At 35.3% G+C, this 72,089-nt stretch overlaps 1 long non-coding RNA gene across 3 annotated transcripts; it reads right to left on the minus strand.

Annotated features, from left to right (window-relative positions):
- Nucleotides 1–1,038: 1,038 nt before the first annotated feature.
- On the minus strand, nucleotides 1,039–26,701 carry LOC138157867 (uncharacterized). Of its 3 annotated transcripts, none has more exons than XR_011167488.1 (5): nucleotides 26,625–26,701; nucleotides 17,080–17,255; nucleotides 15,632–15,724; nucleotides 4,254–4,340; nucleotides 1,039–2,490 (listed from the first exon to the last, which is right to left on the minus strand). It is a non-coding gene; the product is annotated as an uncharacterized lncRNA (long non-coding RNA). The 3 variants fall into 3 exon arrangements; XR_011167487.1 differs by having other exon boundaries at nucleotides 26,523–26,680; XR_011167486.1 differs by lacking the exon at nucleotides 26,625–26,701 and adding an exon at nucleotides 26,291–26,516.
- Nucleotides 26,702–72,089: the final 45,388 nt, after the last annotated feature.

Below are 72,089 nucleotides of genomic sequence, written 5' to 3' on the forward strand. Positions count from 1 at the left end.
TACTTTGCTAGTTCTTAATATAATGGAGTCTGAGGTAATATGGTCCTGATCAGTGATTTCATTGGGGTAGGTAAAGAAATCATTCCTATGTTGAAAATGTTATGTTAAAATTATAGTATGTTTTCAAGGGTAACAAGGTTAAATGGCTTTCTGTAAGTCCTAAAGCTAATATATGTATATTATATATATAATACACATTACATATATTATATGTATACCTGTAAATATACGATATATAACATATACATTATAGATATAATATATGTATAGATATAATATATGAGAGAATTTGAAGTCAGCTATTTTTCTGACTGTAAGGTAAACTCTCTATTCACTATGCCAAATATTTTTTTTTGTTTTAAACACATGCACAAACACGTCTATATGCAAAATCGCATACATGCATAAACACACATACATATAGGCATTATTTTCAAAGGACTTGAATAGTGGGTAAAGAGTTCAGCTTACAGTCAGAAAACCATGAGTTTAAATATCACTCCAAAGTATGTGTATTTGCATGTATGTACATATATGTACGTGTATACATGTTTGCATGTATACATAAATATATGTGCACATATGAATAGGAGAGAGAAAGAGATTGGAACGTAGTGAAGGGGTATAAGAAGAGAACTTTCAAGTGAATTAAATGCTCACCTTTTGACATTTACTGTCTGGGTGACCCTGGGCAAGTCAATTAACTTTTTGGTGCTCTGGGTAACCTCTCTGAGACTAGAAGTTAAAGAAGTGAATTGTGTTGCTGGAGTGAATTTCTTCATCTGTGAATTCCCTACACTATTGAAATCACAGGTTATATGTATATATGTATGCACATATGTGCATATATATGCATGTCGAGAAAGGAAATAAATTATTATATGTATATAAATGCAGGTATATATATTATATATACGCAGATATATTTAAACTTTTTTTTGCTTTAATATTTTTAACAGACATCATTTCTGATAAGGAGCAGGATACTTACAGAAAAAAAAGCTGAAAAGGCTTGTATGAACTGATGAAAAATGAAGTGACCAGAACCATGAGAATATTGTTGTAGCAGCAAGCACCCTTGCATAGCCACGGTGGCTGCTAGCACAGGTTCTTAGATCTGCTTTTCTAAAGGAAAGCAACTCAAAATGGGTTAACAATCTTACTTTAATCAAACATATATCATTTACCTAGTCCAGGGGAAAAAACAGCACCCTGAATTTTAGAGAATACAAAAAGTTACAAGCAGACAAAAAATACAGACAGAGAAAAAGATCAGCAGACAGGGCTTCCAGCTGTCTGACCATTACTTCCATACCTAGTTAGTTACCAGAGGGGGAAGCACCAACATCTGGGTTTTCAAAGATGGGGGTCTCAACGGCTGCCCAGCGTCTCATCCGGCCAAATCACACAACTCTTCCCTAAGTAGCCCCAAACCAAAACCTCACATCAGGGTATATATAACCTTCTCCTGGCTCAGAGAATGTAACAACCCTCTTGACCCACTACCCAATTACCAAGTAACAAGGTGTGAGCATTCCTGAAAAACAAGCCTCCCCCCACAGGCTAAATGTGACCAGATTCAGCCTATTAGGGGGCAGAGTATGTTTTCAAATCAGGGAAGGTTGTCAGAGTCACTTAAGCTTATCAAAGGGCCAAGGGACAGGGGAGATCTTCAGATTCCCATTCCCATAACATTTGTACACAGTAAAAGCAGCATTATACAATGATCAACTGTGAATGACAGCTATTCTCAGCAATAAAATTATCCAACACAGTTCTGAAAGACCTATGATGAAAAATACTATCTACTTCCAGAGAAAGAGATGAAGGAATACAAATGCAGATTGAAACGTACCATATATTTTGCTTTTTACTTTCTTTTTGTCATTTTCTTTTACAATAATAGAAATGGGAAAATATGTTTAACATGACTGTGCATGTATAAACTTTATCAAATTGTTTGCCTTCTAAGTTGGGGGGAGGTAGGATAGAATTTAGAACTCATAATTAAAAAAAATAAGGTTAAAATTGATTTTTACATGTAATTGGAAATAGATCCTTAAAAAAAACATCATTTCCAAATTGCTAGTCTTTCACCTTCCTTTGATCTTAGTTTTCCAGAAAGAAACAAGGGACGAAAGTGAGTTTATATAAACTAATTCCTTTCAAAGCATTTCAAATGCCTAAGAATCAATAGGGACTATTCCACATACACAGTGTTATCTCTGCAGAGACTTTTGGTAAACTAAGAAATTGATATCTTCCAGGCTACAATGTTTTAAAATTAACACTTGAGTGATTTAAAAATAATAACAGGGGAAATACAGGAGCAGTATGTTCACAGAGTTGCCAGTCTGCCTTCTTCCCTCTCTTCCTCCATTGTAGAAATGTGCATCTTCAGTTCTTACACCCAGCATGATGCCCTGGCAGGTGTGCCATCCCAGAATGCTGATGAGCTCAAATGGCCACAGGCAGCTAGCTCGCTATCATCTGGGATATTAAAGAAAAAAAAAAAGAAAGGAAAGGAAAAGAAAGAAAGAAAGAAAAAAAGAAAAACTTTCAAGGATAAGAAAGGTTAAAACTTAGCACCAAAAGGCAATGGACCTGTCTGTCAACATTAGTTGCTTTATGTTAGAATGGTATTTTTTGACCTTTATTTTGTATTTTCATAATGACTAACTTCATAAGCATTCAGGCATTTACTGAACCAAGCAAAGCTCTATCTGTATATGACAACCTTCTAAATAGGTCTCATTTACAACAATAATTTACAAGCTTTATAGTTTGCAAATGAATCTACCTGTCACCCAAAGTCTAATACATGTTATTTCTGTTCTTTTATTAAAGAATCAAACCTGGCTATGCATGGATAAGCTTGACAGAGCCTAAATGCTGACTTGATATGATATCTGTATTTTGATCTCAACAAAAGATATAAAATGATCAAATGTGATAATGTATGTAAAACACCTTTCACACTTTACAGCATTAAATTATTTGTTATTTTGCCTTGAAATTGCTTTCAGTTTATGTTTCATGCATACTTACTCACAGATAGAGTTGGTGTCTGAAGAGGAACTTCAAAACTCCTAGAGGCCAGGATTTATTTCATTTATATTTTGTATAGCCAGTGCCTAACACAGGACCTAGAATATAGCTGACTTTATTTGTTGCTATTTTTGCTTGAACTGAATTAAATATCATATCTGGCTTCTTGAGTCATTTTGATTGGTGAAGGATCATGACCATATGACAACAAATTATTAAAGTTTAACAATGAGTTAAAGATAAACTTGACAAGAGTATAATGGGGGAAACATGCCTAGAACTGGTTGAAATTAAAAAGAAACTGATAATTTTGGTGCACTATGTTATTATTTGCTGTAATTTGGCGTACTATATTATTATTACATGCAAATATATATACATCTAGGTGAGTATATATATATATATGCAGATATTATACTACAGTATTATGTGTCAATAGTACAATGTCATAGTCATAAAAGTTAATGTGATTTTTTGGAGTGCATTGACAAATATTATGTACCAAACATAGGAGGTGAAAGTCTCATTGTCCCCTACCCTGGTCAGATCACATTTGAAATACTCCATTCAGTTGTGGGTGCTATAGGTAAGAAAGAACATTGACAAGTAGGAGAACGTCCAAAGAAGGATAACACAGATGGTGTTGGACACCACAAGCCGTCTTCCTTTTTGTCTTGCCTCTGGATTCTGGGGACTCTGGAGGAGAGAGTGAGGCTGATGTCTTTGCAAAACTCTGCTTCACTAAGATGCAATCAATTCACAAGACATCACCCTTGTGATGCCATTGGTCCTCTTCAAGAACAAAGAAACAACCAAAACGCCAAGATCATAGATTGTGAGGAGTCTTGACAAATGTCTTGTCTAAAGACTCAGAGTAAAGTAGGCACATTTGCATTCAGTTAGGCATTAGAGGCAGCTGAAAGAAATGGTGATGTTTTCCTCATAGGAGACAGAGGGTGCATGAGAGTTGCCTCGAGGATTTCAATGACTATTTTTGGAAAGAGTGTAATTCTGCTTATTTTGGGGAGGCATAATTTGGAGCAATGGATGGGTGTTCATTCAACAGAGGGAAAGTTAGACACGATATCAAGGAAAATGCTCTAAGAATTAGATATCACAAAGTGAGCAAGAAAACCTTGGAAAATAATGGGATCCTCCTTTTTGGATTTCTTGAGACAAATCCTATGGGATCATATCTTAGGTACCTTGTAGAGCATCTCTTGTATTTTGTTATGGGTTCATCTTCTGTTATTCCTTCCAGTATTGAAAAGTTGTGATTCTGGCCTCATTCCCTAAGTAATGAGAGAAAAAGGGAATCAGTAGGAACAAAGTCTTGAATGCCCCAGGTCTTGAGTTTGAATTTAATATAGTAGACAATAAGAATCATCTCTCACAGAGTGATTTATAGTAACAAAATAATGGCTAGCATTTATAACAGTTTATGGATTGCTAACCAATTCATATATATCATCTCTGGAACTAGCATTAACATGTAATTTAAAGGTTTATTTCTACATGTATTATCTCACTTAATCTTTGGAGCCAGTCTGTGAAGTAGATGTCATTTTTATACTCATTTTACTTATACAAAAAAACTGAAATGGAGAGAGAGGAAGAAACTTGTCCAGTCTCACACATTTGATGAGCTTCTGAGGCCAGGTATGAACTTGGGTCTCCCTGACTTTCAGTTCATTGCTTTAACTCATTTGATCATCTAGCTGTCTACCAAATGCTAGCTATTATCTCATGTCCTTGAGAGCAAGGATCATTTTGATTCCATCTTTTTCAATTACAAAACCTGTAACATATAGGGTATCATATATCATATTTCTTTAAGGTCAACCCCACAGGCATTATTATCCCAATTTTATAGAACTGAGCTCAGAGCAGCTAAATGGCTTGCCACCATAAAATAGGTAGTATTTGTCAAATGGGATATTTCAGAACCAGCATCCCTTTCCTGGCTTGTAATCATGTTTTTTTTTAATTCGACATTGTTTCATTGGACAAATAGAATGAGGAGAAAGACTTTAAAAAAACAACAGTACAGCCATCACAATTATCCAGGCATGATGCTAGAGAATTGATTAGACTTTCCAAAGCAGAGGGAGGTGGCCAACTCTGGTTCTTCCACAATTTCCCTTAGTAAATAATAAAAAGTCCAGGTAACCCCAAGAATTCACTAGATGAATAAAAATTGCTCATTGGGTTAATCCAATGAAGAAAGGATTTCTTATTTATGTCACATTATGGGAAATGTAAGGCCAGGAGAATAGGGTTCTGTCAATAATCTATTCTCAGTATTGTGGGGAACATATGAGTAACTCCACCTTGTTCCTGAAGGAATATTCTTAGATTTGTTGTTATTGCAGAGAGGGGTAACGACTTTAACTGTTCTCACTTTCTAGGGTAGCTCATTCTCTACTAATTCAATTTTTAGTAATAGAAACTTAGGACGTTTCTATTAGGAATTTTAGGAATAGAAGCTACTTGAGAGTAGCATAGAATGCATCATGATTTTAGAGGTGAAAAAGTCATTCTAGTCTAGCCAATCATTTTCCATCTGATACCCAGGAGAAATCAACGACTTCCTTAGTATATAGCTATAAAGGTAACAGCATAAGCTGGAGTAGAACTCAGGTCTCTTGATCTTCAGATGCTGGAAATAAATGAAATAAAGGTCTTTTTTATATTCTGAGATAATAATGTTTAGTATTTGAAACATATAGGAGGTTGCAAACCTTTCTTTTTTATCATGAGACTAAATGATTTCATTAATTTTCCACCTTGATTTCTCATGAAACACTCCCTCTTTAACATGTTTGTTTCTTTATGATTAATGAGAACAACCAACCTAAGTATATTTAAACTTTTGTCATTTTTCCCCCTGTTCATTGTTAATGTTAAATAAAGTCATTTCAAAACTGAAGCATAATAAACAGAGGGGTTAGGAACTAGATTTCTGAGTCACATGATATAGGGGATTCCCAGGTGTGGGAATCTCTACTAGTAATGCTTCTGCCCTGCAAATTTTGATCACGAAGAGTTGCTTGGGGCACTGAGAGTTTAAGAGATGTCTTGAGTCTTATCATCTAGATACACTGTACAGTCTTCCCCATAAATACAGCATGGAGAATCATGAATACTTTCCTTGATTATTATCCACATTTTGTAGGTTCTGTTCATGAGTTATTCCTTCTCCTTGTCAAAGGCAATTCAATTCACTTCAAAACTCAATAAATATTAGGTCTCTATTCTTTGCTAGACACTGTCTAAGGCTTGGGGAGAAAAGGACAAAAAAGGTTTTGATCCCTTCCCTCAAGTGGCTAACACTCTAGAGGGGAAAGTGATATCAAATGTACATAGATATAGAGGACTGAGAAAGTTGGCTCAGTCGGGGGGATTCCCACAAAGTTTGGTGACATCCTACATGCTTCTTGGCAGGTATAAGGATAGGGCCCTATTCTCCAATTTGGAACAGGTATAAAAATTCAAGAATGCTTTCCTATTTACTTACATGAGGATTGTAATAGCTGACATTTATGTGCTGTTTTCAGGGTTATAAGATGCTTTATAATTTTTTTTCCTTATTTTTATCCCTCACCAGAACTCTGAGATATAGACGCTTTTAGTATCCTCTTTTATAGATGAGGAAACCAAAGCAGAAAATGGTTAAGTGACTTTCAAGGGTCAGCTAACTATTAAGTGATAGAGGTTAAATCTGAACTAAGGTCTTCCTGACTCCAGGTCCAGTACTCTAGCTACGGTACAAACAAACTGCCTCTGGTGAAGTAAGATATTTTTTGTTAGCTACTCAGCTGGAACTAGGTGATGCATATAAAAGGCTCTAACTAAAAAAAAAAACATAACCAAACAAATAAAGAAAAAAAGACCTTAGTTCACGAGAGACCACACCATTGAGGTGTCTGCAATTCACTCCCATCTCAACTTGCTCTCTGTCCTAATTCAGCAAGTTGTCTTCACTCTGAGACTTGCTCTACCAATTGATAATTCCCTGGCCAGGTCACTATTTTGTGAGAAGCCTGATCTTAGAAGAGAAAGTGGAAGAAGGAAAAGAATTAGAAGAAGAATAAGTGGAAGAAGGAGGAGGAGGAAGAGGAAGAAAGGAGAGAAAGAAAGAAAGAATAACAACTACAAAAGGAGGAGGAAAAGAAGGAGAAGGGAACACAAGTCAATGGAGGAGGAGGGAAGAGGGAGAGAAATAGGGGCCAGAAGTATTTGGTGGAGGAAATATCTATGTAGCACCTGAAGGATTTCAATGCTAGTTCCTTTTGATTGTACCTCCTTCTTCCCTTGTCTGCTGAACAATCATGATAAATGATAGGGAAGAACCACTAGGTTATCTTGCATTCATGTATGTTGGGGAAAGGTAGAGAACAAATATATTGTTAGATGGCTGGCTTCCTGGTATTTTTTCTTTACAGAGCATTGGCTGGGGCAGAGCAGGGCCAAGAAGGTTCCAATTTGACAGTAGGAAGGGATACCTGGCATGAGCTATTTCTGTTTATTCACCATACCTGTCTCTATACTGCTAAAGGTAAAGTTTCTATGGCACACATATGATGTTTACTACTTGTGACTTTTGGTCATGGAGAATGTCTAGCATTCTTATTGTATGTAGAAACCCTCATAGCTTGTGGTGTTCATTTATGTTGGACAGATAAAAATTTAGGTAGAACCTTTATGAACAAAGTGCATCTGTGTAGAACATGGCACACATATAAGTTTACATTTTAATCTGTTTCTTAAAAGTGTTTAATTACCATGAAGAAAATGGTGCGAAAAATGATACAGATAATAGGTTCCCTAAGTATCTAAGGGAATTATTCTGTGACAAGAAATTTAAATAATAATTAAAGGGATTAAAAAAGGGACAAACTGTTCAACTTGGGAAATAAGTGAAAGATGTGATCCCCATTGTCTTTGAGCAAAGAGTCAGAGGCCAGAGTTTATTTCAAGTACTGAATGCACCATTTACTTGTTAATTTATTTTATTTATATTCGAAAAGATAGGAGAAAGAAAAAAGAAATGCAAAACTTTTATCAAAAATTGAGTTCCAGGGGAAACATTTAAAACTTGACCTTTCTTCTAAGGAAGGATCATAAAAAGAGCCTGCTACAAAGTTCAATAAAAACAAGAAATTCTCTGAATTTGTGGGATGGAGGTGTGAAAATTCACACTGGACAAACTGGTTCCATACTGCGGTCCCTTGAGATGAACTTGAATCAATTGGATATCTTCATGGAAATGCAACCTCTAAATAGATCTTTTCAGGACTTTTGAAAATAATCAGCAATTTCCCTTCTTAAAAATGTCATCTAATGTCATAACTAGCATCACTAATATCATAAAAGGGTAATTATTCTGGCCATCCGCTAGCCCATTGATAGTTATTGTTTCAACTAAAAGAAAGACTACATTTATATCCAAATACTGCATGCCTTTCAGGTGAAATCTGATCGATGCAAAAGTCCTGATCTCACTTCATTTCTTTCCTTGACTGCATCTGACCATTAATCTGCTTGATGATGTTTGAATTTTTCTCAAGAAACATCAATTTCTTTCTGACATCTATTTATGTTGTTACAATTTTTATTATTATTTTAAATTTGATATATGTTTCCGCTAAAGATGCTTTAACATCATTTCTCATGTGACTGCCTTTTAAAACTAACCTGGCTCCATGATCACTCTTCTTTTTGACTTTTTTAACTGGAATTTGTCATGCTGGTGTTGGTGTTCTGGAAGACAGAACTGGGTAGGAGGAGAATTCCTTTCAATGATTTCCTGCTGTATTAACTGCTAACAAAGGGAAGGCTTGGAAGGAAAGGGATTTATTTATGCTTGCATATTGAGGGTTGTCACAGAGGTTGGAAGGGGACCAGGTAGGTGAGGGGCTTAATGGAAAAAGGAACTGGTGATTATTTGGTGGAGAGTAGGTATAATTGAAATCAAGTAACTTTGTATGAATAATGAGGTATTATTGTATTATTTTACAGGATAGATGGGAAGAATTACTTAGTACAGTATGTGGTGATGGTCTTGAGTGTTTTCTTCTGTTTTTTTTGCAGTGTTTGAATTTTCTGTGGTGTGTCTTTGTGTGTGTGTGTGTGTGCGCACATGTATATGTCTTTCAAAAAACATTTATTAAGTGTTTACTATAAGCTGGGCACTCTTAAAAAATCTGGAGTTTGGAAGTAGTGTTCATGGATGGCTCTGTTATTCCAGAGTCTAGGCTTGGGTTACTCTAGTAACCTCATGCATCATGTATGAGGATAGTAATAAAATGAAACTGTGAATCCAGAACTAGTTTACCATTGGCTTTCTGAATTGTATCAGATAACATTGAATTAAGCTTTTTATTCCTAGAGAAGGAATCTCTAGGGGAACAGGACAGTGTAGCATTTTTCAAAAGTCAGAAAAGAACTCTTTGAGTGTCTCTTAATTTTCATTTGTTGATAATTAAAGGGTAAGTTGGAACTAATACCAGACCTACTATGACTTAGAACAATCTCTGTCCAGCAAAATTTCCATTTAGATAATTCCCTTCTTTTGTGTTCTGCTATCTTGACTATATAGCTATAGCTGCAGTATCTCTCTAAGTAGGAGATTTTTTATACCTTAATAACATATACATGGAAAATGATGATAAATACAGACCTATGTTTAATGTCTTTAAGGCCTTTTCTTTTTCACCAAAATATCATCGTAGAACGGTGGGGACTCTGAAGCATGGTATTACAGCTTTCTGCAAGATCAGGGAGGTCCTATCAAAATTGCAGTACTCAGTGACAAAGTACGCCTGCAGTTCAAACACTGGGATGGTTAACTTTGTATACAGAAGCTACATCTAAGTGCCAGAGTGGTGGCCAGGCAAGGGATTTTTTCAGCCATGGCAACTTTAAATAACATTCTACAAAATTATAGAGAAATTCTACAAAGCAATGAAGGGATTATCTACACTGATGAAAAGCTATTGAATATCTTCCCAGACTATCATGATTAAAACCTAGTTTTAAAAAGCAAAAACCTAACAAAAATACCTACAAAAACTAAGTAATGTGCCAAGGACCTGTGAAAAAAATGCTTTCTTAGGAACTTCCTACTCTGGGAACTCCCTTGATATCTCATCATTTCTAGGATTTAGTGCTTAAATCCTAGAGATTTAAATGGTTTGTTTAAAGACAAGCAGTTAATAATATAATAAGTAAGTCCCAGCACATAGTAGGTGCTTAATAACTGCTTGCCCCCTTTCCCATCTAATTGATTGTGACAAAAAGTTTGGTCTGTGATAGTGGTTTAATTACATTATTGGTTAATGGTTAGTTTCTCTGGGATATTTGGAGCTTTCTCTCCTCTCTCTCTCTGTTTCTCTCTCTCTCTCTCTCTGTTTCTCTCTCTCTCTCTGTCTGTCTCTGTCTCTCTGTCTCTCTCTCTTTTTCTCTCCTCTCTCCTCTCTGTCTCTGTCTCTCTCTCTGTCTCTGTCCCTGTGTCTCTCTCTTTCTCTGTCTCTCTGTCTCTGTCTGTCTCTCTGTCTCTCTCTCTGTCTCTGTCTCTCCCTGTCTGTCTCTCTGTCTCTTTCTCTATTTCTCTCTCCAGCTATATATTTACAGGTACAAACACAATTTTTTCCACTGCCCTTACATTGCCACCAATGAAGGTGACATGAAAACAAAGGTCACTAAAACTGTGGATAAAGCGATTGACTTGGAGACAGGAAGATCTACACTCACCATCATCCTAAATCATCATAATCTTGCAGCTTTATGGCATACAACATCTCAATATATGGAAAAGGCATAGAGAAGATTAAAATTAAGTGGAAATACAAAGAAGTGCAAACATCCCTCTTTTCTAGTTTGCTACTGCAGTTTTATCAAGGACACTTTAAATGAACCAACAGAGACTGAGTTATATCCTTTATATTGCTACAAAAAATAATTTATAGCTCAATGTTCACAGATAATTAAATACAAAAGAATAATAGAATGTTAATAACTTGTCCTAATACTTTTTATTTCAACCACATTTAAAAGAGGGAAAAAAGATAATGACTAACAACAGCAACATCAAAACTATGTGGAAGTATAAAGAAGCATATCCTTCTATAATTGGCATCATCCTAAAAATGCTTTTGATTAGACTAAAAAAATTAGCCTTTCTTTGAATATTTTTAAAATCATTAAAATTGATCATTTTATTCACCTACATAATAATACATAAAACATTAAATATAAACAACTGAAAGCAGGATTGTGATTTGTCTCAAGGAAATGTCTATGTGAAACACATGGGGAAAAAAGATAAAAAAAAGATCTTAATGTAATTTTACCTACTAAATTATGCTACTACATGATGTTGATAATAATGCAACAAATAAGATTATCTTACTGTTATTGATAAGAGGTTGTTCTTGTTTTAATGAAACTCAATTGATTGAATTAATCAATTAACAAGTCCAATAATGCATCTCTTCATGTGGTATATTAGAGGGTTGAAATTAAGTCAGGAAAACTTGGTTCCAATCCCTTTGCTACTATTTACTAGCTGTTTGATCAAGTATAGATTATTTAACTATTCTGAGTCTAAATTTTCTACTTCATAAAATGAGAAAGATACCTATAAGGAAATATAGATTAGAACAATCAGCTATTAATAGTAGTATAATGAATTTATAGGACATATCATCTTTTACCAAATTAAAAAAATAGTTGGGCTTTCCCCTCCCAGAAATGAATAACTATAATAATTGTATTTAATCAAAGTATTCATAATTATTCTGAGGCTTCTATGATTACACCTTGTTGAATTTTCTGTGGGACAGGCTATTCTTTAATTCCCAAATACATGATCTAGTCTCTTGATCCTTGCTGATCTTATATCTAATTCAATGATGGTTCCTTAATTTTTACAGTGTACATATTTTATTTTTCAAGAGAAATGTTCCAGTGGGATTCACCTTGTTTTTCTTCCTATAAGTAAGTTTGATAACTGAACACTGTCATGGAATATCACTAGTCTATAATCTTGTCATAGAAAAGAAATAGATGCTTATTGACACAGTTACAGCATGAGATGGGTTCAGTGGTTGCTCTGTCATTCTCTGAGGTAAAAGTATCTAAGTATCTTTTTTCCTCTATGTTTCCCATTTTCTTGTAGAAATGTATTGTCTATAATCAGTGTCAGATTGAAAGTTGATTATAGTCAACTATGCTAGTACAAGCCACAGCAGTGCAAACATCCCTACTTTAGCCTGTCAATATCCCTTCACAATAATCTAAGAGATTTTTCTTCCTTAATAATAGGTGTTTCTGGTCTCCATGTGGTTTCTTTTTGGTTGTTGATTGATTGATTGATCGATTGATTGGTTGATTTTTATTTTGTCTTTCAAACTCTTTCTGCTAAAACTGCCAACAATGGTTTCAATTACAATAATGGTCATGGGGTTGTACATTATGAGCCATAACAAAGTAAACTGAGACCAACCCATTAATTTCATATAGGTTCCCTTAATACCTACTAGGTGGTAACAACTTTAAACTCCTAAATAAGTCAGGGTAGAAAAAGTGTCCTCAGAGTGAAAGATTCATTAATAACATCCCTGGTCTTACATTGTTCTGCTTCAAATGTCTTTGCCAGAAGTTTAGGAGTAGTGCTGATTGTACACTTTTGAGAACTTGAAAAAATTCTGCTTTAGTCAATTTGGCTCTTTGTGAAACATGCATCTTTCATTCCCACCCTTAAGTCAAACAGAATCCACAACACTACAGGATAGCAGAGAACTCAGAGGCCATCCTTCTTAAAATGAGAGATAAAGTGTTCCATTGACTTCTTTTTTAAATGTCTTTAGGAAATGATACACCCCTGCCTCCTCCCACCACCACAAATTCAACCAATTTAAAAAACATATTCAAGGTCCAATATGCTTTGAGGTTTGTGGCTTTGTACACTTTTTACTTAATCATTGCTTGGCACTGTATACTTATAGGACTGTATATTTAGTATTAAAAGAGGGCTTAGAAGCTACCCAGTTCATCTTTATCATTTAACAGATGAGAAAACTGAGAAAGGTTAAGGTGATTTACCCAAAGTCAAATAACTAGTAAGTATCTAAAAATGGTATTTCAATCTAGATCTTTCAGATTTCAAGTCCATTGTCTGATACACTCAGCCACATAGCCTTACCATGCTGATTTCACTTAAATAATTTATTGTAATATTCAAATATTCATGCACTAAAATAAATTATTATAACCCATCTTTCCTTAACAGGAGAGGAACATTTCTTAGTACATCTCAAAGCTAGTCTCAGGTCAATAAAAGCTGTCACCTTTAGAGAGGCTGACTTCTTGCCTCTGACACATAACAGTCATGTGACCTTGGGCAGATTACTTAAACTCTCAGTGTCTCCAGGAAATGCTTTAAGGCAATTCATCAAAGAGCAAGTCCTGATTTGTATGGAGTGGAAAAAAAAATATATATATATACATATATATATATATCTCCTATAATAAATAAATCACATCTGTTGTCCAAATTTCTTAATTATGTGTGGTAACGTCTCTATGTGCATAGTGTGTGGCTCTTAGAATCTGGAATATTTGGTTTCCAATGTTACCTGTGATACTCTAAGTGCCCATAGTCAGCAAAAAAAAAAAGATTATTTGAAGATTTTTTAAAAATGGGAATTTATCTAGCCAAGGTGAGGTAGAGGATAAGGAGGCATTGAAAAGAGAATTAATTCATGGGGTTTCAATGTGGCATCAAATTTTGTTCAGGTAGCTTACTCCTGAAAGGAATCAGCCATCCAGATAAGCTCTAAATACTCAGTACTATATTCAATTTGGGATAGCTCCATGCTCACCTTAAAATTAGCTGTACACTGGCAAAGGCACGTATCTATATACACCTGGGTTTCTGTTCTTTTTTGAAGGGTCTTAAAAGTCAGTGATCCTACAATAGCTTTCATCCAACTATGAAACATCACATTTACCTTCTGGTCCCTTGACAATGAGTGATTACCTAAATATTCTTGATTCATTTCTAAGGAATGGCTAAGGGATCTCTCATTGTCCTGGCTGTCCATCTCTGAATTTTGCCAGGTTATTAATCTTCTTAAAATATGATGTCCTGAAATTCACATGGTATTAGCTAAGTGGTCTAACCAGGGAAAAGAACAGTCATTTTATTCTGTATTTGCTATAGAAACTTTGCCTGATAATGCAGCCCAACATCATATTAGATTTTTTGGTTTGTTCTTACTTGTCATCACACATGAGGCATATTGCAATTGTCATGCACTAAACACTCAAAACATATATTTTTAATTTTGATTTGCTCAGCCATGCTTCCTATGCCTTGTAATTGTGAAGATGATTATTTGAGCCTAAGTATATAGGATTTTACTTTTTCCTTATTGAATTTCCATTATTTGATTCAGATCATAATTCCAGCTAGCTCTTATATTCAACAATTTCTAAATCCACTTAATTGTACTATAAGCAAATCCAGATTATCTCTATTCTTTCCATCAGAATAACATTTATTAACTTCTTTATTGATAGATAGGTATACTCTAACTATAGTATGTCCCAAGAGTAGTTCCTTATCTAGTACTTCCTTCCTTCTTCCCTTCCTCCCTCCCTCCCTTCCTTTCTTCCTCCCTCCTTTCCTTCCTTTTTTCCTTCCTTTCTCTCTCCCTTCCTCTCTCCCTTCCTTCCTTCCTTCCTTTTTTCCTTTCTTCTTTCCTTCCTTCCTTCCTCCTTCCCTTCCTTCCTCCCTCCCTCCATCCCTCCCTGTCTCCCTCCTTCCCTTACGCCTCTCTCCCTTCTTTTATTGTTTTTAGGTAAAGTGACTTTCCCAGGATCACAGATTTCATAAGTATCTAATGCTGGATTGGAACTTACGTCCTTCTGAGGTCTTCCTACTATCTACTCTGCCATGTAGCTACCCCCTAATAATACTTTCAAAAATGGAACACAGCTTAATGTAGCATTATATTTTTTTATAAAGTATGCTGGGATTTTTTAGGATGTTTTTCCTTCTAGATATTTATTATACATCCTTTTTATAAACAATTCCAAGAATAAGTCATGAAAGTTGGCCTATTATTAGTAGGGTTCATTTTCTTCTTTAAAAAAAAAAGAAGCATCTCGGGGGGTAGACCCAAGATGGCAACATAGAAGCAGGAAAACTCTGTGACCTCCCCCCATAACCATCTCAAATACCTATGAAATATGACTCTAAACAAACTTTAGAGCTACAGAACCCACAAAGTTATAGAGGGAAACAAATCTCTCACTGAATGAAGCCCAGCAAGTGGACAGGAAGGGATCCATTGCAGTGCACTGGGCGCAGAGCCCAGCCCTGAGTGAGCCTGGGGTTTAGCTTCAGGGTGAATACCATAATCTCAGAATGATCAAAATCATAAGAAAAGAAAAACAATGAAAATATATAGGTTAATGTATATTGAATTCAGAAAGGACAAATTAAATAACTTAAATTTTAGGTGATGAAGATACAAAGACAAGAGGAAGTAGTCATCTTCCTCATGGTGCTTACCTTCTATTGGGTATTACCATCAAGATTTATTACTCATGCAGTCATAACTGATATGGCATCACTTGTTTCTGTGACCAGAAAAGGATTTCATACCTTTGATAGAGAGTTGATATGAGAATCAAATAAGAGATAAAGTGGGAAATGATTTAAAAGTCCTAAAATGTCATAATAGTTATTTTTTGAGAACCTAGAAGTATTCTAGACACAATGCTAGGTTTTCAAGATACAAAGCACATCATAAAAGAGCCCCTGTTCACAATAAACTTATATTCTAACAGAAGAGAGAATTTATATATTTAAAAGTAGTTCCAAATATATTGCTTATTTGTGGGAGGGGACAAAAGGGATAGAAAGGGGCATGTCTACAGTAGGAAAAACTTCATGGGAAAGTTTATGTTTGAACTGATTTTTGAGGAAAATTTATTGAATGGTATCTAAGTATCTCAAAACTACTGCATTGATGCTTTGCCTTCTGACAAAGATTCCTATAAAGAGCAGATTTGTCTCCTCTAAATAAGGTTCTTTTCTTTTTTCTTGTGTGCAAGTTTTTGACATGTCGGTCAAGAACACTGTTATATAATATGTTGATAAAATGTTAGCTGTGTCTATCCTAAACCTTTATATCTAAATGAAGTGTACTATTCAACATTTTCCTCATCTGTATTAAACTTACTTCAATTCTGATACCATTGCTACTAACATTTATGGACTTCCACTTTGGGAATGATTTCCAAAGATTCTTAAGCAGCCACTAATAAAGCCAAGGCTTATTTGAACATTTGAAGAAAATATTACAAAACTTTGTCACCAAAATGATTCCGTATAATTGGTTCTCAATGTTTTTTTTAATCTTACAATTCTGTTTTGACTATTAAAATGCATATTTGTTGATAACAAGGATAATATGATGATGAATCTATGATTTCATTGATAAGTGCATTGCCTTAAATGATAATAGACCTCAGTCCACTCAAGTTCTCTCATCGTGTACAATTAACTCTTGCCCATGTCATACTCTTGTGGGAAGGGATGGATCTTAACATTTAGCCACAGCTTCCAGAACATTTAACATTGTGTGAATACAAATGAGATAATCAGATCATCCATTGCTTTTCCCATGTTCTTACTTATATAATTGTCCTATCTTCTTCCATATTTTTCCTAGGATATCCCTTATACTATTTCTCTTAGGCGATTCTTCCTTGACCAAAGTCAATACTCAAAAATGATTTGCCTCTCTGATGCCCTTTGGGTAATTTGGAACCTAATTATTTAAAGACTGAGTTATTCTATACAACCTCATAGCTCTTCTGATTGTATGTCAATTTCTACACAATAATTGTTTTCAATTCACTTTGTTTTATCCTGAATGGTTAGGCCAAACTCTTCTGAAATATATTCAAAAGTCTGAGCATTTGATTTAGAAAATGTGGTGTGACTGATCTTACTATTGGATGGAGTGAATATGGACTTCCTTCCTTCAGCTGTGAGACATCTCTCTCTTTTTGCAACTTTTGGGGGTTATGTTGCTGCTCTGAAGGCAATATCAAAGGAAGAAATCACAAGTTGGTTGGATCAATCTTCCCATCCATGGAACAAATCCTCAGCTTTCAAGGTGAATGACCTGAAAGACAGAATTCATTTCGATGAATTTCTTCTGCAATATTTTTTTAAAAACCAATCCATTATTTTAGACTTATGCCTTTTCTTTATATTTTAATGAGATATTTTCTTCACTTTTTCCAGAGTCTAGCTAACTTACTTTCACCAATTTTAATTAAGTTTTATTTTAATTTGTTGTTGCACTGAATTGCAAAAATGAAAAAGTTCAATCTACCTCTGGATTGTTTTAATTTATTTTTCATCTTACTCCACTGTTAAACTGAAAATTTACATGACTTTCAATGATAGAGTATCTACTTTACAGAAGGATTTAAAAGAACAATAGATTTTAATGCCCTTGTTAAAGGCCTAAAGATAGTTATTTATTGAGCACATGAAATGTGCCCTTAATTTCCAAATATCCTTATAAAATGTATTGAAAAAGACAGTCATCCTTACAGTTAAAATTCAGGGGCTGTGTGTGTGGGGAAAGCCACACTAACCAGAGCCAAAGTTTACTTCTTGGACACAAATCTACACTTCACTGCTAATCAGAGTATATGAGCCAAAATTGATAACACTGGTAGTGGTGTTGATGAGATCTGTTGTGGGGCACTTAATATCTGTTTGTTACCAGTTGGCCTCCACCCCTTCCATAATTTTGGAATATGTCTAAGCATTCCCATCTATACTCCTCAATCAAACATTACTTAAGCAGATATTCATGATCAGTTATCCTCACATTGGTGGGACCAGGGCCATCAAATCATACAATTATAGATCTATCATAGATTATAAATTATAGCCACTTAATTCAACTTCTTAATTTTTCAAATGCGGAAATTGAGGCCCAAGGAAGTTAAGTAATTTGACTAAAGTCATAAAGATGACAAGTGTCAAAGGTCAATTCTGAACCATAGTTTTCTGAATCCAGAGCCAATACTCTGACATTTGGCCATAGTGTTTTCTTTTAAAAAATCAAATATTTTATTAGAAAATCCACAATAAAAATCAATATAATCTCTCTTTTTATTTTGTGAGTTTAAATTAATCAATTTAATTTTTTAAAATGCTCCTTTTCTTTTCACATCATCTCTATTTCTAATTATAATCATTCCCTTATAAGACAGAATAAAAACAGAAAAAAAATACAACTACATTTTAACTTCCTTTATTTCTGGAATAGTTAAATGGAGATAAAAGACAGAAGACTGTTTGTGTAAAAAATGATTCAATGAAATACACAGGCTATTATCACAGACATAATAAACATTTAGATGCCTGGAAGAATTGGGAAAAATTTTGGTTTGATAATATATTTTTTAAAATATGTATAAGTGAAGATGTAGCTTTCAGGTGGGATTTGAGGAATATTCAACAGAAAATAAAATGTGATATAGATATAAAACTGAAATCACCTTTGAAAAGATATAATTTGACCTCTCATTTGTAAGGGAATGATCTGTTTATTTGAACTGACAGAGCTTTGGTTTATTAAAAACTCGAGAAATGATTATGAAGAAATACCATTCAATGGCACAAAATTATACGTTAGAGCATCTGAAGTGAATTTATGCTTCCTCAACTCATTTGCATATACCTTTTTTCCAACTTAATAAGCTGGTAAGTGTTTATTAAGGTCCTACTACGTGCCAAGTACTAAGTGCTAGGAATATGAAGAAAAGCAAAAATCACATTTTAATAAAAAAATAAAGCAAACTTGAAGTCATGTAAATATCTGTTAGGGCTATATGATCAATAATACTGTTCATGTTAAGGAAAAAGGTTGGTGAGTTTCTACCTTTTAAGTACAAAATGAGTCAAGGATAACCAGAAGGTTCTTATTTGAACCATTCAAAGCCATCAGAAAATTGTTAGGATAGGCGACTAGACTGGAGATTGAAGAATGGTAGGATAGAAGAAGCAACGAGGGGGGAGGGGGGGAAGGGGAGGCACTAAACATATTTTCTAGTGGCTGTTTTTGAGATCAACAGCTAAAACAGGCAACTGATGATTAGGTTTTGATGGTTAGTTACTGATTGGCTGAATGAACCCTGAAATTCTACTCTGTTTAAAAAGGAAATGGCAGACTAGGGAAAGACAGCTATTGCTGCTACTTTACTATTAATTAGAGATGACTAGGCTGTTTTTTCAGCTCAGAGACATAATCTGAGCTGTTTACTGTGCCTTATGTTTTTACTGGATAACAGTATCATGGGAACCGAAGAGCTGACTGGACTGGTCTGTATAGCCTAGAGATAGCCTTTCTAATGGAATTTGCAGTTCTCTGGTTTAAAGGAAAATGCTATTCAAATGAAGAAGTAATACCCCCTCACACCATTATTGGTTATTAATTTAATTTGATATTATTGTAATAATTCATTCATCCACTTTTGCTTATGGATTTATATTTTAAAAGAGAGTGTAAGTTGAAATAATTTATGGATTCTACTTTTGGTTCAGAAGAGATTTTGCCTAGCTTGAGAGCAGTGAGATTGAGTAGATAAGTAATTGACTGTGAAGTAGATCTGAGTGACATTAATGTTTCTGGATGGACCAGTGACATCAGTGTCTGAGCACAAGGGTTTTCTTCCCTCATGTACATCCCTGCCATATTCCTCTGTGTGTGGGTATGACCACAATCTTCCAAACATATTGATTGCTTTGGTTGACAATGCAGTACAGGTTTATATGTGGATTTTGGTTTACTTTATTAATAAAATACTTGATTCATGTTTAAGTACTGTGATTTTGTCATCATCATCATCTTCATCACTATCATTATGTTTGTTTGCCTTTTTGCTGAATTAAGAGTTGTTCAAGATCTAAAACTTCATCATGATAATGCCACCTATATAGACAGAACTGCAACAGAGACAACTCGAGAATTAAAATAAGAATATGAATATCTATCTCTACCATAGTTACCTCTAAGACTCTTAGATAATTTGAGTTTAACTGTGTAATGTTGATCTTTGTCTGAGAACCTAGACATGTCATAGTGAAAGCATGTCATAATGAGTGCGCCAACCTCAGGAAAGAGTGGTGTCTGCATTCTCTAGTTGAGGAGTTGACTTTGGAGAAGTGTTCAAAGCCATATGTATGAACAATACCTGAAAAACTAATAATCCTCATCAAAAGACACAATTATGCCCAGTTCTCCACACCCATACTCTCCTACATATGCAAAATAGCCAAGGGAGTACCTTTTCACATCTCTATTTTAGGGTAGAGTTTGATAATTAGATAGGTAGATAATAAATAGATAATTCAAATTTTGAAACATATATTTTTGTTGCTTTTAATTAATTTTAATGCATAAAATATGATAACATTTTCATTGTTTCTCTAAGTTTTTATTAGGATTCATTATTAATTCATTCCTCTTCTCTCTTCATTTGGACTCCATTCTTCTAGGGCACTTTACTTTGTTTCTTTGTTTAGTTTTGTTTTATCTGCATTACTCCAATAATCTTTCTGGATAACTTCTGATAACTCTAACATATACAAAGCAAGTGCAAATATGGTTTATTCTCCATGATCTCAAAGTTCCCATCCGGCTATGACAGGCAGTGGAATAAGTGACTAGATTGTCCAATGTGAGGTTAGTGGAGATGGATTTGAATCACAGCTCTCTGCTCTGTATTACCTCTGGAATCTTCAGCAAATCACTTAACTCTTCCAGTTCTTAGTTCCTAATCTTTAAAAGATAAGGGATGGAATAAATATCCTCTAAGTTAACTTCCAGCTCCAAGTGAATAACACTATTATCTTAGCCAACATCTTGATGGAGGAACATTGCTGACAGCTTCCACTCCTTAAACAAAGCAATAATGACCTCTAGGAGGAAGGTCCTAAATATACTACAATGACTAGATTGAGTCAAGCCTGTGATCCTTTAATCCAGAAATTGTTCTGGTGTAGTTGTATAGCATTTATTTATTTATTTTTGCTGAGATTATCTTGGTCACTTTCTCTCTATTAGAAAAAAATCAGGCACTGAGATTAGTGTTATAAGTTCTAAAAAGATAAAGAAAGTAACTTAAAAAAATATATATATATATCTTCTCTCTTTTTTATTTTTAGTTTAAATCATTCATTTCTGCATGATTTTGACATGCAAATTTTCTCCCCAATTTTCCTACCCACCACCCCAAAACAGTGATCCCACTGAATATCCCTTCCCCAAATCTACTTTCTCCCATATCTTCCTCCATGCCCCCTCTGACTTTCCAGTGGGGCATGGTGGATTTCTATGCCCCAGTGCCTGTATATCTCATTTCCTGGTTAAATGTAAAATAATAATAATAATAACATATTTAAACATTTTATTTTAAAACTTTGAATTTCATATTCTTTCCCTTCTTCACTCATCACCCACCCTCACTGGGAAGATAAGAAATTCAATATAGGTTGTACATGTGTGGCTGTGCAAAACATTTCCATAGTGGGTATATTGTGAGACTGACTATATTTACCTCCATCCCCTCCCACCCCTCACTTGTTCTATTCTCTACTTTGATCCTGTCCCTTTTAAAAGTGTGTCCTTCCAACTTCCCTCCATCCCCCCAGCCCAGCCTCCCTTCCATTATTCCCCCTCTTATCTTCTTCTCCCCTACTCTCTTGTAGAGTGAGATAACCTGTATAGTGTGTATGTCATTACCTCCCTAAGCCAAATTCAATGACAATAAGGTTGACTCATTCCCTTTTGCCTTCCTGTACTTCCCCTCCATTGCATCAGTTTTCCCTTGCCTCTTCTATATAAGATAATATTATGTTCCTCTATCACCTCTTAATTTCACCTTTTAAGCATCATCCCTCCCTATTAAATTGGTCCTGTGCCCTCTGTCTATGTATACCTGTACACATATATGCACACATTCACATATGTATTCATATGCCCATATACCCTCCTATATAGACATATATGTGTGTGTATATATATATGTGTGTGTGTGTGTGTGTGTGTGTGTATGTATCTATAAATGTGTGTGTGTATATATATTTTGATTCCCTTCAACTATTCTCATACTGAGAAAAGTTTCATATGTTACAATTATAATTTTTCCATGTAGGAATGTAAATAGTTCAACTTTGATAAGTTCCTTATGATTTCCCTGTTTACCTTCTCATGCTCCTCTTGCTTCTTTTATCTGAATGTCAGATTTTCTATTCAACTCTGGTTTTTTCATCAAGAATCCTTGAAAGTCCCCTATTCCATTGAATGACCTTATTTTCCCCTGAAACATGATACTCAAATTTGCTGGGTAGGTGATTCTTGGTTTTAATCCCAGTTCCTTTGACCTCCAGAATATCATATTCAAAGCCCTTCAGTCTCTCAGGGTAGAAGCTACCAGTTCCTGTGTTATCATGATTGTGTTGCCACAATTTTCAAATTGTATCTTCCTGGCTGCTTGTAATATTTTCTCCTTGATCTTGGAACTCTGGAACCTGGCTATAATATTCCTAGGAGTTTTCTTTTTGGTGATGGGTGGATTCTTCTTTTTTCAGGAGGTGATCGGTGGATATTTCAAACTATATTTTTCCCTCTGGCTCTAAAACATCAAGGCAATTTTCCTTGAGAATTATTTTTTTTGCACTTTTGTTTTTTGGAGGGCAATTGGGGTTAAGTGACTTGCCCAAGATCACATGGCTGGTTTTTGTGTTAAGTGTGTGAGGCTGGATTTGAACTCATGTGCTCCTGACTCCAGGGTCAGTACTTTTTTCATCGCACCACAGAGCTGCCACTGAGAATTTCTTGAAGGATGATTTCTAGGTTCTTTTTTTGATCATGGCTTTCAGGTAATTCAATAATTTTTAAATGATCTCTCCTGGATCTATTTTCCATGGTTTTTCCAATGAGATATTTCACATTGTCTTCTATTTCTTCATTTGTTTGGATCTGTTTAAAAACATCTTGATTTCTCATAATGTCATTAGCTTCCATTTGCTCCAATCTAATTCTGAAGCAATGATTCTCTTCAAGGAGCTTTTGAGATTTCTTTTTCCCATCTGGTAAATTTGGCTTTTTATGGCATTCTTCTCCTCATTGCGTTTTTTAGCCTCTTTTGCCATCTGTTTTTTTTTGCCATCTATTTTTTAAGGTGTTATTTTCTTCAGTCAGGTTATTGACTCTCATTTCATAATTTTCTTGTGTCATTCTCATTTCCCTTCCCAATTTTTCCTCTAATTCTCTGATTTGGTTTTCAGAATCCTTTTTAAGCTCCTCTATGGCCTGTAACCAGTTCATATTTTTTCTTGGAAGCTTTTGGTGCAGGAGGTCTGACTTTGCTGTCTTCCTTCTGTTCCATGCTTTGATCCTTTTTGTCTCCAAAATAGGAATCTTATGTAGGATTACTCTGTTTGCTTTGCTTCCTTTGCTTACTCATGTTGCCACTCAATTACTTGATTTTTGAGCCTTTTGCCACAGTAGAATTCTGCTTCCACAGAGGAAAGGTTTGTCCCAAATTGCTGGGCTTTTATCAGCTGCTGGAGCTATTAGGTGGATGCCCTCTCTGAAGCCTCCAAATGCTCTCTGGCAAACTGTTCGTGCACCCCAGGACCTGCACCATAGACAGCAATCCTGATTCAAGCAGATTAAAGAAAGAGTGATTACCCCTCAGAATGGTAGATTGGTCCCCTTACAATCTGCAGGCCTGGGACTCTGAAGCAGACATGCGGTGGACAGCTGCAGACCTGTGGATCCTCAACTGCTTCTTGCCTCGGGGGCAAAGGCTGGGCTGCACTTCCAAATTCCCTGTTCCAGCAAAGTCTACACAGACCTCTCACTTTGTCTTTGGCATTTATGGGTTGATAATTCTGGAAACCTCCACAGCTCCTGGTGATCTGAAGTCCTTCTAGCTTGTATCTGGGCAGGCCGACCTGAGGCTAAAACCTTGGGCCCACCTATGGCTGGGATCAGCTCCCACAGTGCTGAGCTGGCCCCTTCCTGTCAGCCTTCTGGGCTGTCTTCAGTGGGAGGTTAGCTTCTTTATGTCATTTTTGCATTCTGTAGCTCCAAAGTTTGTCTAGAGTAATTTTTTTCCATGAATTGGAGGAAGTGGAAGCTGGAGGCACGTGGAAGTCCTGTTTCTACTCTGCCATCTTGGCTCCATCTCCAAAAGTAACTTTTTAAAAAATCCTAAATAATAGTAATGTATATTTTTATGAAAATAGTAATGCCCTGCTCTGAAATAAGATATATTTATTTTTACTGTTATGTATCAATTTTCTTTCCCTCCAAAGAAAAATAAATCACTGCATTAGCTAAAAATCTCATGTTATTTCCCCAACAAAGCATATTTAAATGTGTTATCAATTCTGCTGGTGAAAATTATTACTTTCACTACCAATGTGCTTTTTATTTATTCAAGCACACAAAATATCAAAACAAAACAATACACAATGTAAAAAGAACTTTGAAAATATGTTAATGCATAGATTAAATGTTTTGCATGTAATTAAAAAAGTCTGGACAAGGGATTTTAATATTTTTTCGAGTGTATTATTTGGATTAAAAATGTAAAATAATACAATTAAATAAAGCAAAATAAAAGTAATTTTGACTTGAAACCAAGTATACACCCTCATTTCAAAAGAGACTTGAGGTCCTTTTTTTAAGCAATTGGGGTTAAGTAACTTGTTCAAGGTTACATGGCCAGGTGTTTCTGGGTGGATGCTAAGTGTCTGAGCCCAGTATTTCATCCCCAGGTCATCCCGACACTGGAGCCAGTTCTTACTCGCTGTGCTACCTGGCCGCCCCGAAGTCCTTTGTTTAAACAACTAATGTCTAGGATTATTAGGTATAATCCTAGGCCCTAGATTTATTTCAAAGAATATACAATTCAGGTGGGCACAGGTCACTCACTGGCTGCATGCTGAGTTGGATTAGTGTCCTGCCTTTGAATCCTGCCTTGCACACATACAACATGAACATGAAGCATTCACTTAACATTTCAAGACCTTCTGGACAAATATTTAAGGCTTTAGTTAGATTCTTTTGTTTTTTTTTTTCTTCCAGTTTCATATTGTTGCTTTTCTTTGTTTTCAAAGAGGACCGTGACATCAGGCAGGTACTGCCATGACTTGAAAGTGAATTTAAGTGACGCAGGACTGTGCAAAGTCACCAGCCTTACCCTCTCCTCTGGAGCCATTTGGATCCAGTGTCAATATAGAAACCTTCCAGCTCAATAGATACAGAGCTGAGAGTTCTCATAGGTCATTTTATCCAACTTCTCTTTTTGATGCATGAGAAATCAACATGCCAAAGAAGATAAACAATTTGCTAGAGGTCATAAAGAGGGAAGTTGGGAATTTTCATCATTTGACCCCAAATCCAGCTTTCATTGCCACTCTACTATTCTCATTCCAGGAGACCCAGAGCGAAGAATAATGGGGTAAGAAGAAATAATATTGGGATAATCAAGCACATAAGGGCACATTTTAACGTTTGGATGGGTCCTTGTTTGCAAATATGCTCATATATATGCACCTATCTTAAAATTTATATATCATTGGTGTCATATAAAATGTTTATTAGGTCATTATTGCATACAGTACATTGTTAGTAATTGTAATGCCATGCACAAGCAGCTTTCCAGAAAAATGCTGCTTTAAACAGCTTCTAAGGTTCTGATTACACAATATAGTGAATAATCTATTTATTCAGTAACAAATCAAAGCAAAACATTCACAGAAAGTCAAGGTCCAGCATTCACAATATTCCAACTTATCACAGAAAAATCACAATATGGTATTTATAAAAGCTTATCATCAAGATGGCCATATAGTTTCCAGCATAGTGGCCACAAAGTTTTGAACAAAGAACAATCATCTCAAAGTACAATAGTCAAAGTCTTCCTCTCATGGGGCACACTAAGTTAACTCAACCAGTCACTTATTCAGCAATCAATTACTAAGTATCATTAATCACTATGTATAATCATTAGAAAATACATAGACCCTCCACCCCTAGGTCACTCCTAAACTACAATTTCATCACTACTCAGTACCCATGGAGAGGTCTTTTCATCGTGACTCGAGGCAGGCAACTCCTACCTGAATCCACGAAACAGTCACTTGGATTCAAAGGCAGACAGCTCCCAGTTCCTTGCCCAGCTTTCTGGGTAGGTCCTGCTCCACACTAAAGTTCACAGGGTCCAGTCCATCTCAAATCCTTCACAATTACTACTCCCAGGAATTCAAGGCTCAACCAAGCCAAAAAAGTCTTAGCATCCCAGTCATGCTTCCTCACTCTTCTGAAACTCATTCAAAAAAAAATCAGAATCACCTTATCTAGCCTAGGGGGTGGGGATGAGGGTGATCCTGGGCTCCTGGGCTCCACTTCAGAAGAAGCTCTGCCACCACAAGTTCTCAGGAAATTTTTACTCACTTCTCAATTCTCATTTATCTTCTGTAGCTGCTCTGCCTCCAGATGCTGGTCCCAAGAAATTCAGACCTTCCTCTCTGGGGCTTTTCCTTACATACAGACAGTATTAGCTACTTCCTCTTTCAGCCAAACCCTTCCTGTTAAATCAGGAACAGGGGTTCATACCTTCAGTTTCTTTCACAGAGGTTTGATTAGTTACTAAGTGCTAAGTACCTGCTTACTTACCCATAAAAAATGGGGTCTTCAAATTCAAATTTCATTATCATTACAGTAATAAATTTTGTGAATACATGCAGACATGTATTTATCTTGTAAAAAGAAGTAGGAAGTAGAAAGTCTGATTATTTTTATCATATCATCAAGATGATAATAAAATAGTCTTTTTTTTCCTTATCCTCTTTGGAGGAGATTCCTAAGTATCACCAGCTCTTTTCATAGAATCACAGCCATAAAGCTGAAAGGGAATTGAATGGGCCCCATCATTTTACAGATGCAAAATTTCAGGTCCATAAAGGTGAAGTGATCTGCCAAAGACAATGCACTTTCTAAGTGAAGAGACTCTAAGAGTCCTTTTTGGGACCCTGCACCTCTCAGAAGCCAACAAACCATGTCATCTTTAGAGAGCTAGAGGGTGAGTTGCTTAGCTGGTACAATAGGGATCATACTACATGATCTCAGTCCCTTCTTGCTATGAGAGGCAGTGGAGTACAATGCTTAGATTGTTCTATTTGAAGTCAATGAAACTGTGAATCCCAGCTCTACTCCTTCTTACCTCTGGGTCTTCGGCGACTTCTTCAGTTTTAATAGATAAGTTTGGTTTTGTTTGTTTGTTTGTTTTTTCATCTTGCTGAGGTTCAAGGATTCAAAGACCTCCTTCTGTCTTCTCATCATGGTCCTCCTCGCTCCTGATCTCTACCTCAGTGGAAACTTGTGTTTTCCCAAAAACCACATAGATTCTGATTGACCATTTTTTCCTTTGTTTTGTTTTTTGTTTTTGCTTTGTCTTACCATAGCCCAGGCCCCCAGCCTGGAAACTTCAGAAAACTTTCCTGAAGTTTCCATCACCTCTTTATATTCTTTCTTCTTACCTGAGTTCAGGTATTGTCTTTCTGGTTTGCATTTTTGCCCCCAATCCTGTTATTTGCACTTAATAAGTACTTTATGGATTCTCTCTCTCTCTCTCTCTCTCTCTCTCTCTCTCTCTCTCTCTCTCTCTCTCTCTCTCTCTCTGTCTCTCTCTCATCTACCTCTCTGTCATGTATCAATTGTCTATCATCATCTATCATCAATCTGTTTATCTAATTTATTGAGGATCTCTCTAATTTATCTATAGATCTGTTTATTGTATGTCGTGTGTGCCCGAAGGAGAACTTACTTATTTCTTCCTAGAGAAAGCAGATATAACAGCAAGAGAAACATCATTCTTTAGGATGAAGTAATCTTTGACAACATGCTTGGCAAGCAAGTGATACTCCTTTATTGCATGAAAGTAAAGTAAATTGAGTTTCTTTCAGGTTTATCCTCCTTCTATACTTTTGCCAGACAGGAACTGTTGGGAGCCCCCCACCATAATCACTCTCCCTGTCCAATAGTAGCAATGTTTCTGATCTTCTCGAACCAGCTAAGTAATAGTTTAACAAGCTATTAAACTAGTCTGTGTGAATGGACACTAATAGGTGACCTCTCTCAAATTAAGGTCTTCTGGGAACAATACTTTTTTTCACTATTCGATAGCTTCCTTTAGCTCATTTGGGACTGTTGGAGAGATGCTTTTGGAAGAGATGGAGTCATGTTGAATTAACCAAATCATATTACTTGTATGTGTTTTGTCCAGTGTGCCCATGCACAGTGTGAGTTTGATGTCACATATATACCCTTATATTTTCTGTGCCCCAGATTCTGTAAAAGGACAATATGGGTGGAATAGTGAGTGGGAGGGATTATTTTCCTAGTAATGTATCCTTTGAATTACTTGTTTACCTAATTTCTTTAGGATCCTCAAGCATGACACTATATCTCATATTTGTACGTTTCATTTGCTATCCCCCATGCCTTGAAAAATCTCTCTCCACACCTTCATATCATAGAATCCCTTGTTTTCATGAACAAATCCCTCATTTTCTTCAATACTTGACACAAGTACTACCTTTTATAGTCCTAATTCCCCTCCAACTTCTATGAACTTCCTTTCAGAACTACTAGCTTTTAATAACCTTTTTCATTGTTTTATCAATTCTGTTAATATATATTCCATATGTTTATGTCTACATATGTATATATGTGCATCATATCTTTATATGTAGGAATGAATTTAACTACATATATACACATGTATGTACACATGCTTTATACTTATGCATATTCACATACATACTTATATACATATATAGACTGTTTTTTATGAGTATTTATATAGGCATATAAACACATACATATATATGTGTATGTATGTGTGTGTTTCTAGCTCCCTGAGAGTAATATTTTGTTTATTTTTTTCTTCTGTAACCTATCACAGAGCCTGGAAAAAAAGGAGGTGATTAATATTTGACACTATTGGCCACTGTCTCCTGGCTACCTTTTCTTTCCTAGGTACTTGAGATGAGACACTACTCTCTCCTCATTCTCTTTATACTTATCTTAATATATCTTCTCAGTTTCCTTTGTTGCCTCATCATCCAGTGATTGTTCTCAAGGAGACTGCATTCTAAAAGCAAGAATAAATCCAAAGAAGCATGAAATACATACAAGATATATGCAAAAAAACCAAAAATTAGAAATATATATACATACATACATACATATATATATATATATATATATATATAACTCATAACATTAATAAGACATAGCTACAAAGCACATACAAAGTCATTTGCTATCATGTGGGACAATAGCAGGAGAAGGAGGGTGAGTGGTCCTTGAGTTGACTCTGAATAAAGACAAGGTTTCTAAGAGTTGGAGGCTCAAAGGCAGCACATTTTATGAATGAATGACCAAGGTTTAGAGAGGAGACATAGAATATTTTCTATGATAACATCAAGTAGGCCATTTGACTAGAAAACAGTGTATGTGAAGGAGAATATCATCTGATAATTCTGGAAAGGTAACCTGGGGACAGATTGTAAAGGACCTTAATATCAAATAGAGTTTATATTTTGTCTTATAGTAGAGAGATATTAGAGCTTTTTGACCTGCAGAATGACATGGTTAGGCCTCTGCTTTTGAACCTAATAACAAAAATCAGGATATCCGGGGGGAAAACACACCAAAACAAAACAAAAACCAAACAACAACCCAACACAAAATGTTGCCTTTGCAGTGGAAGTATTTAGTTAAAGGAAGATAATGGGTGCCTAGATGGTACAGGAGTTTAAGCGTAGTGTTTTTTCAAACATTCATGCTATCTTGGCATAATTATATTCAATAATTTTGTCAAGATAAATTTATAATGAATCTGAGTACATTGTTCAAATTATTTCCTTGGCTAAGAATACATATTGACAAATGAAAATATTAATGAACCTTTGGCATCATTATTTTATCTCAATTGTTTATGATAGATATGGAAATAAATTCTAGGCTATGAACTCAGGATTTAAAATAGTAAGGATGGGCCAAAGAAAAATCTGGCTGCTGTCTCAGAAAGAGGCTTTTATATCTGTCTTCCTTTCTGCCCTCTCCCAGGTCCTTTGGGCCTGGCATTTGCCTAGATCCATATCTTTCTCCCTTTCCAAGCTGTACTGCAGACTCATCTCTACAGGACTTTCTCTACCATGCTATAGAAATCTCTTCACTGTGAAAGTTCACTCCATTCCTGCACTTCTTATCATAATGGAAGTACTTTCCACTTTTAAGGTCTCCCCTTCTGATTTCCTGCTTCCTCGCTGAATGTCCGATTTAAGGAAGAGCCTGTGGCCAAAAATGTCTTTCTCCTTCTCTAGGCTGTCCAGCTGACTCATTTCCACGTGACTTTCTTTACCAACTTCCCTAAAGCCCTTTTTAGCTCCCTTTGTTGTCTGTCTTCCCCCATTGGAATGAAAGGGCAAAGCTTGTCATTCTGCTTCTTCTTGTATCTCTTAATTTAGCAGACTACTTGGTACACATTACTGTGGACTGATTGAGTGATTTGATTGACTGTTGAAAGCAGTGGATAGAGGATCAGAAAAGTGAATGAGAAATACAGAAAGAGGAAAATAGCTATAGGTTGGCTCATTTTGTGCAACTTTTGCCAAAATTTTACATCAAAACAAATGAAAAAACTACGTGCAAAACATATTTTAAAACATTGTATTTTTCCAAAACATTATTTAAATCAGAAGATTAAAAGGAATTATTAATTTGAAAATATAGTGCATTAATAAAAAATCATAAAGAATTAATGATGATTATCAGAAATTAGATATATGATAAGAATTTGAATTTTTTGTTACTATTTTTATCTATATAACTAGAACACAGTGTCTACCTAAACACTTACTGATTGATTACTTAATTATACATGTATACTTAATATATACTATTAATTTTATATATTATTAATATACTTATACATATATATACTTATACACACACACATATATATATACTTATACATACTATATATGTATATATATACTTATACATATATATTTAAATGTTCAATCTGACATTGATAACTGGCTATGATATATGAAAATAGTACTTAAAAATTAGAATTTGGGGCATGCCCAAAATGGAGTTTGTTAAGTATATGGTTGAAATATTTGAAGCTTTTGATTTTTGATGAAGTCTAAATTAGTCATGTTAATTTTATGGGTGAATGTGACTAGGAGCTACTGAGTAATTATATTCTGAAGCATGTTTGAAAAGGTCCTAGGGTCAAATAGCAGATCATGGTGCTTTTAGAGAGATAGAGGGCCATGCTGATTCTTGAATATCAGACCTGGAAAGAACTTTAGATATCATTTAATCCCAAACTTTCATTTTAAGTTTCAAAACAATGGGGCTGACAGAGATCAAGTGATTGATTCACCTGATGTTAGTAACCAAGGAAATTGGCTATCTTTTGTCTATCCCTAACAATTAGCAAAATGTATGGCACATAGCAGGGACTTAATAAATGTTTATTGACTGAGAACTTTGCTAATGTGCAATTATGCTTCATGAAGAATGACAATAACAACCAGGAATAAGATTGTGTTCCCATGAATTTAGGGTTAGGGTTAGAGTCTGTGGTCTGACCATAGTAATAGCATTATTCTGATTACCACATGATAGGAAAGATGGTTATTAGAGGGAGACTGTCCAGAGGAAAACAATGAGGATGGTATTGGGGTTATTTCACCTAGATAAGAGCTTTAGGTGGATCAGGAGAGCTGTCATTAAACATTCACAGGCATATCACATAGAAGATATGCAGATTAATCTGCTGGCACAATGAGAGGCAAAGCTAGTTAGAAAGGTAAGAAGTTGCAAATAGGAAAATCTTGGCTCTTTTTTTTGCTTTTTGGAGGGCTGAAGGCAGGGTAGTTGGTATTAAATGACTTGCCCAAAGTCACAGGGCTAGTAAGTATTAAGTGTCTGAGGTGGGATTTGAACTCAGGTACTCCTTACTCCAGGGCTGGTGCTCTATTCACTGTGCCACCTAGCCACCCCTAAATCTTGCCTTGTTATAAGGAAAAGGGTCTAATATTTAGAGGATATCTCAAAGTAAATGAACTTTCTCCGAAGATCATGCATTTCTCCTCATTTAAGACATTCAAACAAAGACTGGGTGATCATGTGTTCTCCTGGGAATTTAATTTTTCAGGTACAGGTTGAATGAGCTGGCCACATGTTATGGGAATGGAAATTTAAGATATTCCCTGCCCCTAGGCCATTTAATAGGCTAAAGTGAACTTGGAGCCTGTGGCAGGAGGCTTGGTTTAAAGGAGATACTTTGTGAGTGGGCAGTGGGTCAAGAGGGTTATTCCATTCTCTGACCCAGGAGAAGGCTATATAAACCCTGATATGAGGTTTTGTTTTGGGGCTCAATTTGAGAAGTGCTGTGTGATTTGACCTAATGAGACTCTGGACAGACGTTGAGCCCCCCAGCTTTGAAAACTCAGATGTTTGTGCCTCCCTCTCTGCTAAGTAGGTATGGATGTAATAGTTGGACTGTTGGAGGCTGGTCTGTTTGATCTGTTTTTCTGCCTTCTTGTAACTTCTGCTTGCAACCTGTCTGTATTCTCTGAAATTCTGGATGCTGACTTTTTCCCCTAAACTAGGTAAATGATATGTTTGATTGATTAAAGCAAGATTGATACCCCATTTTGAGTTGCTTTCCTTAAGAAAAGTAGATCTAAGAACCTGTGTTGGCAGCTATTCTGGGGATGGTGGGGTGCTTGCTGCTACACCACAGAAGTTTCTTCCATTTGTGAAATGCTGTGGAAAGTCTCAAAGCATCTCCTTTGAGTGTTTGGATAAAATTCCCTTTACTGCACTGTCCCCTTTACCCCCCCCCCCAAGAAATCTCTGAATTAGAATAGTTAGCTAAAGTGAATTAATGCAACAGTCTCATTAGTCAGTTGAGGAAAATGAGGACAAAAAGGGAAAGTGGTCCTCAAAACCAGAAAGGTAGTAAGTGGAAGATCCAGGAGTCAAATCTTAGTGTTCTTGTTCTAAAGCCAAGGAATTATGTTTTCTTTGCCAAAATTACTTTTCTGTCTACTGATTGACATGGTTCCTTAAACAGAAAATCTATTCAGGTTGATTTACTGAAAAAAAAACCTTGATCATTTCAAAAGGTTTCTTTGTCAATAGATGGCAATGATATCCTTTAGAGCACTCCCTTCCTTCCATAAACTTGCCCCTTTATGATGAAAATTTCATAGTACAGTTAAGTTATTTATATCTGAAAAGTTCTGTTTTCTCACCATTATAATTTTTCATGTCAATATAGGCCAGCTATGGGGGAGGCAAAGCCTGACATTGCTTTATTAAAGTTGACACTTTCCTTGGATTGAATGAGTTTTCACCCTGTGTCTGGAGAGATGCATATTATTAGCATTCAGATGTTGTTTCTCCATCAACTAATCTGCTTCAAAATATTTGCATGAAATCAAATTTGCTTACCAGGCAGCTACATATAAAATATAATTTAAAGACCAGGGTTCACATTAGTGAACTTTAGTTATTCTGGGGAGAGAGTAGATATCACTGAGGCTCATTACTAAGGGAAGGCAGGCAGTGAATTCTACAGGCTTTGTCACTGCAGCCTGGCCGGTGGTGATTTATGCAGCATACATTTCAAGTGTTTCAAAACATGTCGATTTGAGAGTATTACCAGGAAAGGTGGTGACATTAAGACTTCTTGAAAATTTGGCATCTGTGCAATCCTAAGAAGTGAAAAGAAAGGGCCTCCATTTCTGAAAATTTGCAAAATCCATGATAAGTACCTATACATTTGAGGAATATTGGAGTTATTATTGTTGGTGCCAGGCAGCCAGACAGGACTGGCAGTTACATATAAGGAGAGCATAGACTAAATATAAATCTAACCATGTTTAATGTTAGCTCCCTTATTTCTTATTCCCATGGTGATTTGTTTTCATTCTCAAGGTTTTGAATCTTGTTCAGTTTACTTCAATTTGAGTCAATTCTTCAAACATTTATTGAGTTCTTCCTATATACCTAACCCTGAACTAGACCCTGGAAACATGACTATAAAAAGGAGGTAGGCTGCTCTCTATGTAATAAAAGCAAGACATATAGAGAGTTCCTGGTCTCCACTGATACACACTCAAAACTATGAGATGTTGGGGAAGTCACCTAGAAGTTGGTCAATCTGCTATTAAGGCCTGAGAGGCAATATGGAAAAGAGTCACATAGAATGAGAAGGCTTAGGTAGGTTGCAATGTGCATTATACAGACACAGGGGTGAGAAACCTGTAGCCTGGAGGCCACATATGGCCCTCAAGGTCCTCAAATGTGGCCCTTCAACTCCAAACTTCACAGAACAAATTCCTTTAATAAAATGATTTTTTTTTTCTGCAAATTGGACTCAGTCAAAAGACTGCACCCATTAAAAATTTCCCTAGAATTCTTAGTCTCTGGAAAGTTAAAAGAATATCCAAGGTGGTGTTCCTTTCCATTAGCCCTTGTCTAATGTAACCTACTAACGCTGAGAAGTGCTAAGGTTATATGATTCACTTCATGTTAAATTGCCACTGGCAGATTAAGTCTGTATTATTATTAATATATTGGTTATGGTAAGTGTTATTTTTATTTCTTTTTCTGTAATTGTAAATGACAACCCTTATTTTAGGAAACTGTATTCCTAAGTTAAAGAATTTATTTTTTGTTTTCAACATGATTTATCATAATCACTTTTCCTTGCACATTAAGTTAATTTTTGCTGTTGTTAGCTGCTTGTAACCTCATACACTTGCTTTTCAAATTGGAACAGATTTGTTTTTATCTCTTTTCTCCTATCTTGTATGAATAGTTTTGTCATCCTGACCACTCTAAGATAACAGCAACTTCTGCAAAAATAATTCCCAGGTTATTTATAAATATTTTCACTGATGACTACACAGTATCTTTGACTTCCTTCAATCAAGTAGATGAAGTGATCCATCAAAGGAAACCCCCAGAAAACAGGTGACTATATTTTCTGTCACTGATGGCCATAGACCAACCATGAGGATGTAAAGGACTGACCCTGAGTTAAATTGATATGGTCCAGGCAATGAGAATTCCAGGAGCTCAGGAATACACCACGTGGCCAATTAGCATTCACAAATCCTTCAGAAAACTTGAAGAAGAAGCCTCATCATTCAAGGATTCAAAGGCATCAGAAGAGGTAGCATTTCAATAGAGTCTTAATTTGAATCACTGCCAAAGCTATCCTCTGATCCCCACCTAAGATGTGTACTTAGATTGGAATGGAGAAAGCTACTCCTGAACCAAAATAAATTCCCACAGGAATGTGCCCTTCATCTGGAGGTAGCATTGGTCGCACTCCATATAGTCTTTCTCCATCTGAGGTCTCGTCCACTATAGTTCATTTCTGTAATAACTCTTAACCTTTAATAAATATCTCTGAAGTATATGTGAGCTATACTTTCACCTGTTATTTTTATTTTATTTTTGCTTTTGCCGTTAAGTGGCACAGGGGTAATGTTCATGCCATAACTTCATTTAGAGAACATTAGCTACTAAATGTTAGGAAACGGGCAGCAAAGGATGATTTTTCTCTGACCCTTGGAACTGTACGCCACAGACCACGAACAAAAGTCAATCCTCTGCTGTTTTGCTTCTGTGTTGTTATTTCTTATGTGTGTTGTGTGTCCCTTACAACACAAAGGACAGTTAAATTCCCCAAATTAGAGCACCTCAGACCTATTGGTATCCCAAACAGCAATGATGAGCCCTACTTCCCTTCACTAAACATGAGAAAAGAGAGATGAACCTAGCGAATACACATTTACATCTATAGCATTATCTCTGCAAAATAAATACTTGCTGTTATTGTTGAAACCATCTGTCAGCAATGAATGCTATTAGAACAATTGGGAAGACAATTCAAGTGCTCCATTAGGAATGCCTTCTCCACCTGCAAATCGGTGGCCAGGGAGTTAAGTATTAGGAATAATTACCTACGGATCATAAATATTTTAGATAACCCCAAGTTTATTGATTGCTTTGGCAGTGTAAATCTATTGGGGAGAATAATCCAATCACTTTGTAATTGAATAGCACTGCAGACCTCTCACAACACATTCATAAGCCTGAATGTTCTTGAGTTTCCTTCTTTTTTTCTTTTCTAATGATGATTCTATTATACTAATTTGAATTTTCTATAGTACTTGGGAAGCTTTCAAGTAATGGGCTTGTTCTAAATCGAGATTTAGGGAGTATGTACACTTACCACGTCATTTTCTGAACAACATGCTTGCTGCTAAAGTGTCTACAAGACCATAAAATAAATGTGCAGTAACGTATGGTTAAAAATTTGAATGATGTATCTTTACTGCTACAACTAAAGGAAATATGTATTCCTCAATAAGATGGGGAAACCAAGCATAGGCAGAGTTTTAATAAAACAAGTTTTAAAAAAACAGTAATTGAGATAATTATCTCTTCTAATTTTTCAGTCTGAGCCAAGTAAACATAAATATAACATAAGCAACCTTTTTTGAAATTAAAGTATTTGAACTTGCAATTATATATTTTCAAACCTAGACATTTCATGTGTATTACATTCTTTATTTTAGATTTTTCAATGACAAAATCTTCCACTGAAGTTGTACTCTAATATCTCATCATGGTATTGAGATGTCTCTGGTTTCTTTAAGGATATGATAATTGAATGAGTTTTGTAACATACCCTACCAAGTGGGAAAAGTCTTTGAATATAGATCTAAGAATGACATCTCAATGACCAACCTTATTGAATTCAGGGAGCGATATCATTGAGTTGACTGTACACTGATGAATAAAGCACAGCAACTCATGAAAATCTACCTAGAAAAGGCACAGTAGGGTTGCCACTCACATCAGTGATAGCAATACCAACACTGATGGAAAAATATATTATTGAAGTGTCAACTATTTTAAGAAAATATTGTTATTCTCTTTCTGTCACTAATCCTATTTTCCCCTCAAACTCTTCAAATTCCCTGTATGGTATCTTTTGATATAACAACTTGTTATTATTCAATTCCTTAACAACATAATTCAATGTACACAATACTGACCTGGCTCCTTGTCAAGACTGGAGGTTCCCACTGCTGAGTTTTCTGGCACTAGCAATGATTTCTTTCATTTTCTTTATTTCTTGTGCAATATTGAAAGATTTACTTTCTAAAGCTTTAGATCTAACCAATATTGAAAATCCCTTGGACTTCACCAATTTATTCCTTTTCTGAGACCCTGTTTCTTTGTATTTATGTCTAAAATATTTCATCATTTTGTTTTTGTTGTGTTGCTGCTAGAATATCAACCAGAGACTTTCATTCCTTTTTTAAACCTTTTAAAGATTGTGAATCATTATAATCTTACTAATCAAATAATAATAACAACAACAACAAAAATTAAAAATCAATCTCCAACTCCTTAGAAGGATGAGGAATATTAATGATGAATTAGCATTTTGATCGATGGTATTTTAGTACCTTCAATACTGCTATCCTTGCTTGCTCCATGGGGCAGGGGTCATTAGCTTTAAAATATTTTGATGGAAACAAAAAGAGAGGTTTCCATTGTCAGGCCTAGGTAGTCTGAAATTGTTCATTCTCATGGCAGATTAAGATCCCTATAACTGTGCATTGCTCTTAAATATATATTAAAAATTAAAAAAAAAAAACCTGAAACAAAACAAAAGAAACAAACAAACAGCAACAACAAACAGTTGACCTCTTCCTGATTCTTCCCAGGGAATGTCATGTTTAAAAGGGAGAATTCTTCACTCAAGAACTTGGAAGGACCCTGAATAATCACCTTGCATTTTGCTTACTCTGGTGAACTAGATATTGGAATTTCACCCTAAAATGAGCTTATTGAATTGGGACATTCCTTATTGGGACCTTAATGTCCTAGTATCTAAAAGGGAAAAAAAAAAAAGAAATCTTTACCTAGGATGGGGAGGAACTCATGCTAATGACTTCTGCTAAGCATGGTTAATTATAGGCAGCTATATGGTGCTTTGGGTAGAATGCTTACCTAGAGTCGGGAAGACTTGAGTTTACTTCTGTCCTCAGGTTATTACTAGTCAAAAAGACAGGGTAGATTTGTAGTTCAACTCTCAATTTTTCAAATTCCTACAGTATGTCCTTAGGTAACTCAAGACCATTCTCTGGGTCTCAGTATACTTAAATATAAAATAAAATAATTTGAACTAGACACCAAACCAATACTTAGCATAAATTCTGTTATCCTGTAATAACATTTTATTATAAGCACTTTATCATTTTGCAAAGGACATTGCATACATTGTCATCTTTGATTCTTTCATCCCTGGGAGACAACTACTGTTATTATCCTCATTTTATACATGAAGAAAGAGAAGCTGAGAGAGCTTAACATGGTTAGAGTCACATAGTAAGTATATAAATCAGGAGCTGAGTTTTCCTGCCCCTGGGTCCAGTGTTCTATCCAGTTTCTTAGCTACCTAGCTTGGATCCTGTAACAGAGTTCCTCACAAGGGGGTACTATATCTTTACTTCTCTTCTTACAGTACACACACATGCACACAAACACACACAGAACAAAAATAAACAGGCTTTAACAAAAGCAATCTAATGTCTGCATTAAAGTCAACAATGTGATAATAAAAATCAAATATACTTAAATATTTAGGGCTTCCCCAAAACCTTAGTAATGGTTTAAAACTGTACTAAAAGTTTAAAATGACTCTGTCTTCTATATCATTTCACAAAAAAAAAATTACTGGTTTGAAAAATATTGGAAAAAAATTATTTACACGTTGATTAGTGAAGAGCTGAATTGACTATAGTGTACTAATATAATGGATATCTTATCATAGGAAATTTCAAGCCTAATGAATCAAAACATCTAAGATGTATATAAATTGATGTAAAGAGATGGTATCAGGAGTTTAATATTAATACTAATTATAAAAATCTTAGTAAAACTAAGAGCTAATATTTATAGAGGAGTTACTGTTATGACAACATTATTGTAAATAAAGCAAACTTGAAATGTAGGACATCTCCAAACATTTGTAATGATCAATTGGGCTCTCAGAGAATACATTACAGAAAATAGGCTTTTCTTCTTAGTTGAGTGTTTGGGGGTGGGTGGCATGTAGATGAGTACAGAATGTCACACAAACTGTAAGTTGCAGTCATTGTCTTATTTACTTTGTATGATTTTCTTGGTTTCAAGGGAGGGTTCAATTGTGTTGTGGTATTTTCAGGAAGTAAAAAAAAGCAACAAGAACAATACACATTTATATAGAGCTTTAAGGTTTGAAACACACACACACACAGACATACAGACACACTCACGCACACTCATAGACCTGCAATTTAACATCCCATTCATGGAAGTCAGGAGTTCTGAATAATGATCAAGCCCCACTCCCTTTTATCTTACCTGTACCCTTATATTGGTTGCACTTCTTAGCCATCTCTATGATATACAACAATTATACTGTCCTCCTTCTCCCAGTAATATAATAAAACTATGAACTATAATCAACCAACATTACCACTGTCTTCCCTTAGCTAACCATAATCTTCTGCATGCATTGTTTCTCTCCATTAGATTATAATTTGGAGGGCAGATGCTTCCTGGCTTTCTCCATATGCAGCCCAAGTACTTACAGACCTAGTTAAGGACTTGATAAATTTAACAAATGCAGATAATATTTGTAAAGCACTTAGCACAATGCCTTTGACATAATTGGTGCTACATGAATGTTTCTTCTCTCCCTTTTCCTTTCTCCACCTACATCACCAGGCGATTGTGAAGACTGACCAAAATGAGAACCCTAGAAAGTAGATGCTATTTTAATCTTCCAATTACATTCAAGGAAACAGCAAGAAAAAAGGACAGAGCGATTACAAAAATATCACAACTCTGGGAGCCAGGTGCTATTATCATCCACATTTTGAGGAAACTGAGGCAATCAGAGGTTAAGGAACTTGCCCAGGGTCACAGAGAATAAGCATTTGAAACCAGGTATGACACCCGTTCCTCCCTTCTCTAGTCTCTAGGGCCAGCTATTTTTCCATTATGTAACCTACCTCTCTCAGGTTTATAGTGTAGTGTGTTCCAAATTTAAAAGGTATTTGAAATAGAACTTTCAATGAGGTCTCCTAATTTTATTCTTTATACCAGATTGCCTCTCAAATGACAATGGTATATGAATCAAAATACACAAAAACCTTGTAAGAATACAAAAATCAAAGTGACTCAAATGTTTAAAAATACCAAATAAACATTTAAAACATTTCCCCCAAAGTTCACATAACTTTACCTGTGTTATTATGTAATTTGTATGATAGTTTTTATCCTTCATTTGTAAATCTTATTCACATGTTCTTCACAATAAAAATTATTTACTACAGTGTACTCTAAATTATGTTGAAATGATGTCAGATCATGTCCCTTTCCCACCCATCAACCACCTTTGGTCATCTGGGCAAATGGAAGGAATTCATAATATCTCTTCATTAAATTCCCTTGACTAGTGATCTGCTTTAACCTTGGATTGCTCTGCAATTGTAATTCTTTAAAAATATTCCAGAGCTTCAGCATGAAAGATTCATTATCATTCCAAGGTAGTATTACAGTAAACAGACTGCCCTAATCAGCATTCATTCAATGTAGAGTTTGAAGCAATCTATTCTAAAAGGTGTGATGAAACCAGGAAAGATCAATACTCAAAAGTTTTTACAAACTCAATCTGATAAGGTTGGTATAGGTAATATGAAGACAGATTGGATCTAAATATAGTCATCTCTCAGTTATCTGGGACTGAATTGTATTAAAGATGGTCTCTTCTTTAATGCTAGTGGGATTTCAAGTCTCTCAGATTGTTGATTGTATGGAAGGTGATAGGAAACAAACATGGTGTCAAGCTTTATCTGGCTTAACTTATTTCTTTCATTGACATCAATTTGACAATTTAGGGCTACCATTATTAGACTTCAATATTCTATATCACTTCTATAATCCTACTTCTCACTTATATGTTACATTTATAAGTATATTTATATGCATACATTTTATATACAATATCTCTCTCTATATATATATCTATGTGTATCATATTATATTGCTATATCTCACTTATATAGAGATATAAGTTTTGCAAAATCCTATGTAAGCAGGAAGTTCTATGGGCCCTCAATGAGAAAAGCAGAACTCCCTAGTTAGATGTGAAATCAGAAATCATTTAACCTATCCCATACCTGAAAAGAAAAGTCTTCTATAAACTATTTGACAAGTACTCATATAGTTTCTGCCTGAGGATTTTAACATGGGGAACATACTACCTCCCAAAGAAACTCATTTCACATTTAAATACTGTTAATTATTAGATAGACTCATTCCACCATCCCCCTTACATTGAACTAAAATATACTTCTTTAGAAAAGTCTGTCCTTTGTTATTACTGCCCTTTGTGCATCAACAGAAGAAATATAATCATTCTTGTGCATGACAATCATTTAGTACTTTGAGACAGTTGTCATGATCCTCATGAGTCTTCTTGAGACTAAGTATATTCATAATCTGACAAATTGGAAACCCCACACTTATGATTCTTGTGTCCAGTTGAGATAAATTACTATTATACTATTATATTAATAACTAGTTATCAATTTCTGATCTATCCTTCCCCCCCTGTTTCTGTTAAACTTAACTCCTGAGAAAGTTAGTCAGTCTCTGAAGTGCATGACTCAGTGATAAGATTACTCTTAACCCCCAAAGCAGGTGCTCCTTAAATAGGTTGACTGGGACCCCACCCAACTGGGAAACAAGTTTTGTTTAGAGCAGAAACAGAACTCAGTTGGGTAAGCCCTTACTCTTGGGGGATGAACCCCTGTCCTTGATACCCTCCGTTAGATTTTAGGGTGATGCAGCTCATGAAGGAGAAAATTGGTCAGAGAAGTGGGATTGAAAATAGCTTTCCCTGAGCAGATGTTTCAAACCTGCTGAACCTCATGATCAAGCCAGGTTCTCAGTAGGAAGACCTGAAGACTTTTAGTACACCTCCTCATTAAATTTCTACCATTCAGGGTTGAATTTGACTTGTCAGGGAAGCTCCCTGTCAGAAGGTACACATCTGATTTAAGGAGTTTCAGCATCTTTACCTACAGAGAAATACCACTGACCATTAATTTATTTGCTAGCCTAATTAATAAAATGATTATTAATAACCTAGAAACTGTCTTTCAGGGGTTTTACTCACTACACAGTACTTCCTTCTAAACAGTCATTATTTGGGGACATACTTGCTGGCACTATGAAGAGACAGTCATCTAAACAATTTTTAGCTCATCCATTAAGCTAGTGCTTCTACCTGGACTTCAAGATAATTTTAGCCCCTCTTTCACTGCCAGCCTTGAGTTTCAGTCTGAGTTTACAATCAACCCACTTAATTGTCTATTGACATGCTACCTGTCCCATAGTATACTGTCATCTTCCTCTGATCTTGATGTTAGGTGGCTAAGCAGAAAAATATACCAGAAAGCCTAAAGAATCTGACTTAATTTTCTTCTTCTTTACCTATGAGTGAACAATTAGTAAGCCATCTGAGGCCTTTTAGTACAGGTGATAACCTAAAGATCACCCACTTCTTCAATAAGTATAATTTAAAATATTATTAATTTATCTCCCCTGGGGTGGCTAGATAGCTCAGTGAATAGAGCACCAGCCCTGGAGTCAGGAGGACCTGAGTTCAAATCCAGCCTCAGGCACTTAACACAAAAACTAGCTGTGTGACCTTGGGCAAGTCACTTAACCCCAATTGCCCTCCAAAAAGAAAAAAAAAATTCTCCCCTTTGGATAATCTTTCCTATTAATTGGACATGGTCCTTCAATCATACCTTACAATTAGTGTTTAGAAATAGAGATTTTGGGCATTTATTATCTATGGGTAATTTATTGTAAATGCTTTCAATTATCTTCATATATCCAACTATATTTTGGAAAATCTGAACTAAAAAATGTAGGTTAATTCATGAATGGGAAAGGTTAAAATTTCTCAGCCCATAAGTTTTCTTGTGGGAGCAAGCCTGAGTTTTGGCTTCCCTCTTCCCTCTTCTTTCCCTCTTCTTTACTACTGCCATATCAGCATTAGGTCTCTTCAGGGGTCTTTCAACCTTCACCCTTGTTTGCCATACCCTCATCAGCATTAGGCCCTTTAGGGGGTTTTGACCTCCACCCTTGCTGGCATCAGCAAAATAAGGACATGGACAATACCCTGGTTCCCTGCCTGCCTCCCAGCCAATGGGGGATAGTGGACAGCTTCTTTGTTATTTGCCACTGGGGAAGATTTTCACACTAGAACTTGAGCCCACTTTACAGTCAATGGGAGAAGGGATGGCAGGGGGGAGGGGGCTTGACTGAGTTAGTGTATAAATTCTTGTTCTGTCTTCTGTAACACACCACCTCTCCCAGATAGGTCTTGGAGAGGACTGACCCTTTCCCACAGGGGAAGAGAATACAAATTTCCTGTGTTTATCCTGAGAAACCTCCATGTTTTGATTAAATTTTGAATGGGGTTTTTCACTCCAGACAATTCACAAGCAGTGTTATAGTATGCATATCTTCATTATGATCCTGTCAAAACATTATAGATTTAGAGTAGGGAGGAACTTCGAGGAGGATTCTTATTTCAGGTGAGGGAACTGAGGCTCCCAAAAGTTAAATGACTTACCTTTAATCCCATAGTTACTTAATAGGAGAACTGGAATTCAAACCTAACTCTGGTGTGTCTATGATAAATTATTTTTTTTGTTTCCTTTTAAACAGCTAAAGATTCAGGTGTAAAATGGGGCATTTGTTTAATTTGTCTTGTAGCTCCCTTCCTCAGTTTTGAAATTCTCTTCTTCCTGATCTTCCTACAATATGTTATCATCACTTCTTTCTCTGTACTCAAAAGCAACCTTACTAGAAGCAACAGATGTCCACTTTCTCTTTTCTTCTGCATGAATTCAAGAGATTGGCCCAAGTAAAACAATGATCCCTTTTGTTCCTATGTTCCTTTCTAAATTATGACATGTCAAGCTATTCTCTTAAGGGAATGATGCAGATTTCACTCAACCTTTGTACAAGAAAGATTTTATTACAGAGTATCAGCAATGTAGACAGTCAGGTGGAACAGTGGATAGATCACTGGGTCTGGAGTCAGGAAGGCCTGAGTTCAAATTTGATTTCAGATACTTACTAGCTGTGTGACCCTCCACAGGTTGCTTAACCATTTGCCTCAGTTTCCTCATCTGCAAAATTAACTAAAGAAGGAAATGGATAACTATTTGAGAATTTTGGCCAAGAAATCTCAAATAGGGTCATAAAGATTTGGGACATGACTGAAATGACTGAAGAACAACAAATTATTAATGCAGTTGACTTGGTAAAGCAAACTATGTGAAAGTTAAATAAACACTATCAAAATTGAAAAATGACTTTCTGGACAAATTAGATGTTCTCATAAAATTTTATCTTTCTTGGACTAACATTTGATATCATTGATTATATCATTCATTTTGAAATTATTTTACTATTTGACATTTTATAGAGTAGGATTAAAGGACATAGAGGAAAAATGCACATTACCTCTTCCTCCAAGAAAATGAAACATAGAATAGGACATTGAGCTTCTCAGAAGAAACAGGATCTGTCCTCAGTCAGATAGGAAGAATGTAGCTGAGAATTTTTTTTCTTTTGCCTTTTGGAGGGCAATTGGGGTTAAGTAACTTGCCCCAGGTTACACGGCTAGTATTTTTGTGTGGGTGTTAAGTGTCTGATGCGGAACCGAACTTGGGTTCTCCGGACTCTGGGGCCGGCGTTTTGCTCCCTGCACCACCTAGCAGCCCCTGAGACAAAATTTTAAACCAGGTCTTTTGTTTGTTTAATTCGAAAGATTCAGTCATGTCATCACGTTTTGTTTTGTTTCCTTCTGGTTCATCTTCCTTATGTGCTATTCATTTCCTAACATTTTTTCTAGATCCTTTTCTTCTATTTGTATCTAACACTGGTTATACTCCAAGGCTTGTCTAAGAATCTTTGTTGTAGTTTTTTTTTTTTTTTAAGACAGAACACATTGTTTTGCTGCCCCACTCATATGGTGCTTCCTAATACATCAGTATGTCAAGTTCTCCATAAAATTCATGTGGATATCGACTCATTTAGTGTGTATTTCAAATCTTTCTCACTTTGGCATTTTGGTGACTAAAGAATTATGACCTCTTGACCAACATTTGAAACAATGATGACACTCTGAATTTAACTTCATTTTTTAGTCAATCAAACAAGGTGTCTACATTTCCTCCTATTTTCTAAGCATTCCACTATGAATTGCGGCTATAAAGAGCAAATTGGGACAATCCTTGCCCTAAGGGAGCTTATACTTTACTAAAAATGATATAAAATATGCATATATAAGTAACTATAGGATCTATACAAACTAAAATCATAATGATGAAGAGAAATGTCACATTAAGAACCATCAGATGAGAAAAGACCAGCTGAAAGGAGTATCACTGACCTGAAAATTCCAAGAAACTAGGGCTTCCAAAAAAGAGAGATGAGGAAAGAGAACTTTCTCAACATAGGGGTCAGGGGAGCATTTTTTTTTTATGTACAATGGCAGAGGCAAAAGAAAATGGCACATTGAGTAAGGAGGACATTAAGAGACTAATTTAGCTGATGCAGATAGTTTATAAAAAGAGAATTAATTTGTAATCAGTCTGGGAAAGTAGGCTACAGCCAGATTGGTAAGGGTTTTAAATGAAAGAGCTGGATTTGATTTTGAGATTCTTGGACGAGAGATTCCCAGTCCACTAAGAATCATAGAATCATATATTTATATTTAGGAAGAACCTCCTATATTAACTAGCTTTTCTATCAAGGAAGCCCAGTCAGATCTCTGGCTGTTCTGGCAAACTTTTAAAGACCAAGGGATGTCACTAGGTCAAAAGGACCATGGTAATCCAAAAGGGTAAATTTCTGCTCACAAAAAATGGTATGTTTATATCTTATATTACTTTTTCCTTCCTTCTTCCATGAAATTAAAGGTTTCAGCCAATGATTCCAAACACATTTTCACTGAAGAATATAATGGTATAAAGTTAATCCATATTCTCATTGCTTGCTTCAGTCATTTCCAAGAATATAAATCAAAAGAATTGCTTTTCCTCACTCCTTCAGAAAGTTCATCCACTGTTATGACTGGCTCTAGGGATAAAATCTAAATAGACATTATTATCCCTACCTTCTTACTACCTTCCAATTTTTTTATACACATTCCCATCAATTTTTCTCCATAAGATTTAGCACATCAGGAACTTTCATCAAGAATTTTGGTACATTTTTGTCCTCAGATATGTCTGGAATTCAATGGTCTTTATAATCTGGTCTCTCCTTATTTATCCCTTTTATTTTCCTGTATTCTCCAACATGAATTTTTCTTTTTCTCTAGTTGCCTTATACACTATAATCTTTTCCATAGATCCATACTTTTGGTATGTGTCATCAAAAATAGAGAGTTTCATTTGGCTTATCCAAATAAACCATTATACCTATATCCTCATCCCTATTGGCTATGACCTTATTTTCTCTTCAGTCAATCAAGGGTTTCTGCACTGAACATGATTATATTAGTATATTATTTATTTGGATAGGGGAAAGTTGAGCACTGAACTAAGGATTTCCTAAATCCATGACCAGTTTTCTCTTTGACATTCTAGATTGTCTAAGTAAGGCAGAACTTTCATTTATTGTTGCTTCTTTGTATTCTGAAAAAGACAAAGCTTTAGGGTTTGTTTTTGTTGATGGCCATGTCTATACACCAACTTGTGTTCCAGGTCTTAATAATATTAGAAAACTGTAACACCTTCTAGGGATCAGTAGGCAAAATGCCAGAAACCATATTCAAAAATTCCTGATGAGGATTGAAATACAAAGTTGGCATATTCAGTGTCTTCTAGTAACTTAAGGCTCACAGCAAACTTTAAAATTAATCTAACTTAATATTCCAATTTGGAAGTTTATCATAATTAGTGTGTGTATGTATTCATGTCTGCATAGGTTGAAGTTTAATGGTGGCAAAATGAAGAAGTGAAAATGAGATAAGACTTAATATTCAATTAATATCACTGGAAACTTCATTAGAGTGATACTTAGACCCAAGAGTCAAGAGATGGATGCATGTGTAGGATGAGATATGTGAATGGGAATGTGTGATCGATTCCTTAAGTCATAAATTATTTTTGAAACATGAGGATTTATTTGATATTATTTTTCTGTTCTGAACCTTAGCTTGAAAATGCAATTAGGCATAGAAAACAGAACAATTGCCACATTTGGTCAAAAAATGGCAGGGGCTATAAGGACTGGGACATCTAGGGTTGAAGAGGCAGTGGTGGCAAAGGTACAAAATTCAAGGCTGTTAGGACTTGACCTCCATTACAAAAGTAGGAATGAAAGAACACTTGGTTATGGATAAAAAGATCTAATTACTCACTTTAGATGTTCCACTTATGTCCATGTTACCTTTGACAAGTTTCTTCATAACCCTTTTCTTCAGTTTCCTTTCTTTTCTTTTTGAGAAATGATGATGTTGGCATAAATAATCTCTGAAATCCCTTCCAAAACTTAAGGTTTTGAGGTCAATGCTCTTGATCATATAGCATGACTATTGCTATTTCTTGACACTTCCTTCCATCAGGAGGTAAAGAACATACATAAATCAATGCATAAAATTTAGGAAAAACAAATGTTATTGTTCTTTTTCTTCTCTCCTCTTCTTCCCCTTCTTTCTCCTCTTCTTCCTTTTCTTCCACCTCTTGTTGCCCCTCCTCTGCTTCTCCTTTTTATCTCCCTACTAAGTAAACAAGTTAATAAACATTCTTAACTGAATCCTTACCAGATGCTATGCTAGGCTATGATCTGAATCTAAGTTCTGATTTTATTGCTTTAAATAGAGAGGTATCTGAGAAAATTGAATGTCTGTATATGCCTATGTCTTCCTTATCTCATTCCCTTTCAATTTAAGATCCTCTGACTTGCAACTCTACCTTTAACTTTTACTTTCAAAAGGCAAATAGATTTAGAAATGAAAGAATATTATTTCTTTTAAAATTTCCATTGGGCTTTTTTTTGGGTGGGGGGGGGGGGGGAGCGGCCAGGTAGTACGGCGAGTAAGAGCACCGGCTCCAGTGTTGAGAAGACCAAGGGATCGGAAACCCGGGCTCAGACACTTAGCACCCACCCAGAAACACCTGGCCGTGTAACCTTAAGCAAGTTACTTAACTGCCATTGCTTAGGGGAGGCCAGGTGGCTCGGCGAATAAGAGCACCGGTTCCAGTGTGGGGATGACCTGGATCAAATCCGGGCTCAGATACTCAGCACCACACCCAGAAACACCTGGCCATGTAACCTTGAGCAAGTTACTTAACCCTGATTGCTTAAAAAAAAAAATTCCAGTGGGCGATTTTTTTTTTCAGTACTTTACTTTTGTACTTCACAATTAGATCCACAAAGACCCAGCATCTATATCTATATATAAAACTTCTTTACTATGTCAGACTGGGTACATTCTTGTACTGTGTCTTTATAGGTTCACTACAATGTGATGCATTTTATAAAAGTGGGCAGAGAAAAAAATTTCATCTATTTACATTTATTTCTTTAATTTTGAATACTATCCAGAAACCAGTGGCATCATAGAATATTTGACCTTGGAAGGGATCTTACAGGTTTATTCTCAATTTCTCATATTTTTTTATAAGGGTCTTCTTATTTTCAGGGTTTTCCCTCCAAAAATGGTACCAAGTTAATTTAATAATATAAATATCTGACACATATAGCTTAACTAAAATGAATCAGTGGAGATTATCCAGTTTCAGAGGAAAACATGTATCCAATATTATGAAAAAATATAAAATTCTTTGAGTTGATATAGGTGACTATGTAGTCATTAGATAGATACTTTGTAAGACCAAATCTATTGAAAATTGGACCTTAGACTCTGGAGCATGAATGCATGATGTCAAGTCAACCATTATTTATTAAGTGCCTACTGTGTTTGAGAGATGCAATAAAGACTAGAAGTGCAAAAAAAAGTACCTTCAAAGAACTCATGGTCTAATGCATGGATTCCCCATTATTGTAATCTAATCGATGTGTACTGGTATATGTTATGACATAATTTGAAGTATCATTGTCAAAAGTAGAATGGATTGAGTGAGGTACTGGAAGTCAGGAAGACCTGGAACCTACTTGTGTCTCTGTCGTATACTATGTGACCATGGGCAGGTACCTTAAACCTTCCTGAGCCTCAATTCCCTCACACATAAAAAGGAAGATAACAATGCCATAATACCTATATTGACTATATCTCATGGTTTCTGTGAGAGTCAAATGAGATAATTCACATAAAAGGCTTTCCAAATTCATATATATATATATGCATTTATATTTGTATTATACACACATGTGTATGTATACATGCATGCATGTGACATATAATCGATATCTTATTATCTTCTCATTCTCATCATTTTCAACATAGTTCAGTTAGAAAGAATCCAGGGGAAATCCATTATCCTGATACCATTTAAAATTTTATATTCTGTGTATCATGGCACAGCTAGATAAATTAATTGCCATTTCGAATTAAATAAAATTATTCGGATATAAAGTCATACTCTTTAGAATCATGAAAAACAACCTTTAGAGCATTTCAGTAACAGACAGAATGAAAGAGATAATATGGACATCATCCTTTTCCCACATGTTTTTCTTCTTCTCTGCTAAGTGTCTCTATTTTGAAAATATTTAATTTCACTAGATTGTGAACTATTAAAGTATAAGGATTGTCTTTTCCTTTCTTTGTACCACTAGTGCATAGCACAGTGCCTGCACATAGTAGGCACTAAATAAATGCTTGTTATATTATGCACATGTGAAATAGTAGTGTCTATTAAAAATATTGTCAAGTGCTTTTAAAAGATATTACCATTTTGAACATTGGATGGCTATTATTTCCAATTCAGTGGTTACAGTCTGGGTCCTGGACAGTCTACTGGTTAAGTTCCATACTATAGTTAAAAGTCTTTTGTTTTATATGGGTAATTATATAATTTTATATAATATAATAATATAATAAAAAAAGTATTTGTTTTATATGGGTAATCTTCATTTTTAAAACAAGAAATAAGCTTTGCACTTAGAGCAGATCATTACTACCTCATGCCCAGACTACTGCAATAACAGGTGGTTTGGCCTCCTTTCCTTGTCCCTCTCCCTCATCTTTCCCCACTCCAGTCTATCCTCCACTCTAGCTATTGTCCTTTAGCACAGTGTTACCACATCAGCTCTGCTGCCATCACCAGTCACAAATCTACTGGCCCCTTATTATCTCCAAAATCAGATTTAACATCTCCTATTTGACTTCCCAGTTCTTTCCTAACCTTACTCCCATCTTTCCTGTCTTATTCTCCTTATCCATACCTTATTCTCCACAAACTTTACAATTTCATGACACAGGCCTTTTAATTGTTCTTTGTCCAGGACACACTGCCTACCAAGTCATTCTCTTTTTTCTGGATGCTTGCCATGGATTGTTTGGAATGCTTTCCTGATTCACCTCTACCTCCTGGCTTCCTTGGCATTCCCTAAGATTCAGCTGAATTCACACTTTCTGCAAAAAGCCTTTCCTTCTCTCTTCTCTCATAGTTAGAATCTTCCCTCTGAGATTACCTAATAGTTAGAACACTCCCTACCCATACTAAGCATTTAATAAATGCTTTTTGATTGACTGTTTGTGGTGAAATGGATTGAGTGCTGAGACTGGACTTAGGAATACCTGAGTTCAAATCTAGCCTCAGACACTTACTAGCTGTGTGCTTTTGGGCAAATCACTCAACCCTGTTTGCCTTAGTTTTTTTTTTAATCTGTAAAATAAGTTAGAGAAGAAAATAGAAAACCATTTCAATATCTTTGCTAAGAAAACACCAAATGGGGTCATGAAAATGCAGATATAACTAAACATCTGAAGACTGAATTCTAGCCAGGTCAGGTGGGTGCCTTTTATTTCAGAGCTTGAAGTGAGATTTTATATAGTCTCTACCATTCCTGTGTATAATCTACATTACTCATTAAGTTCAATTTCTTAATCCTTCTTTAACTACTGGGGGTGATAATTTGTTTGTCAGCTGCCTCAGTTTCCCCCCAAATATGTATAGCCCAGTCATTTGTGTAGTGGTTTTTTGTTGCTATTTTTGTGGTTGATATCATGTCACTCAAGAGTTTTGTTTGCTTACATTCTTGGATCTTATTAATTTCATCTAGAAATAAATCACATATTTGTGTTATCATTTTAATGAATTGCATGCTGTTTTGCATCACTTTTGAAAGTATCAGTGGTCTCTCCTGAAAAGACAGCATTGTCCTTGTGTCTTAGGCTCCTTCAATGCCTGGCACAGCCCTGAATTTATAGTTGCACATAATGACTGCCTATTGATTACCTGATAGAACTTAAAAAACAATTTTTACATGGAAAGCCACATACTTAAAAAAAAACCAATTGATAAAGTTTTCATGTTTTTATGTTTCCACCAAAATAAAATGGAATACATTCATTTTTATATAGCACCTTTCAAGTTTGGTTTTCAAAAGCATTTTATCTATATAAAGTGTTGCTGTCTTTGTTGCCTTTTTCTTGGGAGGAGTGAAAAGATTCTCTCCTTAAGTGCTATCTTAATCTTTCCGTGCTCAGCAGCCCTGTCAGCTTCTCAATTCTGGGTGTTACTACAGCTCTGAGTGATCATCCTATGAATCAGGTGAGAGGAAAAACAAACCAGGGCTATGTTTTGTCTTCCTGTATCAATCCAGCCATGGGAATAGACTGGATTGAAAACAGTTGCAAGGATCATTACCTCAAAGGTGGAAAAATTCCGACTGCACTTTATGTGGAGTGCCTTTTTCCACCAGATAGCAAGGAGAATTGGAGAGAACCACAGAAGCCAGTGCTGGAGAGCTAAATTTAACCTTGGCCAATATCCCTGCCTTCTCTTTCTTTTATCATTTTAAGAATGTACTAGTTAATTTCATATCATGCAGATATGCAGAAATTCCACTAAGCACATTATAATTGCTAAATAATTGAATTTATCTAGTTTTTTTTTATTTTTGATACAATTATAAATGCATTTGTTGTCTTGCACATCAGAAAATGACCTGTTTAGAGGAAGAATATTTTCATTCTATGTATTTTGAGCTCCACCAACCAATAGAGCATGTGGCATAGTAGATATTTAATAAATGTTTGTTGGCTAATTGATGGATTCTATGTAACAAAGATCTATAATTTTGTTTAAGTGGGCACTCCATACATGCAAATGCCAGGCAATATAATACTTTGAAATGTAATGTACTCCCAGTTCCAGAGTTTTTCATTGCCTGTTCTCCTTGCTTAGGACTCTCTCTCTCTCTTCATCTCTTCACCCTGGCTTCTCTGGCTTTTTTCAGTTTCATCTCAAATCCCATCTTCTACAAGAAGCTTTTACAAATCCCTATGAACATTAATGTCTTTGCCATTTATCTATCTGTGTGTATATATATATATACACATGTATGTAATACACAATACACACATATGCATAAATAGACCTGCATATGTGTATCTGTATATATGCTCATATAAGTGTTTCTGAATACATACAGACATATGTGTGTTTATATATTATATGCATATAGAGATAGTTCAAAAACTATCTCTTTGTCTTTCTGCGTCTGTCTCTTTCTTTCTAAGGTTGTATATAGAGCAGGAACTCTGTAAGGTCTGGAATCCCCCTGGCTGAGAACCCTGTACCTACCCCATAACCATGGGGTATTTTTGGGGGGAGTGTTCTTCTGATACCAAAGAAGAGGCCAATTATTTTCAGATGATAGGAAGCAGTTTATTGCATCATTATGGATATTTACAAATGGGGGAAAACTTTCATCTTGGGCAGTGGCCCTTTAGTAGATCCCTGCAAGAGAAACCCCAAAATCCACATGGTAATTATAGAAAACAGAAAAAGGGAGGAGGAGCCAGATAGTGCATCCCTAATGATTGGTGGATATATGTACATATATATGTGTATGTATGTATGTATATATATACACACATACACACACACCTATATATACATATATGATCTGCTTTTAAGCCAATGTTGCACCCCAAAATATATTTGTATATTTATCATGTACCAGTGACACAGGGGTCATGATATTCTTGCGGAGGTTTTCGTAGGTCACAATATAGAAGTTTTGACTCAATACTAAACCATGATTCAGCATCCAAGTTATGATTTGTTAACAGGTCACCAAGTTAGGTCTCCTAGTTTTCATAGAGTTTTTATGGCTTTTCACTTATTACTGTATTTTATGGTTTTTCCCAAATCGGGATCGCAGAGACTCCCACCCTTCTTTATATTCTCAGCAGTTAGCCCAGTGGCTGACATATAGCAAAAAATGCAACATAAAAAATGCAAATAGCTTAAAAATGCAAGTTGATTGATTGACTGATTGAAAATAGCTCTTAGGAAGCTGCATGAGGAGTTTAAATGAACTGATTATGGCCCTAGAGTTATATGTCCTAGGGGACATTTAAACTTATTTCTTCCTGACAAAGTCCAAAATCTCTGTACTGTGAAATACTGTTTCTCCCTTTTATGGAAGTGTTTTTCCCCATCTTTTGTTTAAATACACACACACACACACACACACTTTCACACACACACACACACACACATATATACACTTACATACTTTTATATATATGCATATATGCCTTTTTAGTATTATGTTCATTTCCAGGTATCTCTTCCCTTATTGAGAAAATCATGCCTTGGAAGTAAGAGTAAAAAAGGGGAAAAAAAAGTGAAAAAAATATAACCAACAAATCAATTGTGTCTGAAAATCTTAGTACATCCTAGTCACTCACATAGAAAGGGTGGGGGCATATTTTTATATCATCTTCCAGGTCAAGCTTGGTCACTATAATTGCAAGGTAGTAGATATACATTTTATCTTTCTATTAGAATTCTTTCTCATATATACATATACACGTATGCACACACATTTAAAACAGAAATAATTTGGAATAAGTTGTGCTTTCTCATTTTATATGATATCAAATTTAATAGTACAGAGAGTGGATGGTATTTTCAATAGAGTAAAGTTATAAGTGACAGGAAGTTCTGATCTGACCTTATTGACAGGCACTTACTATGTAACCCTAGGCAAGCCATAGACTTCTATAAGCATCATACAACCTTCTACAAAGTTATAGATTGATGAGAATTAGTTTTTGTGGAGGGTGCTAGCATACACACAAATGCATCCATATGTGTATGCATTTGCATGTAGATATATGTATGTGTATGTCTTTATATGCATATTTGTATTTTTTTGCTTTTGTTCTGTTGTTTCAGTGATGTCTGTATCAACCTCTTCATGATACCATTTGGGGTTTTCTTGCCAAAGATACTAGAGTTATTTGCCATTTCCTTCTCTAGATCATTTTACAATTGAGGAAACTGAGGTAAAAAGAGTTAAGTGATTTGCCTAGGGTCACACACTATTAAGTGTTTGATGTTGAATTTCAACACACACAGAAATGTACATATATGTGCATATATGTATATACAATTATGTACACATGTATATATGTACACACATGGACATGTATATGCATGCATGTGGGTATATATAAATACACAGCTCTATTTATGTATATACATCATATGTATATATTGTATATGTATATATGTATATGCATATGTCTATTTGCCTAGCAGCAAGATCTCTGAGTAAAAAGGTATATGCATTTCAGTTACTTTCTTAACAAAGTTCCAAATTGCTTTCTAATGTGCTTAGACTTAATTAGTGGGATTTCCGTAACCTGCCTATATTACCTATTCACATCTTTGGTCCCCTTTACCATTTTTTCCAGTGTAAGTTGAAACTACCAAGTTATTTGAATTTGTATTCCTCTTATTATTAGTATTTTGGAGAAATTTTTCTCTTGTGGTTATTATTATTTCTCTCTTTAAGTATTGAATTTTAAAAGCAACTTCCAACAGGGTCAAAACACTTCACTAATACAGGTCCCCACAAATCTATGGCTTTGTAGGAAGTTGTGTGAGGCACATAGAGGTTATGTGGCTTGCCTAGGGTTACATAATAAGTGATTGAGATTGAATTTGAGCTCCCTGCCTGCTGTCCCTTTATTCTATCAAAAATGCCATGTATTATCTATACTTTATATTTGATATCATGTAAAATAAGAAAGTATAACTCATTCCAAAATCAAGCTTATTGAAGGTAACTTAAAATTTAATACGATAAAGAAGTTTTTATTTTTATTTTTACCCCACATATAATTAGACTTGCAGTAGTTACATAATTAAAATTGCTCTTTCTTCCATTTTTCTCTTCCAACCCTGGAGTGATAACAAATAGTCACTTTTCAGCCTTTAGATGCAGAGAGGGAGTGGCCTGATTCCTTCAGATGTCAGGCAAGTCACTTTCCCTTAGTCTCCCCCATCATTACTGTCTTCCTATTTTATAAGTAATCCCATTCAATATCCAAAATAAGGCCTTGGGAAACCTTGTGTATTTCAAATTTTTTATAGAGTTTTACTCAGAATTCATCCTTTGGTTATGTCACAAAAACAGAACAAAGCAGTAATCATGTCTGCAGCATGTACTTTAACCTTAGGAAACCAGGCAGTTCTGGTCACATTTCTTAATTTTTTATTGCTAAAATGTTTTGTCCTTGTAAAGCCATGCCTGAGCAGCTTTCCAGAGGACTACTGATGTGGATAGCTTTCAATGTTCTGATCACACAAGAAAATCCCAAATGTGGCCACTGAGTCAGAAAGGAATGAAGAACAACAATGATATATTGGGAATACTGAAGTTTGTATGTCATAAAGAGCTATTGAAATGTCTAGTTGTTTTCCTTTGTTTGTATGTTTTTTATATTTTTTATTCCTGTGTGCTCTTTCTTTTTTTCTTTACCTAGATTAAAAGCACATCGAAGGCAGGGTCAACCACAGTGATTTTTTTTTGTTTGTTTTTCATAAACAGAGCACTTCCCAGCACAGGGTTTGTTAGTATATATTTAATAATTATATGGCACATTCAAATGAGTGTCAATGCCATGAATTTCTTTTTTTCCCCACTTAACAAGTATTTATATTCTCTCCCTTCCTTCTCCTTACACTGGAAAAACAATGAAGGCAAACAAAACTTGCATAACAAATAGGTATAAGAGAAAATAAACACCCTTATTGATCATGTTCAAAAATGCATTTCTCATTTTGCACATTGAGATCATAAAGCCATGGTCAGGAAGTGGGCAACATCCTTCATCATCAGTACTCGAATGAATGAATGCTTGAACCATTTATAAAGCACTTACTATGTTCAATGCATTATACTAAGTGCTAGAGACACAGACAAAAAGAAACACAGTCTGCTCTCAAGGAGCTCACATTCCAATGAAAGAGTACATTGGAATTGAGGTTGGCTATTGTGTCGATTACAGTTCTTAAATTTTTGAAAACTGTCCTTTCTTTTTAATGCTATTGTTATTGTAGAGATTGTCTTCCTTATTCCACTCACTTCACTGTATAATCAATTGATTTTTAAGTCTTCTTAAACTTCTCTTCACCTGTTCTTACCACAAAATGGCAACAATATTCTATTACATTCAGAGGTGGCAGCTAGGTAGTTTAAATCTACTCGCATATACTCACTAGCAGTGTGACTCTGGGCAAATTACTTAACCAACCCTGTTTGTCTCAGTTTCATATGTAAAATGACCTGGAGAAGAAAATGGTAAACTGCTAGTCTATCTTTGCCAACAAAACACCAAATGGGATTACAAAGAGTCAGACACTACTGAAACGACTGAAAAACCACAACACATTCATAGACCATAATCTGTTCTACCATTACTCAATTTATAGATACCACCTTAGATTCAAGTTTTTTTGCCACCACAGAAAAGAGCTGCAATAAATATTTTTGTACACATGCAACATTTTCCTCTTTCCTTCAACTCTTTGGGAGTAAAGGAAAAGTATCATAAGGGACAAATGAAAAGGAAAACCCTATGCCTTCCAAGTAAATACCATCTATGACCTTTTTCAAGATCATTAGCTGTGGTTTGTCCAGAACAGTCCATCAAAATAAATAGCTCTTGGTCATGGCTTCACCAGGTAAAGGAAACACAGAGAAGTTGGGTCATTTCTTTGATGAGAGAGAAAGTGTTTGACACATTCTATTAGATTCTGTCAGGGAACATTATTTGTGTGAAATCTTTGGTAATCATTGCTACTTGGGGCATTATGGCCCAGTTCACCAACCGAATAACAAACTCTTAGACTAAGAAGTTTAGGGCTTGAAGAAACTGTTCCAACTCATCATTTTACAAAGTAGGAAACTGACGCTATAGGATAGACAGTCTTAGTGTCATAGAATTAGAATCTAAAGGAATTTCATAAGACATCTAGCCCAAGATCTTCACTTTTAAAGAGGGAATTTGAGGGCCAGAGTTCTTCAGTGATTTGCCCAAGGTGGTATAGGCAGCATAGATAGGAAGTCTAATGATGTTCTCTGAATCCAAATTCAACTAGCTTTCAGTCTACCATTCTCCTTGCCTAGTGACCTCCCAAGGCTCTGAAAACAGTATCTGTGATGATCTCTGGTTTATGCAGAACAAAGGAACCCAAATCTGTCTATCACTATGATTTTGGCTCTGTAGTCAAAGTATCTTGGTTCAAACCTCCCCTCAAATTCTTTATACTTATGTGACCCTACGCAAGTCATGTGGCCTTTCTAATTCTCAGTATCTCCCTTAAAGTGAAGAGGTTGAATGAGACAATGTAGCTAACTTTCTTTTAGTTGTCATACTGTCATCATCCTAAGGTTCTGAAATCTATGATACAAAAGCAGGGAGAGAACCCCAAACCTTCCAAACCCAACCATCTGCATTTGCTGAGCTCTCTGCCAGCCACGATTTCTCTACTATCAGAAATCTGCTGTTTTCCTTTTCCAATTATGTCAACCATTCAATTTATTGAAACCAATGACCTGCATACTATTGTGCCTTTTGTGTAGGATTTAACCTGACAAAGCAGCAAATGGCTTGCATTTGGAGCTTAGAAAAATGTAAGAGCCAATTGTTTTCTTTAGCGCAGCCAGCACTACATACTTCCCCCTTAATTAAGTTCTCAGACGTCGCCTGATTCCACATTAGAACAGTGATGTTTGCAAACTCAACAAATGGATCAGCTGGCACCGGCCATTATAATATACTGTCGGCATAGCTCCAGCTTGGCAATAAGCCCGAGGAATTGCAAGTGGGCCATCCGTATATTTAGATGCAAAAGTGCTGATTAAAATAAAGAGTGAAAATGAAAGAGGCCAGCAGCTTTGTTCCCCTTTGTTTTTCATTCAAGTGAGGGGCGGGATGGATTGCTAGGCTTCAGTTGTCATCCTCACCCTCTACAAGGAAGAAAACTAATCCAAATAGATAAGACCTTAGCATCTTTTGTGCTGTAGAGATGATGGCAAAAATGTTTTCTCATTTTCCTCTCTGTCGATCTTTATTCAGCCTTGTGGCCTTAATGTCTTCATCCCTTTGGGTCAAAAGTCGAATTTTCACACCAAAGATATGTTTCTCTCTATTTTTTAAATGTTTTGTTTTCATTGTTTTTCCAGTAACTGTAACAGTGGAGGCTAATTTTATTAATTAAAGTCAGTAATTAGGTCAAGGTGAACCAGCCGTGCCTCTTTAAAGGGAACTCAAGGCTGTCTTCCAGGAGAAATCAGAGAAGCAGAAGTAGGAGAAATGAGAGGGAACTATTCAGGTAGAATTGGAAAAGAATCTGGCTCTCAATTTGACTCTGGTTCTGTAGATGAGAACCTCTAACAGAAACCTGGATCTATTTTCTGTGGCTATAATAATCAGTTTGAAGAGGCATCACATCAGGAGTAAGGAAGAGAACAGTTATAGACTGATCAACAGACTAAGAAAAATGGCACTGACCTGGAGTTAGGAAGATCTGAGTTCAAATCCTACTTCACATGTTTGGTAGCTGTGTTATCCTGGGAGAGTCATTTAGCATCTCTAGACTCTAGTTTTCTTATCTCTGAAAAGAGGTGGTTTGACTTGACTTCTGAGGTTCCTTTCAGTTCTAAATCTATTACCCTGGGATTCTATGATCAGTGGTGGGGCATGTGGGTCCTTAGTTATATTCTCCAACATACAATATCTTCTGTAAAGCTTTCATTGCTGAGTCCTGGAGCTGGTTTTGTGCCCCTCTCAGGAGAAGATTGTGATGTAAAACTCTCTGGTCAAATGGGACTTCTCAGGTGAAGGGGAAGTCTGGAGGGCCTTCCTTGGCTTTAGTACATAGGACACCTGCTATACTTCTATGGCACAAGCAGCTACTCCACCCCAGGAGGGAGCAAGCAGAGAAGGAATTGGTAGCCATGAGACATCTCTCTGCTTCAGCTGATAAGGAAGGAGACAGGATCAGGGCTCCCTGCTACCACTGCAGGGGCAGGATTTGGGGCAGGCCATGGAATATGTGATTATGCCAAAAAAAAAAAGTTTAAGAACGCCTACATCAGTATTGGATTGGATGGCTATTGAGTTCTTTCCTGTTTGAAACATTCTATGATTCCACAATTTTGAGATTGCCAAGTATGCTTTTGCCATGGACACTCTGTTGCCTCCTAGGTCACGGGCTCAGAGCTAAATGTGAAGATAGAAACACAAGTAACCACTATCTTTAGTCACCCTGAGTGTCAATTTTTAGGTTTTCCATGAATAAAATCACTCTTCTTGCTGCTAAAACTGAAATCTCCCTCTGCCTTTGTTGACCTCAAACTGAAGTAAAGAATCTCCTAATATGGTAACATGGTCTGACCTTTCACCCTCCCCCCCCACACACACACTCCAGGCCATGTTTTTTTTTTTTCCCCCCTATGATGGATTTCTATGCGGACCAAGATTATTACTATAGCAACTTGCTATTCATTGTACACTTTTAGCTAAGACACACTTACCTCTTTCTTCTGCCTATCATCAATGGACCATCATCATGTTAGCCATTACTAAACCTTAAGCATCTGTTTCACAGTGAACCTCTAAAGTTCTATGAACTGAGCTTGACTTTGAAAAGAGGAAAAATCTCTGTTGAACCATGTGCAACTCAATCTGAAAATAAAAGGACCTGTCACATGCCAAAATAATCTCTTAATGTCTCTATGCTTGCTCTTTATAAGGTTGATTCTTTAAAAAAAATACTTAACTAACTACAAATACTCTGTTTAAACATGACATGTGCTAGTAGTGTTTACATTTGGTTGTTTTCATGTATAATAATATCAATAATATTAGGAAAGAGAAATTGAAATCCACACTATTTCTATAATTGCTGGTCTAGAAGGGTATTTTGCAGGAGGAAAAAATGTCTTATAAATTCAAAGAGCTATAGAATCATGAATATTCATGTTGGAATCCCACCTCTCAAACTTACCAGTTCTAAGACCATGGACCAGTTATTATGACTCCCTGAAATTCAATTTTCTCATCTCTCAAATGGGGATAACAATATCTTTATTAGCTATGTCATAGTTTTCTCCTGCATACATATACACATAGACATATATGTACATATATAGATACACATGCACATAAAATACACAAATCTATAAATACACACATATGAAAGACATTTATATGCATTGTGTATTTTATGTATGCATTTATGCATGCATATTTATTATAATACACAATAAGATAGATAGATAGATAGATAGATAGATAGATAGATAGATAGATAGATAGATAGATAGATAGATAGATGATATTTTGCATGTTTTGGAAGGGAGAGTAGTCCAGACCTGTGATTACACTGGTTTCAGAAGTCTGTTTAAGAAAATCAATTAACAAATATTTTACAAACTTATCAAAGAGTGTCCTAGGGCACTGAGGGGTGCTTAAGGATCTTGGCCAGGTGTTCCCAATCAGTGTGTGTCAGGGACTGTTGGTAAGGCCATGTCTTCCTGCCTTCAGGCCAGCCCTTCATCAACTCTGTTACACTGACTCACAATGTCTGTTATAAATATAATGTAATAATCTAAATGTGAAACTTGGTTATGCTTATTGACAGAGAAAGAGGCAATATAGCAAAATGAATAAGGAGCTATTCTTGGAGTCACAAAGACTGGATTTCAAGTTAAGCCTGTGATACCTACTTGCTTAGCGACTGACCCTGGGCAAATTGTTAAAATTCTCAATAAACTACAAAACTGGGACAAAAATAAAATAAAATAATACTATATAAACTATTGATACAATGACAATTAGAGAATTGTTGAATGGTTATTAAAATTATATCCTAGTTGGCCTGCATTCTGCCATTCATTCCTGCCCCTGAAATTTATCATACATATTAGTTCAACAGATCTACCAGATGAGGTCTCAGCTGCCATTTCCACAATACATAATTTTACTCTACATGACTTCTCTTGCCTTATAACCCTCAATTCCTGTCTCCCCTCCAATATTACTCAGACTAGCCATTTAACTCTGTCATGAATACTCCATTCAGAATTCCCATTTCTCTGCCATCACTTAAAATACTTCACACACTTTCTCCTCCAACTATAACAGTCCTATCCTTTGTCAAAGTCTAGTCCAATTCCAAGCTCCATGATGTCCTTTTTGAATATTTCAGATCTGTAATGATAGATCATTTTGGGCAAACCAATGGAGAAGTTTAGCATAGGGCACAGGAATTAGCAGCTGTTTTAAGAACCCTCATAAGTGCATCAGCTTCCCCTCCCATCCTGCCTCCATCCTGAATCATGAGGTAACATAGAAATTGGAAATGAAAACAATTTAAACATTGTACTCTCTCCAGCTTTCACAGTGAAAAGTCACAGAGGCAGTGTAAAGTCAATGAATCAGGAGTAATAGTGTATTGTTAGGAGGAATAGCAAATAAGCCATTATTGTGATGGATCAGAGTAAAGTACATGCCTGGATTTCCCTTTCTATCACCAATTCCCAGAAACTTTCCCCTAAAGTTCCCATCAATTCTTCATTAACAAAGATTTCTTTCTGTGAATATCAGGTGCCCATGTTAATTCTTCCAAGTTTGGAGGAATAAATAGCCATAAAGGCAAGCCAAAAAATTATTGGCTACTGTGCTTTAGAAGAATAGGAAAAAAAAAAGTCGGGGGAGGGTCTGATCAGGAGCTATCTGGATAATTAAAACCTGTCATAACAGCTGCATAATGTATGTCTGCAAGGATTTTTATATGCTTTCTGTTATTTTTCTGTCCACGTGGTCTATAGAAATGTTTACCTTGTAATGACCATGTTTATCTTCACCCAAATTCCTTGATGACAAAATTATTAGTTGTGACTCCATTTCCTCCTGTACTATAGAACCTAGCACAGTAATGAGATCTAGTAGATATATAATGAAATGTTTTGGATTAGTTGTTGATTTTATTTATATTAATGAAGCTTTTAAAATTGTGTCTCTACTTTGTGGGTATATATTTTTAAATCTTTCATATATGTGTGTGTGTATAATATGTGTGTGGGCAAAAGAAATAGATTTACACACACACCTGCACACCCACATATGCACACAGAGTATTACCTCTACATTCCAGCTACAATTCCTGACTTCCTAAGGGTCCAGTTCAATAAAAGAAAATGCTTATTATTTTCTTCCCAAACACTTTGTATTCAATCTCTAGGGTTCCTTATGAATTCCCTAGGATTCAGGTTTCAAATTTAAGCATCATTTAAAAATATGCCTCGTGTACATTCTAATTTAGAGAACCACGGTCACAGCATCCAAAGAATCAATATTTTGCAGACATGATGCTACTTATCTTCATAAGTGTTTGTCTGATTGCAGTCACAATATCAATGGCCATAAAGTTGTATTTTTAAATAGGTTGGTATTCAAAGTATAGGAGGTAAGAATAAACAACAGAATGAGAGACTGCTGGCCAAACCCAACAAGTAGCCACCCCAGACCTTGAATGCCTATGTCAGTTATATGACCAGCTGACTAAGCTCAGAAATATGAATAGAAATTCCATTTCAGCCAGATATTATGGCAAAAAAAAAACCCCTTCACTAGAGGCCAGGAAGAATGTGGCTGAGTACACTGCAATTGTGATTATCACCAACACTCTGAGACTCCTAAGGGAAAAATCAAATGCAATAATTGGAAAATATCACAACTGAAATTTATACATTAGCATTCAAATTCAAAGTCTTTGAGTCATGGAAATGAGGTTTAACTATTTTTACTCAGAACTCATCAGAGACCATGTGTCAGACAATTAAATATAATTCCTGCGATTCACACAACCATAAATTTGCAAGTAACTCTAAATGAATATTTGTATTACCTGAAGTCTCATCTATGTACACGAGTAGTCATGGATTGTGGTTCTATTTATTTATTTATTTATTTTTGGTCAAATGCTTCAAAGACGTCTACCAGGGAATGGGTGAGGTCAATAGAAGACTGAATATTTCTATGATTGTTATCATTGGGGAAATGATAAGATCCACTGTGCTATGCCTAAACTATTATTTTACATATATTTTTAGAATTTGAGATCATTGTAGTATTATATTTCACTTTAATATGTTTAGTTGATACCTCTTTGAAAACATGTCCATAATTTTTAATAAAATCTATCCTGCAGCAAACTACAATAAGGCAATAATATATATTCATTTAGTCAATCAACAAACATTTTTGAAACACTATGTGTCATGCACTGTGATAAGCTCTGGCATGTAAAGAAAGACATGTAATACTTGCTCTCAAGGGTTCACTTTCTATTGAGGAGACAACCTTGGTCATGTTTTAGCATTTAAACCTGATTGCAGATCTGTGGTTCACTGATTCTCAACCACGAGGAGAGAGGCATGCCTTGGGGTCATTCCTCTGACAATAGGAATGGAGTCAAAACATCTTTGAGCAGAATTGTGACTCCTGTCTATATCTCTTTGTAAGACTGTGGTAATTCTATCTCCCTCCTGGTTCTGTTTGCTTCACATTGAAATATCTCATCTCTTCCCAAGCTTCTCTGAATTCTTCATATTTTGTGTTTATTATGTATAACAATGGATCATGTTCCATTCCATTTCTCCATTATATTCCTATGCTACAATTTTAGGGGTCATCTAGGTGGCACAGTGGGTAGGGCAGAGGACTGCAAGTCAGGAAGACCTAGGTTCAAATCTAGTCTCAGACATTTGCTAAATGTATAACACTACTTAAGTCACTTTACCTCCCTTTACCTCAGTTTCTTCAATTGGAAAATAGGGACAATAACAGGACCTGATACACAGGGTTTTTCTGAAGATAAAATGGGATCATATTTGCATAATGGCAGGCAAATAGTAGTTACTTCACAAATGCTTCCTTCCCTCCACCTTTGATTTGCATTAACTTTGTTTCTACATTTTAGCTGCCACTAAAATGCTAGTATAAATATGTTCTCTTAAAAATATCATAATTTTTCATGAAGATGTTCCATATCATCTGCAAATTTGATGTGAAAAATCCAGAGATCCCCACGTTGCAAGATATAAATTTGATACCTAATAGAAGCTTTAGCATAAAAATTATTTTAAAAAGCTATAAAGTCTTCTATTTACCAATTCATGATATTTACTTGATTTTGCAAGGAAAAATGTTATTTAGAAAAGTGAGAGGTAGCATAATGCAATATATGGGGAATGATGTTATCGGGGCAGAATGACCTGGGGCTGAGTCCTACCTATTGTAGCCCATTGCTAACGTGGCTCCAGGTAAACCAGGTGAACTCTGTAGCCTAAGGGGCTTCCTAATAACTAAAAGTAGCATGGAAGTCATTCAGCATTTGTAGATGACATTTCCTCATGAAAAATTGCCTATATAAGGGAAATAAACTGATCCAAACCAAATTAAATAGAATGATGATGATGATAAACATAGCACCGATAACTCCATGATGAGGTAAATGCACCAAAACTTCCATTAGAATAATCAGAAGCCAGAGAAGCATGTGTAGTAGGTTTTAAGCAAGTTAAACTGCACTTGAGTGCTACTCACTGAATGTGTGACCTTGGTCAGCTTTACTGCAGCTTTCTGTCTCTCAATTACTTTAGTTTTCTCCACTTGGATTCACTTTACTCTATCTAGGTATCTGTCTGTGTCTGTCCCTTCGTTTGTTTCTTATTTATATATTTGTCTATCTATCATCTATCTATCCTTCTATCCATTCATTTATACATCTATCTTTCTATTTTTCTTAATGAGTGAGTTGGGCTGGATGTTTCTGAAGATCCCTCCTTTTCTATAACCTATATTTCAAATGTATTTTATTTTCATCTCTGAGACAAAATGGCCTCTTGAGGTCTATCTGTATAACTTTGAAATTTACTTTAAAAAAGCAGCATAGCATTTGCAAAAAAACACCAACCATTAAAAATTGAAAGATTCAAAGAGGCACATTTTCATGAGAGTTAGTTATTGATTCTGCTTCTAATCTAAAAGGTAAAGTCTATCGCCTCTATTTCAAGGTAATTGTCAAACTTCATCAAATAGACAATGAAAGATTCCTTGGTTTGAGCCATCATCGCCAAAGTACATGGAAACCTTGACTGCCCAGAAGTTTAAAAAAGGGATACTTTCTGTCAGCACTTCTGACTTTTACCTGACATAAGCAAGGCTTTTTAAAGCTGACTTTTCTTTTAGTTTTTCGAATGATGTTTGGCAGTAGTAATGTAGGAAAGTCCTTTATCCAAACTCACATTATATAGGTATGAAATCATATGAGATATCCAATAGATAAATATAAGCAAGTATATTATGATGTTTGGTTTCAGTCCAGGTGTATGGGGAAACCTGAAAGCCTCCTCTGACCAGCTGGTGTAAGAGTTGCATTTGGGGTCAGAGACTCAAGGGGTATGTGTAAGGGGGAAGGGCGTGGTTAAGTGTTAGTGACTGACCAGACCCAGAGGATAACCCAAGCTAAAGGATGCCCTGGTAGCTACTTAGGTCAAGTTGCCTATATTCTGCCTGCTATCATTAAATATTGTAGTTGGTTGTTATGTCTGATGTCGAGAAGATCTTTTGGAAATATTTGAGTTAACCAATTGAATAAAAGAATACAAGAATTTGAGAGTTGAGAGACATATAGAAAAGTATCAAATCTTGTCCATACCAGTCTGAAAATTCCCTGTAGAATATCCATAGTGAGGTACAATTCAGCTTTCACTTGGAAAACACAAACAAAAAGAAACCATTGCCTCACAAGAGGTCTTTCCTTCTTTAGGATATTCTTCATTTTTTTTTTAAGTCCACATCTTTCTTCACAAATGTCATTTTTTTCCCTTTATCTTCCTTCTATAGCCTTTGAGTCCTTTTAGATCTCTCTGGAACCAAGTTAAAAAAAGTTTAACTTTTCTTCCATATAACAGTCCTTTAAACATATGGAGACATATAAGTATACATTTTATGAATTTTCTTTTGGGGAAATATGAATGATACTGGGTCTGGGGACATTAGAAAGGAGTGACTTAAAAATATTAATATAATTTTCCTTATTAAGACCCAGTTTTTGAGAGGCATGTAATTAGTTTGTTTCTTCCCTTTAGAGGAAATAAAATTTCTACACCATTCACACATCGTGATTCTGAAAATATTTATTTTAACCTATTGCAATGTTTTGTTACAAGCTCATTTTTCTTTTAAAAATGTTATTTCAAATCCTAGCTACTATTATTTCATTTTCTTCAAATCTTTTCTTATCTGTTCATTCTTCAAATTTGAAATAACATTTCTTAACAACTAACATTATTTTAATTTATTTCTGTTTCATTTTGTTTGGTGTTACTTTGCTCCCTATTTTAAAAAATCATGACATCTAGATGCATAGAAGTTAATTAAAATATTCTTAATTATTTATATAAGCACTATTTGTAGGAATGGATCAAAGGTAGCTTTGGAGTCTGAGAGCATCTTCCTAAAATTAGACGAAGTGGAAAGGTTCATGGTAGTTAGTAACAATTGTACTCTCATATTTGAAACTGTAAAATATTTTCACTATTTAAAGTATGCCATTTGCTCTTTCTTCTACTCCTATGCCCTCTCCTTCCCTATTCTCCTTCCTTTCCCCTCCACTCTCCTTTCACCTTATTTTTACACAGGTTACAAAGATCAGTTAAGCTTATCCTTTAAAGGGCTAAGGTTTGGCTTCTTGAAATATAAAAGGATATTGGTTTTAGTGTGGATGAAATTATTGAAAGTATAAAAAAGAATGGTATTAAAAACAAGAAATGGCACAAAAATGGTGCAAAAATAATTCCCTGGAGTGAAAAAATAGAACAGAATTGAGATACTGAGGAGGAGGGAGAATAGATTATGTAAGAAATTGATGGCTACCCATAGTCAATAGCTAATTTGTTAAAAAAAAAATTTTTTTGAACCCAAGACTATAGTTTCTATAGAGACAGACTTTGGGGCATATATTCATTTTAATCTGATACTCAAGTAACATATGTTTGCTAAAGAGTAACTGTAATTTTACATAATTATTTTTGATTGACTCCATTTTTGCATTATTTTTAATTGTGCTGATTGTTCTAATGAACTTCAAAACTGAAGTCATAAATGTATATTCATAACCTTCCTGGTTGGTTAAATGGATAGAAAAACAACAGCAAGAGTAGCCGAAATTTCTTCTGGAAAGAATAACATTTTAATTATTTTGTGAACTTTATGAACTAGAAAGAACCTTTGCTATCTTTGACCCATATATATCATTTAAGGGAAGCCTAGACGTCTCATATAAGTAAACTGATGTTCTGAAAGATAAAGTCATTAGTTGAAGATCATACAGTTTGTTGGCACCAATGTTGGGTATGGAATACCTGTGTATAGATTCCAATTTGGTGTAATGACCATTATGTCGCCCTCTCATCCTCACAAGAAAAATTCATGAATAATGGAATCAAACAAAATTAACATTTTATGGTTTTTTTTTTGTTTTTTTCCTCTTTCATTAAGTTAGGTTTATATGGGTATTTTACTCATCATAAATAATGTGTTTTTTATATGAAATGGAAATTAGGGATCAATCATTAGCACATTTATGGTTCCAGAATTTCTTAATAATGCCTGGATATATGTGCTGAGTATAGGCTGTTATATCAAGAATACTGACCCCAATTCTCAGTAATGCATTTGATAAACTACCTGATTTCTTCAGTAGGGAAGAATTATTTACAAACTAATGACTTCATCTCTGTTTACACTTGTAATATCAAGGATAGTAATTTGTTCCTTTTAAGTATCATCTTCATAAAAGCACCAGTGCTCCTGAATACGTAAAAATGCGTTTATATTTTCACAAGCATTTTTGAACTTAGTCTATCCATCTTGAATCTCACTATTCTGAATTCAAACTCATTCATACTATATCTGTACCTATGGATATACCTATACCTATACCTTTATAGATATCTAACTACACTGACATTTGTCTTGTCTCTCTTTACATACAGACAGACATACAATATCTTTGATCTATAAGTCTCTATTCATAATTGAATCTATATATAACTGTTTCCTTCTTTGTTTCTATATCTGTGTCCATACCCATATCTATATTTGTACCTGTAACTATGCCTATGCCTATACTTTTTTTCCCTTATTTTTCTATCTCTTCATTGCTAATACACCTATCTATGGATCTGTAGAATGCATTGTGTTTATGTATAACTGTAATATATACATATATATAAAGGTGCGGGTGTGTATCTATGTAATGCATGTATACACATTTGTAAGTTAATCTTTAGTTGCGCACATTCATATATATGCATATATTCAATTACTTAAGTAAATTAAGCTAATCAATTTTAATACTTCCTTATAGAATTGTAAACTAGTACATGCTAATTAAAAAACAAATAATGGCACTAGCCAATCTTGAAACTTCAGTCATAATGTGTGTAGTCGACATTTTACCAAGATGTAATTTATTTGCTGATTCTCCAAACATAACAGAATCACAGTATCACTAAAGTTTTGACAATGACGAACTCCCTATTGCACAATGCTTGCAAGGTACAATGCCTTGCATAGAGTAGGTGCTTAAAAAATGTTTATTGCCTTGACTTTCCACACAGTGGCCTTGTTGTATAGGGAAAGCCAGTATTATTTACTCTACTTTCCAGATGAGGAATTTAGGTATGTGAGAAAATAATGTACTTGCCCATGTTCCTATAGAGGCTAAGAATGTGTAGGCACTAGGGTGTTCTACGAAGACTGCAAACTCTAGCCACAGAGGATTTGGGATCTAATCTTATCATTGTCACTTGCTCCCTATACTGTCACTTGAAAGTGTTAAACAGAATTTTATGGTTATGGTGTTTACATTTATGGTTATGGTTTACTTTTCCCCTAAAAAGCATTTAATTATAAATAATTTGCCTAGGGAATAATTTTGGTGAGGGGAAAAGCAGTTGATGAGGATGATGAAGATTTTAACAATAAATTTATTTTTCTATTGATCAATTAAGATCAAATAGTAACAGTGAAACAAGTTGTGGTCCTGCTTCTGCTTATTTTCATTCATATTCTATAAATCCACGGTGTCAAAATCAAATAAGAAAAAAAAAATATCCATATCGGCCTCATATTGACTTTAAAACCACAAATTAATGCTATCTACGTTGTATTGTATTTTTATTAGCATTTCCAAATCACATTTTATTCTGATTTGTACTTTGGGAATTTTGCTCCCTTGTGCATCTGTCACCTCATGGGGGTAGGGTCTGACAGGAGTAGAAAGTGTCACACTAGGGAAGAAAATGATGTTTGTTTTTTCTACTGGCATAAATACATTTATTTGTAACACTAATTTCAATAGCTTCATTGAGAGCGACTCAGTAAAATTTTAGTAGTAGATATGATGATAATGATGATACATATTCCTTGTCCTTTCCAAATATGTATGTATATATGTTTGTTTATTATTTAGAACAGATCCGAGGTTTATAGAGATATGAGGCTTATAAAAAAAAAAGTTTTCCTAAATTTCAAAAATAGAGCAAAGGAGGCTGAACAGTAAATAGAGAAACAATAACTATTTTCAATGAAGAGTAAGTATTGGTATTCAAATGGCAACCCAAATGTTGAAGAGTTTCAAAAAAGTACTACTGATGTATAATCATCGGATAATCATGAATCATTGAAAGATTGTGGTATTTTCTTCTGCTACCTTCATATGGGAAATGATCGTAACATGTGACTGAATAGTAAATGATAAAAACAGAAACAATCTCATCCTGAATCTTTGAAGTAGATAGAAATGTTCCTATTAGGTCAATTAATTTATACCTGGATGGGATCTTGGACATCACCTAGCCCAACTACTTCATTTTACAGATGAGGAAACTGTGATCCAGAGAAGAAAAAACCGGTCCAATGTAACATAGGTAGAGAGTAGCAGCCCCAGTTATGCTAGTAGCAAATTCAACATTTTCTCACTGAACAATACCATTGCCCCTCTCATTGTTTAATTAATATCAAGAATTAATTTTGTGAGAAATTGTATTCTATCACTTTTTTATTTTAAAAATTCTAAAAAGTAATATGATGCATGTTTTCCTCAGGATGATCACTAACACGAACAATACATAGTCTGTTTACTAAGGCATGTTTTTTCTAACCCCTTTTTTGAGAAAAAAATGAATAAAAAAATTTCATGTGATACACACACGTATAGTTACATACTGATACGTGTGTGTGTGTGTGTGTGTGTCCTGTTATAGGGGTTTGGGTTTGTTATCCTCTAAACGGCACCAAAACTTACAGGTGTCAAAGGCTTGGGTTGAGCCAAGATTTTTCTAAATCTGATGTAATTCACTAGTAGCCACTTTTCCATAGTTCCTGTTAATAAATATATATATATATATATATCCAAATATACAAGTATGCATACTTATATACATATACATAAAAATATAAATACGCACCCATGTACAATATTACACAATATATAGTATACCTACACAACATTTACAGTAAATGTATTTATATATTCACACATATTTACAGCACACACATGCACATATATGCACATGTGTCCACACAGGCACACATACACAACTATATATATATGTATGTATGTATGTATGTATGTATGTAAACACACATAATCATCACAAGTATACATGGATAGACTTCTAAATAGGTCTCTGTCTTGTGCTTTCCCCAGCATTTAGCACTGTAGTATACAGAGATTGTTTAAGTTGGTAGGTTTTATAGCTGAGAAAAATGCAGTTTAGAGCTTTAAATGTTCCCTCACTCTCAGTTTTTAACTTTGCAGCAAGGATTTGAAAATAGGTTTCACTCCTTAATGCCAAATAGCAGTTATGTTTCTAATGGTGCCTCTAAACAGAGGGGGAAAATAATTCACACTGAATTAGAAAAATTAAGTATTTCATATGAGGCATTAAGTAGATCCTTCATAAAGAGTTACTTTAGACTTCATCACTCTTTGCTGGGAATTGTTGGAAATGTTATTTTGTCTTTTAGGTCTATTAGGTTACAATTCCTAACCATGAATGGGAATTGATAAATACTAAGCAGAATTTCATACACTTTTTTCCACATACTTCCTACTCCTCTGCAATTGAACT

This window comes from Petaurus breviceps, unplaced genomic scaffold, assembly GCF_028583685.1.
Source record: "Petaurus breviceps papuanus isolate PSGF00001 unplaced genomic scaffold, PetGlider_PUasm1.0 173, whole genome shotgun sequence".
In the NCBI taxonomy this organism is placed as follows: domain Eukaryota; kingdom Metazoa; phylum Chordata; class Mammalia; order Diprotodontia; family Petauridae; genus Petaurus; species Petaurus breviceps.